The following is a 72089-nucleotide window of genomic DNA, read 5'->3' as shown; positions in this document are numbered from 1 at the left end:
CAAACAGCTGTAGTCACATCAGCGTTTAATAAATATTAAATATAAAGATATATTTGCACTTTTCACTATGCAATAAAATATATCTTGTTTACTACAAGAGGTTCTTCTGTCCACCAGAGGTGGGTATCCTCATCCAAACTAGACCACACAGACCATGAAGGAACATATGCCTTGAAGATTTTTGTGGAAGCATTTACAGTATGATGTTTAGCCTGTATCAATTATTGCAGCAATACACATTTCAATGAAATCAGGTGCAAATTTAATCAGTCTTCAAATAGAACAGTCAACATATTGTAGATGCCAAATTTAGTGAAAGGACATTTCAAAGAATCAAGACTGGAATTACGAGGAAACTATTTACATAAAGGCCATCAGACAGACAGACAGATATACACACAAACACACGTATATCATGTGTGCAGGCTATCCAAAAGGAATCTTTTGATATACATTACACATTTTCTATGTGGATCCTTCATTTAATGAACCTATTCATTACTCACAGCAGTAACATTCAATTTCTCACACCAACTTATTACAGTTATTACAGCATGCATACAAAACCTACTACATCATTGAATCATGGCATGCTATAACACAGAAGGCCACTTGGCTCATCTTACCTGTTCCTGATGCCATCTTTTTGGCACAGTTATCCAATTAATCTAATTCCTTTTCTATTCCTTGGCGGTAATTATTGTCCCCTTCAAAAATTTAGCTATTTTCCTTTTGAATGTACTATTGAACCTATTCTCCTCTACCTTTCCAGCACTGCATTCCAGAGGACAATAACTCATTGTCTTAAACAATATTTTCTCATGTTATCTCTGCTTCTTTTAGCACCTGCCTTACATCAGTGTTCACTAGCTCTACTACCTACCTCAGGACTCTACTACCACTGGAAACAGTTTTTCCTTACGTACATGATCAAAACCTTTCATCATGTAGAACTGGTTTTGGATGGAGATAAGAAATAGCAAAAGAAGGAAATTACAAGCGTAAACAATTTATAGAATATTAACATTAGCTACACTGTAGGGCAGAATATAAGTCAAGAAAGGACATTGAGACATTTAACTATGGAATATGGCAACAAGTGATGTAAAGAAGGAGTATGTCTTGGCCTGCAATGTTACTCCTGCACTGAGTGGATTTCTTTTTGATTTCCTTCAACAGAAACATTTAGGACAGTGCTAAGGTGGCCAGGAAAATTGCAGACAGATAAGTGTGTGATTTTAGAAAGGATTCCCGTTAGTGGAATTTACTTTAACAGTGATATGAATACCTGGATCATATGTGAGAAAATGTGACATTGTCCACTTAGGCAGGGAGGTTAGAAAATTAAAATATTACTTAAATAGAGAAAAATTGCAGAATGGTGCAGTACAGAGGGATCCAGATGAAATAACATCTTAATCACAAATAAGATTAGCATGCAGGTGGAATATTGGCCTTCCCTGCAAAGGGGTGGAGTATAAAAATAGAGAAGTCTGTTCTGTAAGAGTTAATGTTGGAAATTGCATTAAACTCTAACTAATCCAATGATGTGAGATCAGTTTCAGTGAGGATAAAGCATAATATCTTAAGATCTTGTGGAGTGCAGACCTTTATTCACAGATTTCCTCGCAGTCTTAGTAACAAACTAGATAATGAAACTTGAAATTTATTGCTAATCATAAAAGAAACAACATCGTTATAAGATGGGAGCTTCTTCTTGTTAAGTCTTACTAATGGTTGTTCCTCTATTACTGTAAATCAAATAGGTTCCTAGACCTGATCAAACAAAGAGAAATGGTGGCATTCATCTTCTTTGCTTAAAGACTAGTCATACCCGAGAATTACTGATTCCATCAGGACGTGAGGATCTGCAGGAACATTCACAGTTGACGTTTAGCTAGGAAGCAAACATACCCGAGCTTTGTTCAGAACAAGTGTCTCTACTACAGCAAGTGTATGTAATAAGGCACAGCTATAGTTGGGGAGTCAGGACATGTAGTAGGGGAATCAGAGGCTATATAAGTCCATAAGGCCATACTGAGCTGGTAGCACCAGAAACATGGCAAAGTAGAATCAAGGTAACAAATGGGACAATTTAAAAATCAAATCAGACAGAGTGAATCAGAAGGAGATAGTTACAAGGCCTTTGAGGCTGTGATAAAACCAGACAATCTACAATTTAAACCATGTTTCTGACAAATAATATATTAGAATCAAGATTTTATTGGGTAAGTCATAGAAAAAGATTGTGTATTAGGATGTGAAAGGCAGGAAATCAGTCATCTTGCCAAAGAGAGGAGTAGAGACTTCTATTTTGTCTGTATGCAGAAAACCTCCATGTTCACTACAAAAACAAGGGAAAACCCCGTAGTAAACAATTATTAAGATACAGAATTGTATCAAACTTAAATTATAAATGATAAGCTGATCAAGTAAATACATGTTGTATTCAGTCGAACCTAAACTGATGGTTAAATTGCCAAAGCATATAAGAAGTCAGAGATACTTTTCAATAAGTTGTACAAATTGTGGCTATTATTTTAATCTTAGAATAAATAAAATTCTTGAAACAGCAATATTTAACAGAAGAGCTCAGAATCTAGAGGGATCCATATATACATTTCCGTTAATAATCAGTAAATAAAAGTGTGACTATAAGGGCTGAAATCAGAAGTAAGAACAAGTACAAATTGCTAGAATCATTGATGAGTCTTTGACCCATTTATTACAAGTCAAAATAATTTGACTTTGGAGAAAACTATTTAAATTATGCTAGAAGCAGAAACCAGGGAGACACATAGAAAAACCCCTGCGAGGAGAGGCCGACCTTATCTCAGGAGAATAACAGAATCCGTTTGATTAATAAGATATAAACTGCCTAACGACTTACATGACAAGCCGACACCACAAGTGGGCCAGGCAGCAGAAACTAACACTCAGTATAAATGCTGTGAAACAAGGAATCTTCACAGGCACAAGCAAAGCCCAGATATAAAAAACTATAAGTCACTTCCATAAGATGTTTATTAGTCAAATGCAGTTTCACGCAGCAGAATGCTAAATGCCTATTTGTACAAGGATGTTAATTTGGTGGAATCACCAGCATTAGAAAAAATATTCGTTGCAGTTCCAGCAGAAATTTGTGATCGAAATCCAACTCTTGATAGGATGTGTTTATGACAATGGCTATATTGTTAGTTTTATGCTTGATACAGGAGTAAGTGTCACAGTTTTATCAAGTCAAATACCATGAATGAAGAAACAGAAGTTACAACCTACAGAGATGAAACTGCAAGATCCTAGTATCATAACCTTAAGATCAAGGATTTGCTACAAATAGCCTTGCAACATTAAGAATGTAGGGGGTTGAAAATGTATATATAATTTACATCAGCATTTCTTAATTTTGAGCCTGCACACGTTTCAATCTCAACATTCATGAAGTCACAGAAAGTGTTCCACTAATTCCTCGATAAAGTGAACAGGTCAAGAGAAACAAAGTTATGTCAAACCTATTCAGAGAGAAGCTGGTCAGAGAACAACTGGTCCCAGAACAAACTGTTGTCGAACTGGAAAAGGAGAAACTGATAGAAAATTTCATTGGGTTTTCTATAGTCATGGTGGAACACAAAAAGAAGGAACAATCTATTAAAATTAACTAGCTTGACAAACGAGAATTATTTCATACTGCCGACAAGAAGAAAATCTGCAACTATACAAGAGTGGTGGAAATATTTTCCAATCCTAGTCTCAAGTAAGAACTTGCAGATATGAGAAATCACTGACGTTTGTCAACAGAACCATCTCCTGACAACAAGAATGAGCTGTACAACCCGTTCAAGCTTATTGAGGAATCACTAACTGAAGTGGTTCAGTTGTTTTTACTTTGAGCACCGCCAACATTTTAAGTGCATTTTCTTTCTCTATTTTTATTGAAACCAATATGATACCAATATCACTACTACTTCCTCCTTTACTGTTGCATTGACAATATCTTCTTCTCCAGGGAGAAAGGTGCAAAGTATTCAATAATGCTGAAGCACTGTTCTTTGGTTCCATAAGAATACCTTGGAGGAAAAGTTGAATAAGGTATGAAATGAGATTCGAAACTTGAGATAGGTAATTAACCTGAGTCGAGTATGCAAAAAATTGTGTTGCCTTCCCCTTCACATGATTGCATCCAGTGCTAAGTGTATTCTTGATGGCTGCACATTGAAGTACAGGCACAAAATACGAAGGCACTGGCAAGCATTTACACTCAACTGTGTGCTTAAAGTAAAGCCTTCATCTCTTAAAGACGAAGCAGGCATTGTCTGGAGCAGATGCTAGACTTCATTCTGTAAGTAATAAAGACCTAGGAAAGAGCCAGGAATGGAATAACATGACAGAGAGACGCTCCAAAGTTCTCTGAAGATGCACCGGAGGTCCTGACACAGGAGGTGGAAATGAAGTGAAAGGTCCTTTGTCGACAGGCTTCCAGGAGACCCTCTAGTCAACTTCTGAGAAAGCAATGGTTGTGCAGAGCAAAGGATAGCCTTGAGGATCTGGATGCAATGTTAAAAGAAGTTTAGTTATATCAGATAATTAGTCAAGGTGTTACAATTTTGGTAAAATGGACAAACAATTTCAACTTCATTATTATATTTCAAATACCTGAGACTATTCATGGACAAAAAAGTTTTTAAAAATGGAAAATACTGACTTTAGATGGCTGCATGATCATCTGACCTAGTTGAGACATTAACCATCAATAAGCACGCAGTGATGCAACCTCCCACTCACATCTTACAGCTTGCACTACTGTGGCAATCACATCAGCAAAGTTCATTGCACCACCCTCAATGACACACTTCTTGCAGGGCAATGTGGTGCATAGGTAAAGACAACCACCTTCCAGTAGGATTGTGTTCACCCTCACCAGGAGATAATGCTCAGCTATCATTGAAGTCAACATGGCTAGCCAGTCCTGAAGTTGAATACAACAAGGAAAATTGTGTGCACATTCCTAAGCATCCTTCATGCATCCCACCCCCTCACAGCTCTACTTTGTGGTCTTTCTCCTTCCAGATCTCCTGTCCAATAATTGGTACCTGGCCAACTGGCAAGGAGAGAGCAACTGTGGAGGAAGAGGAAACTGATGATGATGAAATACTGTTGCTCAATCTTGCATTCACAACAACCAACTCAGAGAGGCTCTGCAAGTGCTTTAGAGGCAAGCACAGAGGCAGGTTCTGTGTATGTGGTAACTTTGCAGGCAAAAGCAGGCTGCAGCAGGGGAGAAGTGTTGCTCAGTATGTACAGAATAAGTCAGATGGAGAAGCACAACAAAATACTTAGTACACTTGCGAACCTAGCAGAATGCTACCTGTTGTTGCCAATGAGCATGGAGGAATTCAACAATATCCTTGCAATGGCTTTGCACAGGGATAGAAATTCACCCTTTCCAGGGTGGAAAAGGTGCCCAAATCTCAGAACATTCACAAACCCAATCACAGTGCGTATCTGATGGTTAATGTCTGAGCTTTGATTGCAGCACAATCAGATAAAGCCTACTATCCAAATGCTGTAGTGAAAGCCCAGTGAAAAATCATGTAATCTCAACTGTTTTTCATTTGAGTGCAACTTGGTGCCATGAAAACTGGAAGTACTGCTTTCATGGCTACAAAGTAATGTTCAAAGGGACTTGTAATTGTAAAGTTTCATAAAGACCGAAACCTCGCCATTGTTACAAAAATGGATCCAGAGTCTCAAATTTAACATCTAGCATGTTCACAGGTAGAAGTGGGGGCTTATGTTATATTAGCGACGCATTCCCATTTGCACATTTGTGGTTCACAGAGGCAGCTGGGCTGGTGGCAAAGACACAGTACAGCTGCCTCAGAAGAGGTAAGGAGCCCTTTGCAGGTTGTTAAAAGTATGAATGCGCATAAATAGTGCTCAAACTCTTTACAATTGTCAAACTCATTGGAAATGTTAAATGAAGCTGTCTGTAAATGTCATCAAAAGGAGGCCTCAAGTTTTCAAGGTATTGAATATTACTGCCTTTTAAATATTCGGGAAATAAAGCAGTTTGGAGAGTATTACAGAAAAAAATACTAGTATTTCTTTCAGTCTATTGACATATGTCTAAGGTTTGTCATTACTTGGTTAGAGCTGCATGGCTGCTTTCACAATCTTTCATTATCATTATAGCATACCTCTCAATTCACAGTTTCGTTAATAGCTTCAAGATTATAGATACTCTTATGCAAGAATATTAATTCCAATGCTTGTTTTTATAAAGGATTGAAGGAAGATAAATATAGTGAATGGTTTATTTTATCAATGAGAGTGTTATCTTTGAAATAGTATTTTCATCAATACATAATCTGAATTTTATTTAATCTCAACCTGGGAATTGCTATCTGCCAGAGTGGATGATGTGTGTATTGACATGGTATCGAACATCATTCAGCAACAGGTTGGCATGTATCAGGCCTGTAGAATTCAAGAAGGTTGATGGGGTGACTTGCAAGAGTGGAGACAGGTAATGGGTTGATCAGGTTCAGCTCATCACTATTTATAAGAAGAGCATTCTGATGATTTATTACCACTATGCTACTGTCCCCAATTTATTTATTCACAGCTTCCACAAGCCACATGTGCAGTCAATTGTGACCCAGCCCCCAGTGGATCATTGCATTGGCAGCAGAAACCCTGCCATATTTTCCATTCCCAGCTCAACAAACCCGAGGACAATTAAAATATACAATCCAAGATGATAGCAGAGTAGCAGCATTTGGGCTGCTGCTCGTCCACTGCTTTCTTCAATCAATTTCTTTCTCTTTCTTTTTTGTTTTCTTTTTCTCTACAGCTCTTTCTTACCTTTTGACCTTTGGAAGCTCGGCTGGTTGGAACCAGCGACATTGACAATGGCAGCAAGCGTGTGCCCATCCCTGCCGCAAGAGATGGCGGCAGAGTTGGGTGACTTCGATGTGGTGGGCCCAGTGCAGGACTTGAGGTGGTGGGAGTGGCATCAGCACTGATGGTGGCTCTGATGTCAGCGTTGGTTCAAAGGGTTGCACTCTTACATTTGTTCAGGAAGGTTGTGGACTCTGATACTTCAATTGATTCCAAGATGGTGGTGACATCGATGAGATGGGCCCAACGGCAAGTGATGGATGGCATGGTGGCTCACTGGTTAGTACCGCTGCCTCACAGTGCCAGGGACCTGGGTTTGATTCCACTCTTGGGCGACTGTCTGTGTGGAATTTTCACATTCTCCACGTATCTGCAAGGGTTTCTTCCGGGTACTCCGGTTTCCTCCCACAGTCTAAACATGTGCAGGTTAGGTGGATTGGCCATGGGGAATTGCCCATAGTGTCTAGGGATGTCCAGGCCTGGTGGATTAGCCATGGGAAATGCAGGGTTACAGGGATAGAGTGGGAGAGGGATTGGGTCTGGGTAGGATGCTCTTCAGAGGGTCGGTGTGAACTGAATGGGCTGAATGGGCCTGCTTCCACACTGTATGGTTTCTATGATGGCCCCAAAGCATGGCAACTTCAACGTTAGTGGATCTAGTGTATGCAGTGGCAAGGCACTGGCATCAGGGTGGCAAAGCCATTATTGCAGCGGTGGTGAAGCTGCAGCATTGGTGGGTCCAGTGATCCCAACTCAAGACCCATCCCAGCGGTAGTGACGAGGGTAATTTGGACATTTTCTTTTACGTTGTTTCTGTTTCTTTAATTTCGGCTCTTGTTTTTAATTCTAACTATTGTATCCTAAGGTGGTGCTGGAGAGTGGCAACATTGGACTCCTATAATTGGGTGTACGTGTTAATAAAATCAAATCTAATCTAATCCTCCACTGCTGTTCTGGCCTATCTCAGTTATTTCAGCACAAATCAAATATAATGTGGGATCTTATAAGGCTAACGTGACATGTGAAGGCAATAAAAAACGGAACATGTTAAACCATCCAACTCATTAAGCCTGCCACTCCCACTGGATGTACAGTTTGTCTTATCCCGGACTTTACCTATTTATCCAAGTTCTAGAAAATTTCTCCCTGATATCTAAAGTGAGTCAAACAAAATTCTACCAACTTCTTGTTAACACACCTGTCATGTAACAGCCTATCTATTTTCTGTTCATTAGCAGGTTTAATTGATTAATCATTTTCTATTGTCTCCAAGCAAGTTTTTCTGTTAACTTTATTCAACTATCTGCCATTTTCATCACCAAATTTCCCTGTTTGCTATTTTTGTAATGAGGTGTTCCCTGTACTATTTCGCTGTTTTCTTTTGTATTTTGATTCACATGATCCTTTGATTGTAAATACTTATGCGATGAAGGAAATTATTATTCTTTTTCACTATTTACTGCTAAGTTTTGCCTTAAAGTTCAGTTCCAAAGGCATGCAAGTAAAAAAGACAATGATCTCAGACTGCCACGTTAATGAGTAAGATGAATTTATTCACTGACCCTTTACACATTTATATTCAATTACAAAGATGAATACCCCAAAAATGTGATTGCAGCCTAATATACTATAACATCAAACCACATAAGGTGGCACAATATTTGAGAGCTATTGGCCATTATACAGCAAGTTATGTGGATGGGTCATTAAGTCTCATGCAATAGCCTACACATAATGATTATTGCTCACAGATATAGAACTAAGGAGAAAAAAACTTTGTATTTACTTAGTGCTGTGCACATGATCAGGCTATCAAAAGCTTTTCACAACATATTATTTACTTTTGTTGTTATTTTATAGGCAACTATGACAGATAATTTCTGCGGCAAGTGAGATAAATGACCAGTGAAGCCAGTTTTGGTAGAGTTGGTAGCAAGATAGTGTTGCTTGTTGACCTGAGTTGACCAATAGAAATATACCACCAAGCAACAAGGCAAAGGCTCTGTCAAAATAGGTGCTAAATGAGCTACTGTGTATTTCTAACATTGTTTTTATTTTATATGCAGCATTTGCAGTTTTTCTTCCAGTGTCCCCGATTCCTTGGTATGGTAGAACAGATAACAATTGGGTGTTCTAATAATTGTGATCTAATGTACATGTTGACTTCAATTACATGCATTTATTTGTGTTACACACAAATTTACAAACAGACACACTAATTAGAAGCAGGAACAGGTCACTTTGCCTCTTGAGCCTTCTCCATCATTCAGTAAGATCTTTGATACTCCCCATCCCCGTCTATCCCTTTTAACTTTTCACCCTCTTGCTTATCAAGAATCTATCAACATCTGCCTGAAAAATATTCAAAGACTATGTTTGCAACAGCTTTTGAGGAAGAGTGTTTGAAAAGCTCAAGACACTGTCTTAAATGGGTGACCCTTATTTTTAAACAGTCACCTCCAGTTCTAGATTTTCTGACAAGAAGAAATATCCTTTCTATATTTAACCTGGTAAGACCCATCAGGATCTTGTGTAATTCAATAAAGTCATCACTTACTGCTTTAAATATCAGCAGGTATGAGTCTAGCCTATTCAACCTCATGATACAATCTGCCCGTTCCAGGTGGTAGTCCAGTAAACCTCCTCTGAACTGCTTCCAATTCCTTTATATTCTTCTTTAAATAAAGTACCCATTACTGTACTCATTACTCCAGGTATTGTCTTACTAATATGCTATGTACAAAAGCATAAACACCTTATCTGAATATTCAGTTCCTCTCACAATAATATTCTATTAACTTGCCGTACTGACATATTAACATGTTGCATGAACACATGGAACCCTCTAGACCACAGAGATAGAATCATAGAATCCACAGAGTGTGGAAACAGGCCCTTCGGCCAAACAAGTCCAAACCAACTCTCAGAGCAACCATCCAAACCCATCCCTTGAAAACCTACCTAATCTACACATTCCTGAACACTATGGGCAATTTAGCATGGCCAATCTACCTAGCCTGCACATCTTTGGACTGTGGGAGGAAACTGGAGCACCCAGAGGAAACCTGCACAGACATGGGAAGAATGTACAAACTCCACACAGACAGATGCCCGAGGGTAGAAGTGAACCTGGGTCCCTGGTGCTGTGAGGCAGCAGTGCTAACCATCGTGCCATCGTGCCACCGTGCCACCCCTTAACAAGTCCACACTGATCCCCAGACCCATCCCCCTATAACCCACCTAATCTACACCACCCTGAACACCACGGGCAATTTAGCATGGCCAATCCACCTAGCCTACACATCTTTGGACTGTGGGAGGAAACCGGAGCACCTGGAGGAAACCCACGCAGACACGGGGAGGATGTGCAAACTCCACACAGACAGTTGCCCGAGGGTGGAATCAAACCCCTGGTCCCTGGTGAGTTAAATTCCACCCAGGGGTGATTGTCTGTGTGATCTTCAACTTCTCACCATTCAGGTAATACATTATTTTTATTCTTTCTGCCAAAATGGACATTTTCACATTTTCCCTCATTAAATTCTATTTTCCAGGTCCCTGCTCATGAATCCTATTGCTATTACTTTGTAGCATCCTCACATTCTCTTCACAATGTATTTTCCTACCTACCTTTGTGTCATCAACAAATTTAGTAGCTGTACTTTTGACCCCTTCATCCAAGTCATTCATATAAATTATGAACAGTTGAGGTTCCAAACACTGTGTCACTCAACTCATTATATGTTGTCAACCAGAAAATGACTCATTCATGCCTACTCTGTTTCCTATTAGTTAGCCAATTGACAGCACAGTGGCTCAGTGGTTAGTACTGCTGCCTCACAGCACCAGGGACCCAGGTTCAATTCCATCCTTGTGGCAACTGTCTGTGTGGAGTTTGCACATTCTCCCCATTGTCAGAGTGGGTTTCCTCCAGGTACTCTGGTCCAAAGATGTGCAGGTTAGGTGGATTGGCCATGCTAAATTGCCCGTAGTGTTCAGGGATGTGTGGTTTATAAGGGAATGGGTCTGGGTGGGATGCTCCAAGGGTTGGTGTGGACTTGTTGGGCTGAGGGGCCTGTTTCCACACTGTAGGGATTCTATTGATGCCAACATATTACCCTTTTCTCCATGAGATTTTATTTTCTTCAATGTTGTGGCACTTTTCATATGCATTATTAAAGATTAAGGACAGTACATCCACCAGTTCCCCTTTGTCCACAGCACATGTTACTTCCTCAAAGAGTACCAAAAAGATTGGTTAACTTTGATTTCCCTTTCACAAAACCATGTTTACGCTACCTGATCACCCTGAATTTGCCATGTGTCTTACCTTAATGTTTTTAATAAAGCCTTCTAAGATTTTCCTGTGACAGATGTTAAGCTAACTTGCTTGTAGCTTCCTTCATTTTTGAATAAAGGAGTTACATTCATTAGTCTCCGATGTAAATAAACCTTGACCAAATCATGGACTTTTCAAAAAGTAAAACAATCACATATCTATCTCACTAGTCACTTTTTTTAGGACTCTTGAATGAAGTTCATCAGGATGCAGTTCCAATGTTTTAATATCACTTCTTTGGTTATTGTAATTTTCTTGAGTTCCTGTCTCCTTTCCATTTTCTGATGTACAGCTATTTCTTGGATGTTTTATATTTTCGTTACAGCACCTAACCGGTGCAAAATACCTGTCCAATTCATCATTCATCCCCTTATTCTCCATTATTAATGCCCCAGAATTACTTTCTGTAGAGCCAATACTCACTCTTTTCTTTTTTATATCTTTCTAAAATCTGTTACTATCTGCTTTTTATATTTACGGCTAGCTTTATTTTACCACATTATTAATGTTTTAGTCATTGCTGTCTTAATCTTTGCTGTCTGTTATATTCTGTCCAGTCTTGTGACTTGCCACCCATCTTTGCAATCATATGCTTTGTCTTTAGGTTTTATACTATTGAGTCATAGAATCATACAGCACGAAAACAGTCCCTTCAGCCCAACCTGTCCATGCCGATCAGGATTCCCAAACTGAACTAGTCTCATTTGCCTGCATTTGGCCCATATCCCTCTAAACTTTTCCTATTCATGTACCTGTCCAAATGTCTTTTAAATGTTGTAATTCTACCAGTCTCTACCACTGCCTCAGGCAGCTCATCCCACATATGCACCACCTTCTGTGTGAAAACATTACCTCTCATGTCCCTTTTAAATATTTCCCTCTCACCTTAAACCTATGCCCTCTAGTTTTGAATTCCTCTGCCTTGTGGAAAAGACCTTGGCTATTCACCCTATCTATGCCCCTCATGATTTTATAAACCTCTACAAGGTCACCCCACCGCCTCCTACGCTCCAGGGAAAGACACCCCAGCCTCTCCTTATAACTTAAACCTTCCAGTCTTGGTAACATCCTTGTAAATCTTTTTTGCAACCTTTCAAGTTTAATAACATCTTTCTTATAGCAGGGTGACCAGAATTGTACACAATACTCCAAATGTGGCATTACCAATGTCCTGTACAGCTGTAACATGATATGTCTACTCCTGTACTCAATGCTCTGACTGATGAAGGCAAGCACTGTTTTTGTTAACTATGGACAGTGGGTGCTCCTCTTGGAATTGTTGTTTCATATTGGAATATAACTATTCTTTGTATTCTGAAATATCCCCTTAAAATAATTAATCCTATCTGATTGCACAATACCATGATGCAACATTGGTTGGCTCTAGAATGTGCTGTTCTAAGAAACTATTTGAAAACATTGCACAAGCTCTTCACATATACCACCTTTGCCTGTCTGACTTCTCAAGTCTATATATGGATTAAAAGCCCCCATGATTATTGCAATACATTTCACAGAACTGTTACAGTTCAAAATGAGGCTATTCAGCCAATTTTGTGTGTGCTGGCTATCTGAGCATTATAAGTTAGTACCATTCTCTTGCCTTTCTCCCTAAACTTGTTTCTATTTAAATAATCATCCAATGCCCTTGATTGAACCTGCCTCTACCACACCTCCAGGTAGTGCATTCCATACTCTATCTACATGCTGTGTGAAAAAAATAGTTTCTCACCACACATTAGTTTCTATTGTAATACACTTCAAAACTGTGCCTTCTCTTTCTTGATCCATTTTAGAGTAGGAACCATTTCTCCCTATTCACTCAGACCTCGTGATTTTTAAAATTTCTATCAAAACTCCTCTTAGCCTTCTTCTCTCCAAAGAAAACAGTACCAACTTCTCCAATCTTTCTTTACAGCTAAATCCTCGCATCCCTCAAACCATTCTTGTAAATCTCTTCCATACACTTTCCATGCATTCACATCCTTTCTGCAGCACAGCACCAGATCTGAACAATGCTCCAGCTAAGGTTAACCAGTGTCTTAGATAAGATCATCATAATTTCCCAGTTTTTTTACTTTCAGTCCCTTTTTATGAACCAAAGAACATTACATGTTTTATTAACAGCTCTTGCCACCTTTAAGGATTTATGTACCTATACACCCAGTTTCTCTGTTCCTGCACACCCTTTAGAACAGTACCCTTTATTTTACACTGTCTTTCCATGGTCATTGTATCAAAGTATATCACATCATCTTTCGCTGCATTGAAATGCATCTGCAACTTGTCCACCCACACTACCAACTCATCTACGTACTCCTCGCAGTTTCCAATTCTCCTAAGTTTCTGATATCTGCAAATTTAAAAATTGTCCCCTAGATTTAGTTCATCTGGCTATTTCATGAAAAGTAAGGGTCCTAATACCTACCCTTAGGGAACAGCACTACAACCTTCTTCCAGCCTGAAAAATACCTGTTGGCCATTAATCTCCTAACCCAAAGTCAATTTTGTATCCACGTTGCTACTGTTCCTTTTATTCTATGAACTATAACGTTCCTCAAGTCTGCTGTGTGGCACTGTACTTAAAAATTCATGTAAACCATAACAAAACAATCAAGCAAAACAGTTAGACAGGATTTTCCCTTAACAAATCCATTCTGACCTTCTGAATTAATCCACATCTTTCTGTAACTGTTAATTCTTTTCCAAATAATAGTTTCTAGAAGTTTCACCACACTAAAGTTAAACTGCCAGGTCTGTGATTGCTGAGCCAATTTTTACAAGCGTTTTTGAAAAAGGGCAGAATGTTTGCCATTTTTCAAACCTGTGGCACTACTCCAGTCCAGGGAAGAATAAAAGAATAATTTCCAGTCCCTCTGCAATTTCCATTCTCACTGCGTTCAATTTTCTTGTATATCCTTTCTAACAAGCTCTAATCATTTCTTCTTTTATATTACATCCTACCATTTGGTTATTGTTGGGGTTATTTGTGGGGTGGAGTAGTGGTGGTGACCCTGTCACTTCTTGCCTTTATCATTGCTCATCTCAATCCAAATCCTGATTTCCCGAACTTAAGTTATCCTATCCTGTAGTGGTAATAGAATGAATAGAGTCATGCTTCCACCTTTTCCCAGTTTCCTGTCCTTCCTAAATGTAATGTATCCTTTAATATTCAGGACCCAATCTGTACCAGTCTGCTGACACTTTCTTGCGAAAGTGATAACATACATATCTAGCTGTTTATGCGCAAAACATATAACAGAGAACAGCTATGTATGTCAGTAGATAAGCAAGTTTCCTGAATATTTGTTTTCAGAACTTTGTTTTATCAGGATCCTGACTCACCATGTAAAGAGCGACTGATGAGATACACAATCCTAGATCTTAGGATGGACACATCATTTAACAGTTAATTTCAACTAATGTTAACAGAAGCTACAGCAAAGTCACATCAGATGGCAAATCACAAGACAGTTATAGCAAAATAATGGTATTTCCTAGCCATCCTCAAATTCTTTAGTGGTTACAATCATTTCAGAGAGAGGTGAATACAGAGTCCCACAATGTTGAGCAGATTTGTGATGATAATAGGAAAGAGGAAGGCAGTTCTATTCATGACAACATTACACTGTGCAAAAGGTGATGTTTACGTTTAATCTTACAGTACTTATCAAATAAATAATATATCTTTCATAACTTGAAAAGAAGTTGGTTCAGACAGATAAGCTCTAATCTATTTTTCCATCTATTTACACTTCTGGATTGCTGTGCAAGATGCTAAAGGGGTTTACAAAAAGCCTTTGCCTTTATAAAGATAGAGAACTAAACGGTAGCATCAGCGTAGCCACTGTTTGGAGACGGGTTGGATTTTAGCCCATTATTGTGAATTATGATCCCTTGCCTGGGCTGTGTCATCATTTGCAAACGCTAGAGTAACAAAAGAAAGATAGGATGTTAAAAAATCAGTCAAAGATAAACATTTCAACCATTGTGTTTTGATAAATTAATAAACACATTAAACCAGAGGATCTCATAAGCACTGAAAATAAGTAAGCTTTCCAATAACTGTTGTAATGAAGCCATCTCTTAATCCTTCTTTGTTCATAAAAACAAAAATCATTAGGATATATTATTCTCCCACAAATTGATACAAAACTGATTAAATCTATTAAACAAGATTTGGCTTTAACATTTTCAGACTTTTTTTTGAGAATTTAATGGGAAGTGAAACTTCTTCAGGCCAGACAACTTCTCTCAATAAAGAGCCAGTCCACATCAAGTCCTGACATAACATGAAACTCTAACTATTGCTAATGCATAGCCTCATCCAATATGAAACAAAGCGAAGGGGCAGTGTACAATTGAAAATATTGCAATACCCATATTTCCTGATGACCCTGCTTGTTATACCACTTTAACACAAGGATAGGCTTGAGTTTGAGTGACATGACAGCATCATACTGACCAATACATCAATCGCCTGATTGTTACATGTTAGGGCAACTTATTAACAAATGTTTCAAACCAACGAGGTACAAGCTGTAAATATAACTATTAAGGGTAATGGTGACTTGGCTGAAAACTAGTACAGACTTCTTGCCTGCTGGTGTCCTAGTTGCAGAGGGATAAACTCTGATTTGATGTTCCAAGGTAATTGCCCACTGTCATTGGTGTATAAATGTGCTGGTATTGTTGCTTTCACCTTATTCCACCTTAATCGTTGAAATACTGTATTTGAAATGCTTTTGAAACAAATTTAACCTTAAGGCGTTCAAATAAGTCTCCTTTTTTTCCAGAAAATAAATATTAATAAAGTATCAGAATAAAACCACAACAGCAATGAACTGTAAACGTTACAAAAAAAGCCAGACAGAACTAAGAACTTCTTTGCTCACAGAACTTCAATTGATTCCATTCCAAATAAAGATACAAGGTAAAAGGGTGAGCCTAAATAAACATTTCTTAAGAATTCCTTAAAACTTTGCATAAAAACTGGCATTATACTGAGGCCAGCATGCAAAATAAATGCACGTATGTTTCAGCATTTTAACAAAATACTAAAATTGCCAAAACACTGACAAACGTCACTGAATATAACAGTGCAAATAGGTCCTTTTGTGTAGTGAATGTCTTTTGGAATGTGTTTTTTTTTACTGCTGGAAATGACTTACAATCGAGAAAGTTATTGGCCCATAGCTTCCAATCATTTCTCACTGGTCACGCATTGTTCTCATAAATCATATGGTCACAGTCAACCTTTAATTGCCAAACACTTCATTAGGCTTCAACTTATATTTGCTTAATGGTGAGAACTTCATAATTAGCTGGTAGGAATAATATAATTTCTGAGTTCTCCCTTCTTATCCCTCCAATAGCAATGAGTCATCACCACTTATCAGGATTTTTACACAGGTCTCAAGTTAATTGAATTAAGAAGCCACTGATTTGAGCTTACTCTAATAAAGAGATAACCAGGGCAAGATAGACAAAGTCCAACATTCAGAGTTTGAACTGCAGGTTTTTATTTCATACCTGTGTGAAGGTTCCTTTTGTGGTGAAAAACATGTAGGCAGTGTATCCTGGGATAAATACCATGGAGGACAGTGCCATGAACCAGCCAATCCCCTGGCCCCACTTGGGGTAGACATAATTCCCAAGTGTGAGTGGTGTCATTTCAACAGCACTGAAGAGAAATACTCCCTAAAACCAACACACAACAGCATTGGGAGTTAAGCATATCACATTGTATTCATCCCAAGATCCAAATATTACATTGGAAGGGCAATCAAACAAAATAGTGTATTCCTTGGTTGAGTGGCAGTCTTCTGATCTCTGTACCCACAGATCATAGGTTCAGCCTTCATTACATAAAACTGAGCACATAATTTTGACTGACAGTCAACATTTTCTCTATTTTTTTTTACTTCTACAAGGAACACACAGCTCAGGGGGAACATTGCTGACAGTCCAACACTGGACATGCCATCTTTCTGATAAGACTTCAAATCAAGGCTGGATTTGTTTGTAGCATGAAGGGCAAGATACCACAGAAATAATCAAAGAAGGACAGGGCCATTCTTCCAGTGGTCTTGTCAACATTTACCCCTATTCAAATGCAGTTAAGATGAAAATTATTTATTTCATTGTTGTTTCTGGGGCCATGCTCCATGCAATTTCCTGCATGACAATATATTGAAAAATACATCATTAACTGTAATATGAAAATTCTTTCTTTATCTTATCAAATGACTCTGAGGGGATAACATTAAGAGAAAAGTATGATATATAGGCTGTTATCGCATATATACATTAGCACTACAGAAGTGACTGCACTGTAGCCGTATTTGCTGATGATGTTAATGCGAACAGTTTGCAGAGAGATATTGATATGTTAAGTAAGTGAGCAAAAAGCTAGCAAATGGAGTATAATGTGAGAAAATGTGAAGTTGTTCATTTTGGAAGGGAGAACAAAAGAACAGTATTATTGAAATACAGAGAAACTGCACAAAGCTCCAACACAAAGGGAGGTGGGAGTATTTAACATGATTCATTCATGGGATGAGGGTGCCGCTGGCTAGGCCAGCATTTATTGCCCATCCCTAATTGCCCAGAGGACAGTTATGAGTCAACCACATTGCTGTGGGTCTGAGGTCACATGTAGGCCAGACCAGGTAAGGATGGCAGTTTCCTTCTGTACCCATTTGTACTTAAAATACAGAAAGCTAGCACAAAGAGCAGGTAATCAGGAAGGCTAATGTAATGTTGGCTCTCATTTCAAGGGGGTACTAGTATAAGAGTAGGGAAATCTTACGGCAACTGTTCAAGGTCCTGGTGAGACCACATTTTTGAGCAGTTTTAGTTCCCTTATTTAAGGAAACGTTTCATTTCATTGGAGGCAATTCAGAGAAGGTTCACTAGGATGATCTCTGGTATGGAGAAATTGGCTTACGAGCAAAGCTTAAACAGGTTGGAACTCTACTCACTGGAGTTTAGAAGAATGAAAGGTGATCTCATTGAAACATATAGGATTCTTATTGAGTTTGACAGGGTAAATGCTGAGATGATGTTTCCGCTCATGGCAGAGCCTAGGATCAGAGGGCATAACCACAGAACAAAGGGGTGCCAATTTGGGACTAAATTGAGGAGGAATTTCTTCTCTCAGAGGGCATGAGTCTTTTGAACTCCTTGCTATAAAGAGCTGTGGGGACAGAGACCTTGTATGTATTTAAGGCTGAGGTAAATAGATTCTTCATCAGTTGGGAAATCAAGGGTTAAGATGAAAAGGCAGGAAAGTGGATGTGAGGAATGTTGGATTAGCCATGATCCTATTAGTGGCAGAGTAGGCTCGAGGGGCTGAATAACCTACTCCTATTCCTATTTCTTATGGTTTGATGATCTTAATGTCAATTATAAGTACTCCACAATTCAAAGACATTTTAGGGTAAATAGCTTTTATGTTTTTAAATATTATTTTAAAGTGGGACCAGGAATTGATAGAGATAATAAGGTGTAGAGCTGGATGAACACAGCAGGCCAAGCAGCATCAGAGGAGCAGGAAGGCTGACGTTTCGGGCCTAGACCCTTCCTGTGTTATGAGAATAACATATATTTGGAGATCTTTAGAGATGTCTGAGCGATATTCCTTGTTTGATGTGTGCACAAGTACAGTGAAAGTAAGGCAACAATGGATTTTTGTATGAAGCACTGAGCATAGCTGACTTGAGGGCTGACCATTACGAATAATTGTCTAAGTGTCAATTTTTTGGAGTTTGATGGAGAGTTTCTGTCTGTGACCTCTGGGGAGGTATCTCACAAAACTCTCTGATAGTCACTTCGTTGTGTATGTACCAAGACTCTATGGCACCGCATCACACTATTGTGCACTCACCAGCAGTGGAAGTACTCACTGCTGCTGGCATCTCCTGCAATTTGTACCACTGGCACTATAGTTAAAGTCTGGCTGTGCATAAGGTTAGTAGTGGGAGGGAAATGAAAAAGAAAAGCATCAGTGCAAATGGAAGTTGTCTGACTGACCGTTATTGTATTGTACCTGCAGCTCCAAGAATGATGCTCCAAGTGTTACCCATCCTGAACACCATTCCATGTTAGAATTCTGTCTAAGGGTGTCCTATTCTTTCCTGAATGTCCAGTGTAGCAAAATATCATGTCACTGTGGGAGTATCATTGTTAGAAAGCCTTCAGACAGGTGAAAATATTAACTTTTATTGAACAACAACAAGAGTGAAGAATAAAAAGGTACATTTTCGTTTGGGAACAAAAAGGGGCTGCTTGCCTTTTGAGGAACAACAACTTTATAATTAAGGAGTGTTCACTGTACCCTGATCACAACTTTTGGGATTGGGAACCAATCCAGTCATGTCTGGTTTATTGAACATGATTGTGCACAGCTCAATCATGCTGAAGATTATGTTCCTCCAGCTCAACGTTCTTATGTTCCTCTTTGGAAGACTCTTCACTGTCCATCACACCCTCTCTTTACTCCAGCTGTGCAGACCATTGCACGCCAGGATTATGCAGCACACTATATCTTGAATACATTGCAAGGTCTCCCCTAGACTGATCCAGTATTAGAATCGTAGAATCCCTACAGTGTGGAAGCAGACCATTTACCCCATCAAATTCACATCAACCCTCCAAAGAACATCTGACCCAGACCCACCCTATCCCTGTAATGCTGCAATTCTCATGGCTAATCCATCTAACCTGAAAATCCCTGGACACTCTGGGCAATTTAGCATGGCCAATCCACCTAACCTGCACATCTTTGGACTGTGGGAGGAAACCAACGCACCAAGAGGAAACCCATGCAAACACGGGGAGAATGTGCAAACTCCACACAGACAGTCGCCCAGGCTGGAATTGAACCCAGTCCCTGACGCTATGAGGCAGCAGTGCTAACCACTATGCCACTGTGCCGCCTTTAGCAGGCTTATTGCCTGCTCCAGGTTGGCTCTGATGGAAGAATGAGCTGCATTTGTTCTATTCAAAACCTCATTAAAGGTCTTCTGTAACAGAGTTGTCAGTCATGGTTGCAGGGGGTAGACTAACCCCTGAGCAGCCACTCTTGTAAACATCCAGCTCTTGAAATGAAGTAGGAACCTGAGAACTATCAAGGATATTGGTATTAAGGCAGCTTCCAGGGTATTTGGCACAGGTTGCTCAGATGCGGTACCGATGATCACAGATGACCGCACTGCAACTGTTTTCAATACATATCAATGAATTGGACAAAGTAAGCTAATGCATTGTAACCAAATTTGCAGATGATACAAAAATAGGTGGAAAGGCAAGTTGCAAGAAGGATGCAAACAGTTTTTACAGAGAGATATTGATAGGTTAAGTAAGTGGGCAACAAGTTGGCAAATGGAGTATAATGTAGAAAAATGTGAAATTGTTCAGTTTGGAGGGTAGAACAAAAACTGTGGAGACAGTGTCCTTGTATTTATTTAAGGCTGAGATAAATAGATTCTTGATCAGTAGGAGAATCGATGGTTGAGGGGAAAATGCAGTAAAGAGGACATGAGGAATGTCGGTTCAGCCATAATTCCATTGAATGGTGGAGCAGGCTCGAGGGGCTAAATGATCTATTCCTGTTTCTATTTCTCATGGTCTTATGACTTGTGCATTTACTGAATACAAGTATTTTCTATTGATGAAGTCTATTATGATATGGCCCTCTCAATGTGACATGTACGCAATCTATAACATCCTACGCCTGATGGAAGTCAGCTAAATTGGCAAAGCCTATAGCTTGGGCTGCAGCTCTAACCTTGTTTGCGATGCACACAATGGAACAAGGTCCACAATATCAAGGATCCAAATACAGACATCCTTATACCCCGTATCGAGGACTATGCTGAACTGGCACAAATTGTATGAGTAACAGCCTTGATATGTTTGTGGGTTGACAATAAAGAGATCCCACACAGAGCCTCAATTGCATTAAAAAGTAACGCAGCTGTCACCTTGACAGCCACCCATTCAGTCCACAATTTCCAATTCAGTTCTGTAACAGTGTCCTGGGATATTCTCAGTCTGAATGACAGTGCGCCTCACTCAACTGGAGGAAACTGCATTAAGGATGATGGATTCTGGGCCTTTTGTAACTCCACATCCTGAGAGAGTATTCATCTGCAACTCCTTCGTATGGAAGCTGTTTGGCAGTAGCTGGAGGTCGCACCTGGTCCTGGGTTTAGTGGCATATTTGTTCCTCCTTGATTCTTCTGTACCTTGGTGGCATTGTGGCCACTATGATGACCAGCCCTGCTGTGGATTGATCCACTGGGGATGCTCTGAGTGACCTTTTGAATCTCAGAAACAAAACAGCTCCTTAATAATGTAGGCTGTCTTCATTTATGTCACATACAAATGACAGTTCAGCATAGTCCTCTATATGGGATATAGTGATGACTGTATTTAGATCCTTGATATCGTGGACCTTTTTCCATTGTGTGCATCACGAGCAAGGCTGCACAAATACAGTGGAAGGTTGTAAGTGCAGTAGCATTCCTAAAAATGTACCCTCCAACCCCATCCCACACATCACCCAAAAAGGTAGCATTGCACATAAGAGTCTGTTGTCAAATACTTGCAGGTCAAATGAGAGGAAACAGTCTGCCCTTATGCAGCCTTTGAGACCTTGGATCGTCTTTATGAATTGTGGTACACAGGTAATATTTTTAAAATTAACTGTGACCAATTCTGCTTTACAGAGATGAATATGATCAAGTTTTAATTACCAATGAAATTGTCAAGATTACTTGTGGCCAGAATTTGTACTCTGCATAGTTCATCATGCAGAACATGCACGTGTTTTGTATACAGAATTCAATGATTACAGAAGTCTTCAACCTGCACTGTAAAAGTGATTGATTAATGCAATTGCCCCTTGAAGGGCGTCATATCTGTCAAAAGAACCTACGTTCTCCGACAGAAGAAAACAATGAGTCTGCCCAATCCAGGTGTGGCGGCAGCCATTTTTCTATTCCACTGTGTATGTGCAATTGAGATGACAGTGGAAGGCAAACCAAATCATGCTTCACAAAGTAGTTGCAGGCTCAGCCTGGTAACGTTAGGGGCCCTCCATACCTTCACGTTTCTTTGGTTCTTGCTGTCCCTGTTAACACCAACAGTTCTGATATTCCACACACTCTCACCCAACACTTTCATTTAAGTCTTCACCTCCCAACCTTATCCCTGAGCTCCAGGCCTACGACTCAGCCATGCCAATCGTTATGATGCATTGTCTCCCTGTTAAAGAAAATGTAACGGTAACCATCAATGACCCCTCCTTTTGCTGTAACCCACATCCTCCAATGTACTATCATCTCCTGCCCTTATATTTTGGCTTCTTCTCCTTCAAAATTATTGGTCCTCTCTGCATCTCAGCATGCTGCCTCCAATCCCCACAACTAACTTCCCCGATTTGCCAACTAAAGCATAGACCTTTGATTAACAACTTAACTGTAGTGAAATGACTCCTATGATTGACCATAGTTCAACTCCTTTGACCTATTTGGAAGACCAGCCCAGACTAATGAGTGACTAAATCCCTGACTGATCTCATGTTGTTCCCTGACTGACCTACTGCTAAACCTCTGACTGGTGACACCGGACTAGCAGGACAGATTGTGACCCACTCCCCAGAGTCAGTGACATGGAACTCCTAACCCTGACTGCCCCAAGCTGCTGACTGACTGTGTCCAAGCTTGGACTGAGGTTGAAGACTGCCCCTGACTGACTGCGCCAAACAAACCCCTTGGCTTGGCTGAGGACTGCTCCCCTTAGATGTGGTTGAAGTACATGCTAGAGCATGCTGCTGACATGTCATTGATGTAGCACAGTGCCATACACCAACATGTCTGCCCCCTTGACTGATCACTGCTAACAACCATGGCAAGCTGCCTGACTTTGTGTCTGCACTAGAAGGCAAGACAAAGTACTGTAAAACTGTAAGTTCTGAATGAGGCAGCAATGCACCAAAAAGTCAAGATAAAGCAGAGATGCAGAGAGCATCCAAGTAAGTAAAAAATGAGTGAACATTAAGGAAGCAAGCAAACAGCCCTGAGATGTACCCTGTGCTAACGTATGAGATGGATGCTCATTCCTGCACACAAAGTGGTCTGGCAACAGCATTACATTGAAAGGGGTGTTGGTGTGCTCCAAAGTTAAGTGAACTGATGAACTGTAAGTGAGTCAGAAATGTGCCATGATAATGTGGTGAGGCTGATAGATTTCCAATGTCAATCACCATGGATTAAGGGTTCAGATTGTTACTGCTCATGGAGCATTCCCTAGGGCTGGCCATTGCCCACTTAGGGGCATGGATGTTTCTGCCCTTAGATGTTTTTAACAAGCCTGTCAGCCTAAATTAATTGCAGGTTTGCAGGTGCACTAATGTTGATTACGTTGCCAATGAACAGTCACAAGACCCTGTGACAATTTAATGAAACAAATGTGCTGCCATTTAATTTTACAAGAAATTTTGAAATATTTACTAAAAATGTTCAAGCCATCTGCAGGCAGACTATGGCTATTGCACAAATATTTTCTTCATTTTGAATCTCATAATGAAGTGCGAACAATTAGACGATTTGCTTGAATGTTCTAGCCTGAAGAAGACAAGGTTCTTCCAATAACAATTTTTTTTAATCAAGTGATTGTTAAGTACATCACATTCAGCAGCTTGTATTAAACTTGTTTCAGTAACAACATGGGGCACAATTCAATAAGAAAATTCCCCTGGAGCTCCTCAAAGGAACTATTGTTCATGCGTGAGGCTATGAAAGAAATTTTGAACCATCGGGAATATTACAGACAGATCTGGGTGTTTCTTCTCTGTATATTCACCACTAGAGGGCACTGAATAATTATTTGGGTGGCAACACACTTCCCCTCTCAAGCCTGGGGCCAATACACTAAAAGCATGTGAATAGATGTGCTGAGATCAGCTAAAACAAGACACACTATGGATTAGATGACAATCTTTCTGATGACGCAGGGAATGTATTTTGCATACAGACCTGGTTAGAGGTTATCTAAATCACTTCTATGCCTTATGATGAGGAATAATGTGTTCCACATGAGGGGAAAATTCAGGGTATGTGATATGGATGATATGATATCTGAGATAGAGGTATGTGCATTGTTTCTTTCATGAAAATTGAAATGAAATGATATCCAGAAAATTGCATTGATTCACGCAAAAGGAAGCAGGAACGTGAGAAATGCAAGTGTTAATTATCCAGGAGGAAATGCTGAAAATAAAACAAGCAACAAGAAAGAAATAATTCACAGAAAAGAGATTAGCAAACTTGAGAGAAAGGGGAAAGGACAGGTTCAGAGAGGGAGAAATGGAATTAGATTCAGAATTAATTTTTTTAAAAAGATAAAGCTACAGTTTAAAGAAATTTAAAAAAAGTCTTACCAGAACTACAATAGGGGTAAAATATACCCAACAAAGTTTCCACCATATGCATGGCCTGTATCCAATCATTTCTTCAATGTTTCTATAGAACTTATTAACTCCTGTGAAAAACAATATCAACAATTATAGCCTTTGGACATCAAGCTTTCCAGAAAATTTCAATACCATTTCAAAATTTTCATTTTCATTTTTAAGACGTTTCAAAACCTCACTCCATCCTATCTCAACAATCTTCTTCAGCCCTACAAGAAACCATCTCTGCATTCTGCAATGCTGACCAGTTAAACATTCTTGATTTTAATGGCTCCACCGCTAGTGATGATGCCCTCAACTTCCTACCTCCTAAGCTTTGGAATTCCTCCCTTAATACCTGTTGCCCTTTACCTTATTTTCTTCTACCCAAAACCTACCTCTTTGATCAAGCTTTTGTTCTGGTGTTTCTTTATATGATTTGGTATGCAATTTGGTCCCCTAATGCCTATGAAGTATGTTGGGAAGTCTTAGTACATTAAACGTCTCAAACAAAGCAAGTGGATTTTTGAAAACAAAAACCATCCAGGGGATGCAGGCATCATTGGCTAGACTAACATTTATTGTTTGAGGTGTCTTCTTGAACTGCTGCAGTACTTGGGTAAGGAAATCCAAGGTAGTGTTCAGAAGGCAATTCCAGAATTTTGAAGTTGTGACATTGAAGGAACAGCGATACATTTCAAAGTCCGGATGGCAAGTGGTTTGAAGGGGAACTTGCAAGTGTTTATAACCTGCATATTTGCTGCCCTTGTCATACAAGGTGATAGAGCTTCTGAAGAAGAGTCATACTGAACTCTAAATGTTAATTCTGTTTCTCTCCTCACAAATGCTGCCAGACTGTTGAGTTTCTCCAACACTTTTGGTTCTGATTTCAGAATTCCCAGAATTCCAATATCCATATAGTATTTTGTTTTTAATTGTATGATAGAGTTTGAGAATTTGGAAGGTATTGTCAAAGGAGCCTTTTGAGTTGCTGCAGTGTATCTTGTAGAGGTACTTACTATTGCAACCATGCACAAAAAGTGAAGAAAGTGAATCTTAAAAGTGATGATTGGGATACCAGTCAAGCAGGCTGCCTTGGCCTGGATGATGGCAAGCTTCTTGAATGTTGTTGAAGCTGCACTCATTCAAGCAAGTGGGATGATTTCCATCAATCTCATGACTTGCACCTTGTAGATGGTGGACATGCTTTAGGGAGATGGAAGGTGAGTTATTTATTCGTAGAATTCCTAGCCTCTGATCTGTTGTTGTGGTCAAAGTATTGATGTGGCTATTCCAATTCAGTTTCTGATCAATGGTAACCTCTGCAGTAGTTGGGGAATCAGTGATGGTGAGATTCACTCTTGTTGGAGACTGTCATTGCCTGGCTGCGAATGTTACTTGCCACCTATTAGCCCAAGCTGGGATGTTGGCTAAGTCTTGTAGCATATTGATGTGTGTCAGTATCTGAGGTGCTGAACACTGTGCAATCATCAGCGAACATCCCCACCTCTGACCTTTTGATGGAGAGAAGGTCATCGATAAAGCAGCTGAAGATGGTTGGGCCTGGGACGCTACCCCAGGGACCCATAAAATGATTTCCTGGAGCTGAGATGATTGGCTGTCAACAACCGTCTTCCTTTGTGCTCAGAATGATTCCATCCAGCCAAGCATTTTCCCTGATTACCATGGACTCCAGTTTTTCTAGGGCTGCTTCATATCGTACTCCATCAAATGCTATGTTGATGTAGAAGATAGTCAGACTTCAGCTCGCTTCTGAATTTCAGCATTTTATGTCTATGTTTGGACCAAGGCTAAAATGAGGTCATGAGTTGAGTGTCCCTGGCAGAACCAAAATTGAGCATCAGTGCACAGTTTATTCCTTTGCAAATGCCACCTTATAGCACTGTCAATTACATTTTCCATCACATCACTGAAGATTAAGAGTAAATTGAGAATTATATAGGTAATAGATTGGTAATTAGCAAGGTTGGACTAGTCCTGCTTTTGGTGTATAGGACATAGCTGGGCAATTTTCCACATTGCCGGATAGATGCCAATATTGTAGCTGTAGCTGGACCAGGTTGGCTTGAGGCTTATGTATTCAATGTTATCTTCAGAATGTTGTCAGCCCATAGACATAGTGGTATATAGTGTTTTCAGCCATTTCTTGATATCATGTGGAGTGAATCAAATTGGATAAAGACTAGTACAAAAACAAAGGAAGGGTCACCAGACCTGAAACGTTAACTCTGTTTTTGCCTTCACAGATGCTGCCAGACCTGCTGAGCTTCTCCGGCAACTTTGTTTTTGTTCCTGATTTACAGCAGCACAGTTCTGTCGGTTTTTATTTTGGATAAAGAATGGTATCTGACACAAGCCTTTGGAGGACGTCAAGATCGATCACCTACTCACCTTCTGGCTGTTGTTGTTTTACATATTTCTCTTTGATTTGAAATCTGATTTAGGCAAAGAAAAATGTTTCATATTGACTGGTAAAAGAATGTCGCCAGGGATCATTGCCAATTGAGCTCCCAAGAAATAATCTGATTGTATTATGCATAACTGTACTGCCTTCTGATCACAGAACCAAAGGTTGCAGTGTAAACTCTGAAGATTACAATTTACCTCTTCTTTGGATTATAGACTATATCTTGAAATATATATGTTTTCTGTAGGTATTGCGTGATGACTAAGAAATTTAATGCATACAGTGTATGCATAAAGACTCCTTCCTAACTAACAATATCTACAATCCTTTGTCTCTTGATAAAATGATATTGTGCATTGCTGCGGAAACATTATTAGCTTAGCTTAGCATGCTTTAGAATGTCTAGTTATTAAAACAGTACAGCACTTAATTGGGTGGGCAAATATTTGGAAAGTCATACAGAATTAGTGACATTACTACTGCAAAATCTAGAGATGAATGATTGAAAATAATTTTAGCTAGATGAATTAATGGATAATTATTAGTGGCAATCATCCAAGAGTACATTGCTTAGAGAATGATTGGGAATGTAAAGTTAGGTGTCTTTACCACTGCCCATCTAAAATGGAATACCTTATAATGTCACCTTTAATGGCCATGTTAAGTTCAGGACAATGCAGTAAGACACCAAATTAATATGCATTCTCATCAGGAATTAATAATGATTATACATACATTATAAAGAACCTCACTGTACAGAATGTATGAAACTTGCTTAGTAACAAAACAAAGCAACAATTTTACAACTGATGAGCAGAAAGTAATCTAAACAGAGAACTCCAGAAATCTTAGATCCTTGCTGCTCAGTTGTCACAACTGTAACTTATCACAAGGACAGTTAATTCCAGTGACAAGAAGCAGAAGAAATTTTGCTGAGTGTTATTTTTTTCTCACAATAGACCAATGCCTTCCTCTAAGTTTCTGCTGTCTGAACAAAAGGGTCTTCAATTCTAACCAAATGAAAACACTTAGCCAGCATCATTTTACCACTGCATTCATTGCTATAGGATTTAAGCAAGGATTATCATTGCAATGCAAATCTGATGTATTATTAACAAGAAAGCAAACATGAATTAGAGATTCAGAGGAAAAATGTGCTGAAAATTGATTTCCCCTCCTAAGCTTTTCTTGATATCCAGATTCCTCCTGGGCCAGCAAGCAAGATGCTTTCTCCCAAGTGTCAGGAAGTGTTAGGCTGTAAATGCCACTATGCGGCACACAACAGCACAGTAAAAATGACTGTGGGTTTTGGAGAAGATCCTTGTATTGAGCACTTGCCCTTCATTACACTGATGAGATCCTATGAGGAATTAAAAACCATGTCTTGTCATTCCATGATGCATTTGCCTTGAGATTAAAGGTTGAAATACTTCATGATTTCTATTTATATCTAGAGTTTTGATAATAATCATCATAGTTTGTTGCTCCATAGCAGAAGTGTCTGAAGAGAGCCATTTATACTGAAATCTATATCTAGGTTTATTTCTAAGTTGTTCTCTCCTCCCATATCTGACTGCAATTTTACATTAACAGGAGTCATAACATTTCCTAATATAATTAAAATAGGATTATATTTAGAACAGTCACTAACCATAAAACCACGATATTGAGATAGTCTCAAAGAATACCAGAAAGAGGAGAGTCATGCCACTGGCAGAATAATAGTCAAACAACTTGAACACGTAGAGGCCACCCTGTGTTCAGAAAGAAAGTTTAAAGATGAAAAGTTGAAATATAAATTACAAATGCAATTTAAAAATATCTTCTCAGAACATTATCTGTAAATCCAGTTCAGAAAATAGGTCAACTATAGCTATACCAGAATGCCAACACATGAACAGACATACAAATATATAAAGTCAGAACAGGAATAAGCCAGTTGGCCTCTTGAGCCTGCTCCACCATTCAATAAGATCAAGGCTTGATCGGATCACTGCACATTCCTGACAACGTTTTAGCACTTTGTTTATCAAGAATCTACCCGCTTTTGCCTCAAAAAGATTCAAAACCTCTATTTCTCCCACTTTTGAGGAGAGTTCCAAAGACTGTCAACCCACTTTGAGAAAATAAAGTTCTTATCTCTGTTTGAAATAGGTGAAACCTTATTTTTAAGCAGTGACCCCTAATTCTAGATTCTCCCACAACTGGAAACATGCTTTCCACATGCACCCTGTCAAAATCCCTCAGGACCTTATATGTTGCACTTAAGTTATCTCTTATTCTTCTAATCTCCAGGGGATACAAGCCTAGCATCTTCAACCCTTCTCATATGAAAACACACCTACTTTTTATTTAGTTACTGAATCTGGGCATTGCTAGCTAAACATCATTTATTAACCACCCTTGATTGCCCATGAGAAGGTGGTGAGCTGCCTTCTTTAACTGCTGTAGTCCATTTAGTGTAGGTACAGCTACGATGCTGTTGGGGAGGGATGGTGAAGTTCCAGGATTTTGACCCAGCAAATGGACAGCAATATATTTCCAAGTCAGGATAGTGAGTGGTCTGGAGGGGAAGTTGCAGGTGATAGTACTCCCATGTATCTGTTGATTTTATCATTCTAAATGGAAGTGGTCATGGGTTTGGAAGGTGCTGTCTGAGGATTCATGTGAATTTCTGCAGTGCGTCTTGTAGATAGTGCACACTTGCTGCTGTGCATCAGTGGTGGGGACAGTGAATGTTTGTGGATGTGCTGCCGATCAAATGGGCTGCTTTGTCATGGATAGTGTCAACCATCTTGAGTGTTACTGGAGCTGCATTCATCCAAATTACTGGGAAGTATTCCATCACACTCCTGACTTGTGCCTTTAGATGATGGACAGGCTTCTGGTGAGTTAGGAAATGCGTTATTCACTGTAACGTTCCTAGCCTCTGACTTGATCTTGTTGCCAAAGTATTTAAATGTCTGCTCCAGTTCAGTTTCTGGTTAATGGTAGCTCCCTCTCTAGAGACCCCTCCCTGATAGTGGGAGATTCAGCAAAGGTAATGCCATTGAATATCAAGCAGGGATAGTTAGTTTCTCTCTTGATGAATATTATCATTGCCTGACACTTTTGTGATGCAAATGTCACTTGCACTTCTCAGCCGAGCTGGTTTGCCGTCCCGGTCTTGCTGTATTTGTGCTTGGACTGCATCAGTATCTGAAGAATAGCAAATGGTGCTGAAAATTGTGCAATCATTAGCAAACATTTATACTTCTGACCTTCTTTTGGAGGGAAGGTCATTGATGTTGCAGCTAATGATGATTGGGCCTAGGACACTACCCTGAAGAACTTCTGCAGAGATGTCTTGGCCCTGAGATGACTGACCACAAATAGCTACCACCACCATCCACTGTGCTAGGTATGACTTCAACTAGTGGAGGAATTTCTCCTGAATCCCATTGACTCCAGTTTTGCTAGGGCTCCTTGATGCCACACTCAGGACAATCACTCTCAGCTCACCTCTGGAGTTTAGCTGTTTTGTCCCTTTTTGAACGAAACTTGTCATGGGGTCAAGAGCAAACTTGTCCTGACGGAACCCATATTGAACTTCAGTTGTCAAGATGCATGTGTCTTTAATGGACAAACAGATGAGCTCCAGAGTTGATTGAGAGCAGACGATGCTCATTTAACTTTGTATTCATGTCATAAACATGCCCCTTCCAACTCCATTTTGATTTAGCCCCATCCCCCTTTAGCTATTTCCACCTTCCCTAACTCCCCCTCACTTTTAATGGTCTGCATTGCCCTTAAAGGGCTTTGCATGTAAATTAATCAGTTGGAGAACACAGGCAATTTAGTTGTTATGGTTAGTAGATACAAAAAATACCATGGGTGATTTGGTGATTGGAAATAAAATGCAATTCAGTTGTGTCTAAGAACACTTCTGGATATAAGAAGAAGGGCAAAAAAAAATCATAAATACTCTGGGCTCTTGTAGTGCAGTGTTAGTGTCCCTACTTCTAAGCTAGGAGGCCTAGGTTCAAGTCCCATCTGTTCTATAGGTGGGTAATACAGGCTAAATAGGAAATATCGAAGTCATAAACAGGATTGGGATGCTGGGGACAGTAGCATATGATAAATATTTCTGGGCTAGTAATCCAGAGCATCGAGCTGCAGCTTCAGGAGTGTGGGTTCAATTCCAACCATTGCACTAGTAAAATTTGGATTAAAAAGAAAGTTCATAAATAAATGATTTGGTGATAGTTTATTTTTTAAAAATAGGAGTTCAGTCTTTCGAGAGAGATGGGCACCATGGCCTGCAAAGTATTATCTCATCCTCAACTCCATTTTTATTTAGCTCGTCCTTTGTTTGCCCCACCTTTTTCTTTTTGTCATTGTTGGTCTAGCCTAGTGAGCTCTGCAGTAGTTTTAATTCGGTGATTTGGTGATAGGTTCTTAAAGTAACAAAAAGAGTTTAGTTTATACCAGTGAAGCCTTTAGAGGGAGGTGGGCACTGCAGGGGCTAGAGGGTGTTATTTTCCCCATAATGTGTCATAGTGTGCCCAAACAGGTTGATTAAAATAACTGCAGAGTGATTTTGTAGACTGTCTAACATTTCCTCAATTTCAGTATCGCTTGTGTCTCTCTTACCATCCCTGGTGATTAAATAGTTATGATTTAATGGTTTCACTGCCCACGGCCCAAATTTGATTCCTGGTCAAACAATGAAAAGTCATAAGTTTGCCTCCGGAGGGCAGTCATGTGATTTGTTTATTGGGAGTTTAGTTAAATTGGCAATTGGTTTAACTTAAAACAAACAGAGATCAGTTCAAAGCTTTTGAGAAGATTTGTAGCTCGGGGTGTGGATGAGGTCGTAGACTTGCTCGCTGAGCTGATGTATTTGATTGCAGACATTTTGTCACCCTGCTAGGTAACACTGTCAGTGTGCCTCCGGTGAAGCGTTGGTGTTCTGTCCTGCTTGCTATTTCCATGCCTCGGTTTGCTGGGTGGTTGGCATCACTTCCGGTTCTGTTTCTCAGTGGTTTGTATATCAGGTCCAGTTCAATGTGTTTATTGATGGAGTTCCGGCTGGAATGCCAGGCCTCCAGGGTTTCCCTGGTGTATCTCTGTTTAGCTTGTGCTATTATGGATGTGTCATCCCAGTCAAATTCATGTCCTTCTTTGTCTGTGTGTATTGAGACCAGTGAGAATTGGTCTCTGAGGCATATAAATAACAAGCAGGACAGTACACCAAAGCTTCACCAGAGGTGCACTGACGATGTTACCTAGCAGGGTGACGAAACGTCTGCAATCAAACACACGAGCTCGACAAGCAAGTCTACAACCTCAAAGCTCAGTTCATCTCCTTGACTTTTCATTGTTGTTACACTACTCCTGGGGACAGCATTTGTATTTGATTAATTGGGTGATTAGATAGTTTATTTTTGAGCTTCTTAAAAACAGCTGAGTTTATACCCCTGGAGGCAATAAGGACTGCAGATGCTGGAAGCCAAAGTCTGTAGGTATGAAGCTGGAAAATCACAGGCAGTCCTGACGAAAGGTTTCAGCCTGAAATGTTGACTTACCTGCTCCTTGGATGCTGTCTGACCTGCTGTGCTTTTCCAACCTCACACTCGAGCTTATATCCCTGCTGGGCAGTGTCTGTAATTTGTTCACTGAGTAATTAGTTATGTTGTTGGATTTCTTTATTTTTAAAAAAGTCAGATCTCATACATCAAAGCTTTTAGAGACAGATCAGTGCCTCAGGTGATGGGAATGCATGACCTCTGCTTCCAGCAACACTTTGATTTAGTGCCCTCCTTTATTTCTTTTGAGGGGAGTTGTTCCTTGAATAGATTTCTGAATTAAGAGAAAGTGCAGGACCATAAATGATTCCAGAAGTCTACAGTGAATAGTTAGTACACATTTCCAGCATGACTCCAAATATCACAACGTCAGGAACTGTCCAAGTATTTGAAGCCAAGTATTTGAAGCAACACAGGAAACAGATGGTTCTGAGGATGAACATAATCAGGCTGAACAATGAGAAAAGATTGTGTTAGTGACTGAAGACTTAAGTCAGCCCATGAGTGTCTCAATTGCTGACTCATTCAATTGTGTTGCCGCAGGCAGTGGCTGTACCTCAATAGGGTGTGGTGTCAATTGGTTGAACTGTTATTTGGAAACCCTGGACAAAGCAAAAACAAAACAGAATCAAAGAATATGAAAGCACTACTTGCTTTCGATTTAGGGTTGATCATTAGTTGTCATCTTTAGTGAGTAATTGCACAGCTAGAACATTTTGTAAGCACTGTTGACTTCCAGAGCAACATATGATTATTGCTGAGTAAGTCTTCAATGAAATAAAGTGAAAATACATTTGGCCATGGAGAACAATAAAGCATTTGTATTTGGTAAAATAGTAAACTTGCAATTCACAAAATCTGGACTTTATTGTATTCCATTGATGAAACTGGAGTTTCTCAAGAGGTTCAAGAAATGTTATTGACCTATGCAGATAGGAATCTCTCTGATAAGAAGATGATTATGTGGAAATTGCACAAACAATTTGCTCACCCATCCTCACAAACATCAAAGCTAATGTTAAAGGCTGCCAGAGTTATGGATAAAGAGAATGCATCTTTGTAGATCAGATCACATTGCAATGTATTAACTTTTATAAGCATTACCACATCCAATTCTAAGTTTTCCTTAACCGAGGAATTTAATGAAATAGTAGTCCTGGATCAGAAGATATGGAGCAAAGAGTGGGATGTCTAACTATTACTTTTTGTAGATATGACAACTGGGATTGGCATTTCCACAGTGATAAATGATAAAGATAAATGGACTGTAGTGGATTAGAACATAGAACATAGAACAGTATAGCACAGTACAAGCCCTTTGGCCCACGATGTTGTGCCGAACCTTTAGCCTAATCCTAAGGTCTATCTAAACTCCACCCCTACCTTATACTATCATCCATTCGCCTATCTAATAGCAGCTTAAATGCCCCTAATGAGGCCGACTCCACTACCCTCTCCAGCAATGCATTCCATGCCCCTACCACTCTCTGAGTAAAGAACCTACCTCTGACGTCTCCCCTATATCTACCTCCACTCACTTTAAAACTATGTCCCCTCGTAATAGCTACCTCCACCCTAGGAAAAAGTCTCTGGCTGTCTACTCTATCTATATCTCTGATCATTTTGTACACCTCTATCAAGTCACGTCTCATCCTTCGTCGTTCTAAAAAGAAAAGCCCTAGCTCTCTCAACCTTTCCTCGTAAGACCTTCCTTCCATTCCAGGTGACATCCTGGTAAATCTCCTCTGCACCTTTTCCAATGCTTCCACATCTTTCCTGTAATGAGGCAACCAGAACTGGACACAATACTCCAGATGTGGCTGAACCAGGGTTTTGTATAGCTGGAGCATAACTTCATGGCTCTTGAACTCAATCCCTCTATTAATGAAAGCTAACACACCATACGCCTTCTTAACAACTCTATCCACCTGGGTGGCAGCTTTCAGGGAACTGTGGACATGAACCCCAAGATCCCTCTGCTCCTCCACACTGCCAAGGATCTTTCCATTAACCCTGTATTCTGCTTTCAAATTTGTCCTTCCAAAATGAATCACCCCACACTTTTCAGGGTTAAACTCCATCTGCCACTTCTCAGCCCAGCTCTGCATCCTATCAATGTCTCTTTGTAACCTAGAACAGCCCTCCGCACTATCCACAACTCAACCCACCTTCGTATCATCCGCGAACTTACTAATCCACCCTTCCACTCCTTCATCCAAATCATTTACAAAAATCACAAATAGAAGAGGACCCAGAACAGATCCTTGTGGTACACCACTCGTAACTGAGCACCATGTTGAATATTTTCCATCCACTACCACCCTTTGTCTTCTAAGGGTCAGCCAATTCTGAATCCAATCTGCCACATTGCCCCCTATCCCATGCCTCCTTACTTTCTGCATGAGCCTACCATGGGGAACCTTACCAAATGCCTTACTTAAATCCATGTATACCACATCCACTGCTCTACCTTCATCCATGTGTTTGGTCACCTCTTCAAAGAATTCAATAAGGTTTGTGAGGCATGATTACGTCATGGAAAAGCAGATCAGCACAGGCCTTCGGTCACCATCAAGATTCATTACGCATAATTTTGTAAATGACAAACTTCGGGTCATGTTTTAGAACTTAAATATCACAGTAATGCATACTGCTATACAATGTCCATTCAGCACTGACTTGTGCAAAAGAAAGGATGCAATAATTGATATGATGGTGAACAAAATACTGCCAGATCATCCAACTGTAAGTTACAAACTGTACTTGCACATGCAGTACATGCAAAAAATATCCTTACAGACATCTTAAGGGGTATAGCCTATATCAATCAGGAAATGGTCAGATGCCTGCATGACAATCCTTCAGCACTAGAAGGAACAATGATCAACTCACTTTTTTATGCATCCATCTAAACGGATCACACACTATTAGAAAAGTATTTATTAAAGTTGAAACAGTTAGAGGGAGATTTCACATCAGGTAACATGGCTAACTGTATGAGAGAAGAACACAGGGAGAGGAAAGGGGCAGGAAAAATTAGTGAACGTGATGGGTAAACTTCCACACTGTAACCGCAATCAGACTATAAAGGTACATTGCTCACGACTAGCGGGGACAATTAAACTCTGAGAACACAGGAGAAGGTGTTGATGAAGAAGCACATATCCTTTAGACACCCATGAGTTCTAAAGTTTGAACCAGAGTGAAAGGACTTAAGAGCTTAGGAAATACATATCAATGCATGTACTGATTGTGAAGAATCTGAATAAGTAACCTTATGGAGATCATTTGCCCAAAATAGAGTCACAAGTATTTTACTTACCAGCAGTCAGATGTCTAGAGAGTCACAGTGACAATGGGAAATGCAGGCACGACAATGAGAAAATATAAAAACAAGCTAAATGTCCAAGATAGAGGTCAAGAAGTGAAGGCCATGGACTATCAGTAGGGAATACAAGAGTAGAGAACCAGAAAGCCCAGTTCCATACTAATTCAAGAGATAAATTTAGGAAGATCATGTCATGTACAGTCGAGAGGATTTCATTCTGATTTCCTGATAGGACTAGTCCAGAGAGATCTCGATGTGAAGAAAGAGTTTGGAGTTTAGATATCATTGTAGTAAACCTAGGCTGCATTCCCTTCAAGATCAATATATTCTTCTTAAGGTGTGATGCCCACAACTGCTCACAGTACTCTAGGCGTGGTCTATGTTTGCTTGCATAGTTTGAGTGTGGGTTTTGTTTTGTCTCCCAGAAATAGGTTGCTTGAGTCAATGGTCTTCTTCTTTGCAATAATTCATTATTTACAGTTAGATCTTTAGAAGCACTCTCTTCTTGTGAGGTTAGAGAATCTGTACTATTCCATGTCTCTCTATCTATTCATTTGACTCTAACATTATCATTACTTCATCATCTTTTGTGATTCTGATGTTAATTCCACTTCACAATCTCTCCCCAAATCTTTGTTTCTATTATATTTACATTTGATACATCTCTCTCCAAAGTCTCAGACTTCACAGATTTAGTCTCTATGATCTCCCTGATCTGGTCCTGATTTATTTTTGAGGTAAAGAATCTTTTACACTCTTTCTTCTGATAGTATTACTATTCTCTTCCTGTGTGGTTGTAATGATGTTTTCTTTGTAGCAGCAAATCTAAGTTTCTATTGGTTTCTTATTTAATAATATTAATGCATCACAATATATTCTTATGCTTCCATGGCTCTCAACCCAGTCTCAGCCCAATCTCTAGGCTGAACACCCATTGGCTCAGTGAATGCCTATGGGCCAGTGAACACCCACAGGCCTCCTTATCTGTCAGGCTTAGTAAGGCATCAATCTATCTCATACACCAGCTGCAAGAAAAGCCATATTTCCCAAACCAGCCAAGAGAAACAGCAACTTAGGTATATAGATTGCCAAGAACAAACATCAAGAGCCACTGATCCTATCTTCCCTAGAACAACTGTGTAATCCACTGATGTGTTTTACACTGTAGTAACTTCTGCAATCTGTCTTTTGCTTTCCCAGTGCTGAAATGTAGAAGTTTTAACAGAACAATACATTAATGGATTGTGAAATATTTGTGCTCATCCTCTGCTTAGAAAGATGACTTCAACCATTCCACTGTAGGTAAACCCAAAGCATCTTTTAATCACTTTCCTAAATCCAAATATCTGTTAATCACTCTCTTACAGGTCAGGAGTGAAAATCAATCTGAAAGTTTTTGTCAGGCTACAATTTTATAATTTCTAAACAAACTTTTCAGAGTGGAGTTGTATAAATATGGGAGCTATCTGTCCAGTGCATGGTGTGTGACACTGAGACCAACCGGAAGGGGAACGAGCTCACTCTTTGTCTTTTGTATATTTTCCCTCAGTGGTCTGTCTTTGGTATTGAAAGTGACCTGCTCTCAAGAATGCCCTATCAAATATCTTGCCAGAATGTATCATTATAAGAAATATTTCAAGTACTAAACTGAAAAAAAAAATAAACTGTGCTAAATGGGAACTTGTGGATGTATTAGTTACATCATTAAAAAATCAGAATTCTTAGAGGATTGAGAAGACTTGGTTGTGTTGCAGATTATAGTTCTGAAACTACCCCAAATCTTTGTAAATAAATTACTTTATCTCTGCTGGTTGTTGGATTACTGGTGAAATGAATTGAACACACTTAAACATCCTTTTCTACAGCTCAAAACTATTAAAACTCAACATTTACAGGGACAAAATTGGCAATGAGCACAGAGAAGATGATATAGTCAAATAAGAATATTAAGTTACAGCAAGCTCAATTAGTGCATGTGAGGTTACTTATTTTACTTTGCATTTGACCCATGGTACAATTAACTATGCTGACATGCAGCTCAAAACATGTAAACAGCATATTACATTATCCATCATTCAGATGCTTCACCTTGATAAGCCTAAAATGAACCTCTGAAAAGAAAACTGAACTATGTACTCACTTTGATCAAAGCAATCATGAAATAAAGAACAATCCTGATAAGTATCTTATGTGTTAACATATAACTTGTCTACAATACAAATAAGAAATGCCTAAGGATTTTATTCCTAATATACCTGAGTAATGTTACATAATCCAATGAGGTATGAAATGATGCACATCACTGCAATGAACAGCTTTTTGTGGGTTCTCAGTCTATGAGGGTATTCGTCCATCAGTGCAGTGATGAAGCCTTCCACTGTGCAGAACTGAAAGGAAGTAATTAGATTTAGAATAGAAACAGAGTGAGAAATAAAGACAGCATGAACACAAAGTAGTTAAATCAATGTCATGACTGCAATCCAAGATTAGCAGTTGGTTCTTTTGAGAGTGCTATATTTAATTATCATAAGTACATATTGGATCCAACCAATGTAGGGCCAATGCATTGGTTTTATTTGAACAACTAAGTGTGTGAATAGCTGTTTGTGTTAGTTAAAGCTGCATGGTTCAGTCGAGCTTTCTGTTTGAAGGGTGTTACATTCTAAAACTGCAACTGACAGAGGAGAAACAATAAGTGCAGGAATTTGCTGCTGTGAAGTTAAGTGACAACAAGTGGTAGAATTGCTTAGGTTCACCTGTACATGTTATAGGAGGCCAACCATACTAGTACAGATATGTGAAAATAAGGGATGGGACATACTCAATGTGCACCTGACAGTTGTAAACGTGTTTTGACAGAGTTGGATCACCACCTTTAGGAAGACCTGCAGGTCTAAAAGCCACCAAAGTACTGCCAGCAGCTATCTACAAAACAATATAGTTCAAAGTCAGAATGCTGAGTGCTTTGGAGAGGAATTTGCAGGTGCTGATATTCCCATATAGTAACTGCCTTCAGCCTTCCAGATGGTAGTGGTCTTGGGTGCTGGATCTGATGAAATTTTATTTTGGTGATATATTTCCAAATCATGCAGCATCCTGACTTGGAAATATGTCATTGTTCCTTCACTGTTGCGGGGGCAAAACCCCTAATTTCCTATCCAACAAGGCTGTGTAAAAATAGAACATGTACTGAAGCAGCTCAAGAAGCCAGTTCACCACACATTCTCAAAGATAAAGAGAAATTGGCAGTAAATCAGAGTACCTTGTGAGTACTACTATTCTTCTAGAAGCAAGACTGTTTTGGCCCACCTTTTCTGATGAGGCAACACACTCATTCCTATCCAGTAAACTTCCTGTATATTACATCATCTATACTTTGAGGAAGGGTCACTTGACCCAAAATGTTAACTCTGCTTTCTCTCCACAGATGCTACCAGACCGACTGAACTTTCCCAGCAATTTCTGCTTTTCTTTCTGATTTACAGCATCCATAGTATCTTTTCAGTTTTTACTCTACATAACCTCCAAATTTGGAATACTCTGCCTCACAGGGTGCCTTCTTTGAGGGTATGTTTCCTTTCTGTCCATCAGAAGCAACACCCAATCTCAAGATCATTCACCCTGTTGACCCTTCGCCTTGGCCTCAAATCCATCCACCCCATCCCCTTTCCCCACCTCTCTCACTGGGGTCTACCAGCCATGTTCATCCAAAATCCTGGACTTACCATTAAGTCCCACCTCAATCACCACTTCTTCTTAAAAATGGCCTGTAGTTCCAGCAGTGGCCACTCCTCCAGCCTGGGGCTGCTGAGACTAGGGTTGCAGCCAATCAGATTGACCAGCAGTTCACTAGAGCAAGACGTCTTCCTGGATACGGAAACATCAAAGTCCCACTGAGACAATTTAAGCTGTTCTAAGCATAATATTGCTGCAGAGCAGTTGGGTTGCGGGTGGGTGAGCTGATGACTGACCTTTGGGTCAGGAAAGTGAGGAATACAGTATTCTCTAAAATCCATTCTCTGAGGCTTGAAGTGCTGCTCAGAGGCAACTGGTAACATAAGTACAATGCTGCTGCATCCAACTGCTGTGGACCACAGGGAATTGCTGCCCAAGATTCCGTGCTCCCAAAGACTCTATTTTTGGTCATAAAATACAAATGTGCTATTCACCATAGACATCTTGGCCCATGTAATACCTATGTACATCCTTGAGTTCTTGTCACTGTTTAAATTATAAAAATGTTCTCGATCAAAATGGAACAAAAATGGCTGATGTTTGAACTCTTGATCATTATCTAGTGATTCACTGGAAAATGGCTTTGTGTGGATGTTAGATAAGGACCTCGTTCAACTGTCGTGCACCCCAGAATTAAATGCTTACTGTCTAAACTTACACACATCAATGAGTTCAATTCACCAACCAACTAGATCAGGAAGAACTGGCAAATTCAGGAAAGGAAGGGAGGAATTGTTTTATTTATTAATTAATTTAATACAACTTTTTAAGGTTTACTCCTCTGATGTTTGAGGCATTATTACAGGTATAACATCGTGAATCATCATTTTAATTGCCTCATGTTTCGATACTAACCTGTGAATCAAGGCCAAGCATCAGTAACATGGAGAAAAAGAGAATGGACCACAGTGCTGGTGGACGTAGTTGTGTCACAGCCTGTGGGTAGGCAAGAAATGCCAGCCCAGGACCTATACAATAAATGGAGTGGAATCACAAAGTCATATCAACTGATTTTCTTAAGTATCAATACATGAAGAATGATTATTAAATTTAATATATTCCATGAAAACATATGATAAAGGTTCAAAATTCCAGGAACGTTGTTCATTGACACAAGTTAGAGCAGAAACCATGAATGCCTGAGTCCCAGATCAGAGACTGCTTGTCTGGATCAGGTTACCTAGACCTGTAAAGTGCTTAAGTGGCCCTTGTCCTGAATTTAGATTTTTGAAGCAGTGTCATTCAGGTCTAATGACAGAAAAGTGACTTGATGAGTCTCTGAGGCAATCAAGGAGTGAGGGATGAGTCAGGCTATACATTGTGGTGGTTTTGGAATAATTGTTAGATGCCCATTCTTTGATATTAATTTCTGGGATATCAATTTCTGGACACAATGTCCGAGTTTAGTCTGTCCCACTTAGGCCAGTGGTAGTATCACACAGTGGAGGATGCCTAATGGTGATGATAAAATATTATCTTAAGAAGAACGTAGTGACAATTGTTAGCAACCAAACGTCTCACTCCACTTTCTGCCATTCTCTGATAGGACATGCCGGTACTGTAATGTTGAGTGATACCAGGTTGCTTATATGTTTCTATCTCAATTAAAAACAGAATGAGCTTTAGAAACTCAGCAGGTCTGGCAGCATCAAATGCTTCAAGTTCGGCATGTCTCTTCTTCTGAAGAAGCCAATACATTAGCTTCGTTGAAATATTAGCTTCATTTCTCTGTCCGCAGATGATGCCAGATCTGTTGAGTTTCACCTGCACTTTCTGTTTGTATTTCGGATTTCCAGCATCTGCAGCATTTTGTTTTGATATGATCATGTCTGTTCATTTAACATATATCATGGTACCAACAATCATGATTGAAAATTAAATACATTTTGAACAAAAGCATGAGCAGCAATGGTAGCTTGAAATTCTTCATAATCTATTAAATGCTTTTTTTTCACCTATTGGATAGTTGGAGGATAGAGCATTCCAGTTGCACACCCAATATCAAAAGATGCTGTTTATAAAATGTCTAAAAATCTACTTGCTTTAAACATAAAAAGGAGACATAACATAGCATCAGGTATCATAGATTAAAAGACTTATCTTACCTGATGAAGCCAGCTCATTTATTGGTTTCTTTGTGATGTGAGACATGAATCCTATAACTGAGAAAATCACTAATCCAGCAAATATACTCGTGCAGGAGTTTATACTGCACACGATGAGGCAATCCCTAGAAGTTAAAGCAGACACGTAAAATGAATCTTATCTCTTGATTAAGTACTATTCATCTTGCTTAAGATGTGGCTTCTAGGAAACTAAGCGTCAAATATTTGTAGATTTGGAAAATGACCACGGCATATCTTCATCTTAATAACTTGCTGTTATCTTTCATTGCTTTCCCCTAATTTGCTTTTGAACTCTCTGGTTCACATACTGTTCTGCGCTCCAATAAACAAGCAGTAAATCTGTTCCAAGTTCCAATAAAGTCACATCCATCTGGAAATGTTACTGTGTTCTCTTTGTATAGATGCTGCCAGACCTGCTGAGTTTCTCCAGCATTTCCTGTTCTGTTTTAGGTCTCCAGCATCCGCAACACTTTGCATTTATATGTCTTCTCCCTGATAGTGAACTCATTTGTTCTTGAGCCAAGCTTTTGAAAGGTACATTAAATTATTTGGAAGATGACTTTTGAAAGGGTGAAGTAACTGTATAATATGTTATTAGTAGAGCTTTACAAAAATTGTGATAAGGAAAATAAACATTTTTGCCTCTGATATTTTTATGCACGAACACAGTCTGAGTTTTACGCTGAACTAGATATATGCCAGTCTTGCGATAGCACTGGAGAAGGCTGATTAAAAAAATTGTTTTAGTTATATGTCACACATACAAATCCTGGTATTTACATTTGTACGTTAACTGACAGTGAGAACTGTACTTTAATGTACACATCGTTCCTTGAACATAACCATAAACTGGAGAAAATTCCAAGGTGAGTATATAGAATTTTTTCTTTGCATTCATTCTACCGTTAAGTTCTGCTTTAAGAAACAAACCAGATTCCATCAACTTTCTCTCTAATATAGGGAAGGGAAATTTATTTTACAAAATGATAGGGTATTTTAAAAGAAGAAATTTGAGGAGAGATATATCAAATTTAAATTTATAATACAATTATGTAAAAGTAATTTCACAATCATACTCCTAGTCACAGGGAGTACTTGTCAGAAAATTGGAATGACAATGCTGTAGCCTTGCCTCTGGCATATATTATGTATGTATTCGTAGCTCTGCATTGGGATCTCCGAGTCATTATTTCTACCATGATGGTCGTCAGTCTCTAATCAGCAGGGAAAGCATTACTTGTCTCCTCAAGCTCAGGATAAATATTGCACTGTAAAGTTTGTAACAGTAGCAAATGGAAGATTTGATTGTTTTCAGTGCAATCCAAAAACAGTTTGGAATAAACTGCAACAAATATCACGACAATTGATTAATCAGTCTTTTACTTTGTCCCAGCAGAAATTGAAAGCCTTATTTCTGTCAGCCTTGCCTTTTTGCTGTCTTTAGACTCCATAACAATGTAGCAGGATATTCCAACCCCATCAGATTATAATGTCATGAGGCACAGTCACACCAAAGATTGTGAATTGGAAAGTATTCCTACTGGAAAGGTCGCTGTTCTTTACTTCACCACATAATCAAAATAATGTATATATTTTACCTGTAAACATTGTTGTGAAACATATTGTAACTGCCCAAAGCAATAAGTGATCCCAGACCCAGTCCATAAGAGAAAAAGATCTGTGTAGCTGCATCAAGCCAAACCTGCCCAAAAGGAGCAGACACCCATTAAAGTTAACCATTAAACGTATAGACGAGATTAAATTCAAACAACTCCATAAAGCAAAATAGATTCATAACCAGGTCTACAAAGAAGATAATTTAAGGTAATGTTTTAACATGGCTAAAATGATGATTGACATCAGAGCTACGTCTTTATGAATCTGGCTGGCAGAGCCATTGGATTACAAAGCACTAAATGCAACTCAGACCTACTATTATTGAAGTCTTCCAACCACCAGTAAGGCAAGTTAGGGAGTGTGCAGTCGGAGTTGCAATCAGAATGGGTGCTGAGGGGAATGGGGAGGGGAGGGACCTGGGTTACAGTAAGGAGTACCTAAGGGAGCACTTCTGTTCGTTCAAGATTCACAAAATTTATTCCATACTTGGCTTTCCTGAACCACTTCAGCTCTGCACAATGCACATTCCAATCAGTTCAAAACAAAAGCAGCCTATTTTGAAGATACAATCTCAACATTTCAAGAAAATATTTACTTTCTTTGTCAGATGTAGCAAAATAATTGCGAGCACATTTATCAAGAAAACATTTATACAGTTTCACTACATTAGGTATACAGGGAAAATTTTAATCCATCATCACAGCAAAGTAGAGGTAGCTTTACTTTCCACCTAAACTGTTCATGAAACTCTTAATGGGTAATAGACAGGGAGGTAGTTCACCTCAAAACTAGCCCATAACATACTTGAAAGTATTTGATGCTGGTAGTGAGTGCCAAAAGTCATCAGACATCATCAGTAAGAACTCAATAGGGGCAGTTGGGGCAAAGGAAAGCCTGTGGGCAGTGGTTCCGCTCAAAGCAGTAAGAAAGACGGAGCTCTGCCAGTGATTGGATGCTGAAAAACAGCCTAGTGAACCCAGTGGGACATAGTCTCAGGAGAAAAGATTGGGCCACTTGGAGGTGAGCCATCTGTCTGGCCAGTCTGGGCTGGAATGTCTTTTGAGGAAATCAAAGGCTTGAATGTTGCAAGAGAATGGCTGAAATTCTTTGTGAGGGAGATAGTATTTGAAATAATGCTGTAGCCCACAGTGTTCACTAGATAGGGTTTCTAAAAAATTCATAGGATCTGTCTTGGTTGTGACTGTTTTTTGAAGTGTAGTCTGTGGTTTGTCCGAGCACAGTTTGCCTGTTAATTCATATTTATCTCATCTTCAATTCTGAATTGTAGTATATAAGAATTTGTTGATTGTTTGCTTTACTGACTTTTATATTGTAAAAGTTTATTCTGTGTGTTTAAAAATCATGGAATCCAATGGCTCTACTTGCTTAGAAAGAAACGTGAATTTCAAATTTAGTCTACTTTTAAAAAGAGAGATTTTCATTCATGGCTGGACTTTTACAGAATTTGAGGGTCTTATCTGGGCTAGTAAGCAAGTTTAGTTTCTGAGGAAGGGTCACTCAATCCAAAATGTTAACTCTGATTTCTCTCTACAGATGCTGCCAGGTCTGCTGAGCTTTTCCAGCAATTTCTGTTCTTCAAGCAAATTTAGAGGTCTGGTCTGGGACTGAAAAAAGGTGTCGGAAGGATAAAGAATCTAAACATTCTTATTTGAACCCAATGGCAATTGAGCAGAAAATCCAACATATGTTTACTCTACTATTAAATTTTGCTATCTATCATATTAAAGATATCTATAGTTACATGGAAAGTCCACATTGTACATACTTGAGAGTTTGAAAGCTTGTTGAAATTGGGTGTAATGTAAAACAAAATTCCTTCTTTTGCTCCTGGGAGTGTCACTCCACGGAAGAATAAAATGATCAACATGAAATAGGGATAAGTAGCAGAAAAATAGACGACCTGAATCGGAAGAAAGCAGGAGAAAGAACATAATAGGACTCATGAATGTTACATATGGCAGAATATATGTTGCAACAGAAGCTATAGACCAGTGTTTTTTTCTATCTTCAATTTGGAAACTGTTAATTGAGCCATTTCCTGACATCACGGTCCTGACTTCTAAAGGTCAGACCTCAATCCAGTGGGAAATGGTCTCAGGAGAAAAGACTGGGCAACTTGGAGGTGAGCCATCTGTCTGGGCAGTTTGGGCTGGCATGTCTTTTGAGGAAATGCAAAAAAGGTCTCTTGGAATTTTCGTCCCTAAGTGTTGGGTGGAGGCTACACTCAGCACTGCCAAGTTCAAGACGCCCCTCAGGAGGCCACCACAGTATGAAAATGATGAGGTCGGTAGGTTAGAAGGCCTGCCTCAGTTTATGGGATATCTGTTCAGTTCAATGCATGGCTGTTGTGTCCTCTATCCCTCATATCTCACCCCTTCAACAACAAGGGCCTCTGTCATGCTCTTCCAGATCTCTCATGCTCGCCCTGAACCCTTAACTCTCATGCCTCTTCCTTCATATTTCCCATGACACCTCCACCATCCATACCCACTTTGCATCCAATATATCCACTCACCCAGTATCCACTCGGTACAGAACTGACGAGCAATCTAATATTTTGCAAGTGTTTGAAATTCTCATTAAAATATCAGGCATTCAAAATGCCTCTTGAATAATGCTTCTTTACATTCTCCTAAAAGTGTTAAAAATGTAACCGACATTTCCTTTGAAGGAACTATCAATCTTGTCCAAATAAACTTAGAAAAATCATTAATAATAAAAATCACTGCATCAATAGAACTCAGCTAAACAGATGACCAGGTAGTTGTTTTGCCAGATGGTCTTATTATGAATGTGCAGTTTGTGCCCCAATGCTGACTAACAAACTGAGTCTAGCAAATATCCGTTTCCCTAGTTGCGAAGCAGACTACTTGCTTTCTTTGATTGACTGACTTTTTATGTTGTAATAACTTGATCTTGCTTGAAGTGATTTTTCAACACTGATATGTGTATTTGGGCAATATTAAATATTTCTTCATTGGTTATGTTATGAATAATGGTGCAATGGTAAAAGAAGCAAATTTCAAGACTTTCAAGTATGATTTCATGGCTCAATTGTTCTGCACTTAATGAATATTAGAAGAGTGTTTCAAAGGCTCAGTAAATATCAGGATATTAAATCAAAGTGTTAATCAAACCACTATATTGAAACATTCTTAAATTATACACAAACCTATTATCTGTAAATAGTACAGTAAGGAAAATTAATAACTGATTTAAAATGTTTTTGGTATCTGTTATTTGTTTTAATAATATTCAGAAATGACTTTTAAACGTTGCATGGAAATCAGTTATAATTTCCTTAAGTAAGAAAAAACACTGGTCTGTGTCACCTGGTGATCCTTGACCTAGAAGTAGTACCAACAGGAAAGAAGTTAACATACAAAAGCAATGGTGCTGGTGGGCAAAAGAGCTCTCACTATAAATAATAGAAGCTGTAGCAAAGGGGGAGAACAAGACATCTAGAAGGAGCTACGTATGTAACACAGCTAAAAAGGACAAAAAGCTGAAAACAGGGTTAGAGTAGAAGGTGTGAATTAACTGATTTTATAGCTATGCCACAGTTTTGCAGTAACTGAGAAGCCCAATAAAAAGTTCTCTTAATGGAGTCAGACAAATTGAATCTGGGGAATCTATATCATCAACAACTTCATAAACCTAGCTAAGGAGTTTCTCCACAATTGTGCTATTAAAGCGGCAACTCTCTCCAGGGAACTCAGATGGAATGGAGCTATCATTTTTGGTGACTCTAGGAACAAATTTCATTAAGTGAGACAATCCTGTGTTTCAGAGACAGAATTAGAAAGGCTGGGATTACACATGCTGCCACATGTGTACAAGAGTGACAAGAATGCTTATGCCTCAAGAGATAGTCTTTATGGTATCAACTATTCCATGGCTAATTTATAATTTCTACCGATCTTAATCTGTTAATTCATGTTTAATTTATGTACATTTGCATTTATATCACAATTAAAGTTACAGAAAATGGAATTCTGTTAATAAAGTTATCATTGGATGACATTTAATAAATTTGGTCATTTTGGTTCATAGTTCCACTGTTGGATCATAACGTAGGTGAAATAACTCCACAGAGGCCAGTGTCCCATCACCAAGTCACCCTTTATTTACACATGCATAGTACTTGACACTTGTCTGGCTTCCTCAGAGCCAGCTCTCAGAATGAACAGGTTGTCTGACACTCCTGTTTATAGCCCTGTCAGCCAGGGCTCCCTGTTTGGACCAGATTAACAGCCCCAGTCAGGGAACTCATTCTATGAGGTCCACCTAGCTGACCTTGTTATGATCACTATAGTAGGAACAAGAATGGAGCATTCAGCCTATTGAGCCTGCTCTGCTATTTAAATAGATAATGGGAATTGGTGAGCTGAGTTAGCTGGATGGCTGGTTTGTGATGCTGAGTGATATCAACAGTGTAGGTTCAATGCCTGCATTGGTAGAGGTAACCACAAAGGCCCTCTCTTCTCAGACTTGCCCCTTATTTGAGGTTTGGTGACCCTCAGGTTAAACTCACCTCTAGTTATGTCTTTCCATGCGAGCACCCTGTTTGAAATGGAAGTGGTCTTTACCTTTTCGTCCTCCCTTCCTAGACAGATTACCCCCAGCCCCATGGTTCCAGGAACTTTGCTATGACTGTACACATTGAGGAACCAATGCCTTCACTAGTCTACAAAACAGAAAACCAATTAGCAAATGGGGTCTCAAGGAATTCCTGAAATATCTGCCTGCTTCTCAATGATTCTCTGGCAGTTAGCCATGGGAAATGTAGGGCTAGAGGGATGAATCTGGGTGGGATGCTCTTCGGAGGGACGGTGTGTACTCAATGGGCCAAATGGCCTGCTTCCAAATTGTAGGAATTCTATGATTCTATTTTATTCATTGAATTAAAATTCCACCAGCTGCCATGATGGGATTTTGAACGCATTTTCCCAGCGTTCTAGCCTGTATCCTTGAGTGATCAGTCCAGGGATATTAGCATTATGCCACCATCTCCCCCATAAGAGTTTTTGTTTACTGTAAAGCTTCTGCACAAACCAGTTGCTGCCAAAACATGAATGATTCTGTCGGATTCTTCTTATCATTAAGTGTGACTGCAAGAATCAGCAGAAGTCCGACAGAGCAAGACAAGTTAACAGAAAGTGAGGGGAAAGGTAAGGTGAATAGCAAAGATCTTTCCCCAGGGTGGGGGAGTTCTAAACTAGAGGCCATAGTTTTAAGGTAAGACGGGAAAGATTTAAAAGGGACCCGAGGGACAACTTTTTCACACAGAAGGTGGTTCATATGTGGAATGAATTGCCACAGAAAGTGGTAGATGCAAGTACAGGTGCAACACTTAAAAGACATTTGGGCAAATACATGAATAGGGAAGGGTTAGAGAGATGAAGGATTAAAGGTTTAGGGGCTTGCCAACTGCAGGCAAATGGGACTAGTTTAGTTTGGGAAAAGTGATCAGCATGAACAAGTTGGGCTGAAGGATCTGTTTTCATGCTGTATGACTCTGTGACTGTAACTGATAAGCAGGTCTCAACTCTTTGCTGTCATCAAACCTCTAGTATCATAGAATCCCTAAAGTATAGAAGCTGGCCATTTGGCCCAGCAAGACCACATTGACCCCCTGAAGAGCATCCCACCCAGACTCACCAGCCCTACCCTATAAATCTACATTTCCCTGGATATTATGGGCAATTTAGCACGGCCAATCCATCAAACCTGCGCATCTTCCTTGGACTATGGAAAGAAACCAGAGCACCAAAAGGAAATTCACACAGACATGAGGACAATGTGCAAACTCTACACAGACAGGTGCCTGAAGCTGGAATTGAACCTTGGTCCCTGGCACTGTGAGGCACCGTGCTTACAGAGTTAGAATCTGAACTGTCGGCGTAGAGTGTGAAATCAATTTAGAGTGTCTTCAATCTTCACTGTCTTCTTGGTGGAACCTCTACAGCCAGACCAGCTTCTAATTCTTGGGTATCAAAAGGTAATGCTGCAAGGGTAAAGTTGGGATGAGCTGGCGCAAATGAGCAGACAATGTGAACAGACAAAATGCCTGCATTTCAAATAATAGACATGCGTTAATCACATATTGTGATCCCTGCACCTTTCTTTGGAGGAACTACTACCCAATTTAATCCCCTGTATTTTGATCAACAGTTACAAACTTTCCAGGATCGGTAATGGCACACATCGACTCCAGCCTCCCAAACTGCCTTGATCCACTTCAGTTTGCCTACTGTCACAATAGGTCCACGACAGACGCTATCTCCTTGGTCCCACACTTATCCCTGGAATACCTGGATGAAAAAGACACCTACTTCAGACTCCTATTTATTGATTTTATCTTTGCCTTCAACATGATCATTCTAAGAAAACCATCTCCAAACTCTGAGATCTAGGAACCTGCTCCCCACTCGGCAACTGCATCCTTGAGTTCCTGACCTGCAGGCTCAATCAATAAGGACAGGCAACACCACCTCCTCCACAATAATCCTCAACAGTGGTGCCCCACAAGGCTGCATACTCAGCCCCTTACTATACTCCTTATATACTCGCAACTGTGTATGGCCGAATTCTGCTCTAATTCCATTTAAAAATTTGCTGATACACTACCATAGTGGGTCGGATCTCAAACAATGATGAGACAGAGTGCAGGAAGGAGGTAGACAGCTTAGTGGCATGGTATAAAGACAACAAACACTCCACCAATGTCAGCAAAATGAAGAAGCTGGTCATTGAGATAGGAACCAGAGTAGAGGACACACCCCTGTCTGTATCAATGGTGCTGAGGTGGAGAAGGTCGAGAGCTTCAAGTTCCTGGAAGTAAATATCACCAACGATCTATCCTGGTCCTTCCATGTCGATACTACAGTCAAGAAAACACACCAACACCTCTACTTCCTCAGAAGACTAAGAAAATTCAGCATGTCCACAATGACTCTCAACAATTTTTATAGATGCACTATGGAAAGTACCCTATCCAGATGCATCACAGCTTGGTATGGCAACTGTTCTACCCAAACTGCAAGAAATTACATAGAGTTGTGAACGCAGCCCTGTCCATCATGAAAATCAGCCTTCTATCTATTGACTCCGTCTACACTTCCCGCTGCCTCAGGAAAGCAGCCAACATAATTAAAGACTGCTCCCGCCCCAGTTATACTCTCTTTTCACCCTTTTCCATTGGGCAGAAGATACAAAAGTTTGAAAACATATTCCAACAGATTTAAGAACAGCTTCTTCTCCACAGTTGTCAGACTTATGAAAAGACCTCTCACATATTAGAGTTGATCTTTCTCTGCACATTCTCTTTAGCTGTAACACTATATTCTGCATTCTGCTTTATTACATTGATGTATTTACATAAGGTATGATTTGACTGTTTAGCACGCAATACATTATTTTCACTGTTTCTTGGTACAAGTAACAATAATAAACCAAATCAAATCAAAGCCATTACTAAGGGAGACCTGAGTGGAATCTCCTCTTAGAAATGTGAAGTTCCTTTATTTCATAATAAAGAAGGGCTAGAATGGCAATCTACATGAGATTGCCAAAACCTGAAAAATCCACCCTGATGTTGTTTTCTTCAAAAGGACAACAAACCATCCACTGAACTTAGCTTCATTCATTGACAACATCTAATTCATTTTCTCTGAAGGGAAAATAAGGCATGAATTCTTTTTGGTCATACCTTTCCTGTCCATTCCACTCCTTTCCAGATTGAGAAATAGACCAACAACCAAGAGAGCGCTAGTGTTCCAGCCAGAGGCCACCGTATGCTCCCTGGCTCATCCAAACCACTGGTAATTTGGTGCACGTTCCGTCTGAAAGTATATTAAAATATTTAATACGATTCACTACATCATAGCAGCGCATAACCTTTTTCTCCATCTATTCTCAAGTTTCCATCTATAAATGGCTCATTACAATTTTCAATCCAACTACATTAAATTATTCGTGATTGTTTAAGACCTTTCAATTGTCACGTTTCTAGCTGGATGGACAATGAAGGTGATATATTTCTGAAACAATTACCAGTTGGGTGGGATTCTATGGAGCCCTCTAGAGTGCGAAATACAGCGGGCAGGGTGAATTAATTACAGACGATACAAAATTTTGATTTCGTGATGACTGTTAGAGATGCAGAGATAAAATCAGAGAAAGGGTCTGAGGAAGGGTCACTTGACCTGGAACGTTAACTCTGATTTCCCTCCACAGAAGCTGCCAGACTTGCTGAGCTTTTCCAGCAATTTCTGTTTTTTTTTCTCATTTACAGCATCCGCAGTTCTTTTCATTTTTAAAATCAGAGGCATGTTTGCAACAATTCAAACCTCACAAGGATTTTGGCGGGTTTGTATTTGTAATAGTTTAGCACTTAGAATGTGACTTATAGTTGGGTGGCAATGAGGAAGAAGAGAGAGAACTTAAATGGGGCACATTTCTGGTTATGGTACGGAATGGCAAACTATTGCAGCCAACATGTTGCATTAAAATAGGCCATTTGCACCAGGTTCTTTTCCTCACAGAAAATGTTTATATCTATTCATATTTTCCCATTCTGTGTGAGCATCTGTGATCCACAACTGTGTGTATAAAGTCAGCATTAACGTACCCCAGCTATTCCATTTCAATCAAGAGGATTATCCAACAATTTTAGAATAATTGTTATGGGATTCAAGGAGAGGAGTACTCCATCAGGCAATGCCTACTGCAGCCTATGGATTACTTGGTAGGTTTCTATCAAATTCTTCCTACTCTTTGTGACTGCTTTGTGCAATTATGGATAATCTTATGTGAAGAGTAACTGATACCTCAGGATGAGGTCCTTAAGCAGCTATTTGAGGGTCTCAACAGGCCTAAAAATGGGCAGACTGCCCACTGCACCCCCACTCTTCATGAAATTTCAGACAAGTTGGGCCAGACAATAGGAAAGACACCTTGTGGATTCTTTCTGCCTCCTCCTCCTTCAAACTCACCAGAGGGGGAACACAACATTCAATTGTATGTGTCTGACAAGTCATACATTTCACATTTTTACTATTGATCAACAACTATTATGAATAGATAAAATCGGTTATTATTAATCAATAACAATTACTGGAAGATAAAATTATCTCTACTTCAACAAACAGAATGAGCATCTCTTACTCCCAGAATTCTGTCACTGCACTGGTCATGTTACTGGTATCAAGCATAGAGTAGTTAGAAAAACACATTTTTGTGTTCCATTCATTGTCACAGCTTTGCCAAGGAAGCTCCTACAGAAAAAAAAGACATATCCATCAATCAATGTATATTAAAGAAGCAAAACAAAACATTTGACTTGTCTTTTGGTTGTTTTCGGAGTAACTTTGGAGCTCCATCCTCGGTAGCATCATCAATTACGACAACCTCATAAATATTTAGATGCAACAAATCAACTTCCTCATGTAAACTGAAAATACCATTTATCACTCCATCTTATCTGTCAACCAGGCAGCTGTAGCACCATCCTCTCACTCTGTAGTGGACATTAGATGCCGTGAGACAAAATTTCCTCCAAATTACCTTTGGTAAAACCAAACTGCCTCTTTGAATGGGACAAGAGTTAATGCCTGCAGCAGCCTTTGTCTATCAACCTCTTTGACTACACCTTAGGCTAACATCTTAGGCTATGTCTGGAGATGGACAAAAGTTGCCATACTGACAGATGTCACTTTGGACTTTCTCTCCAACATTTATTCTTTTTACCCAGACCACCTTTGTCCATTTCCACACAAGTGCCCATTACCTACACTGTTAACTGAACTTAGTATTTTGAAATTCAGCTTTTCTAAAAGCTTTTTAGTCAATCATTCTGCTACCACTCGTAACAAATTAAATTTTATCGATAAGATTGCATCCTGGATTCTCAACTGTAGTCTGTAGTTCCATCACTTCTATCTCCCCTGACAACTCAGGAAGGATTTCTCCCCTCTAGACTATACAAACATCCCAATGAAACTCCAGGCATAGGTATTCCCTTGGCTTGAGCCTTGCTGAATAGTTATAGTGTACAAATAAATGGGGTGAAATTCCGGCGCAGCTCTCTCCTGCCTCATTATTACTGCAGGAATAGGACAAGCCAGATTCAAAAATAAGCTTCCTCCACATATTCCATCAAATATTTTCAAATCAAATAAATTCTAGTTATTTTCCAAAAAATTAAAGAGCATGCCTCGGAAACACAGTAAAGTTCTAAAAAAAATGCACTCTTAACAATGCTCCAGCTCGATACAATAAACAGCCATCTACAACAGACTTTCCAACAGGATGCCATACCAAGACTTGAAATGTTTTGCTCTATGGCTCTATGCCTAAGCGGGAAAGTATATTGTAAGTATCAAGATTATTCCAACTGTTTTGAAACTGCTAAGTGTGGGGCATGCCATATGGAGACAAGTTGAATTTTATTACAAATTTTCACAGATCACAGAATACCTACAGTGTGGAAACAGGCACTTCGGCCCAACAAGTCCACACTGACCCTCTGAGCATCCCACCCAGACCCATCCCCTATAACCCACTTATTCTACACATCCCTGAACACTGTGGGGCAATTTAGCATGGCCAATCCACCTAGCCTGCACATCTTTGAACTGTGGGAGGAAACCAGAGCACCCGGAGGAAACCCACACAGACATGGGGAGAATGTGCAAACTCCACACAGGCAGTCAACCGAGGGTGGAATCAGACTGGGTCCCAGGTGCTGTGAGGAAGCAGTGCTAACCACTGAGCCAATTTTACGAATCAAATATATGTTTAGGAAACGTAAGTCATGACATTGCCTGGAAAGGGAGGGGAAACAAGAATCAGGACACCGTCTAGGAGGCGGGGGTAGGAATTAGAGTCTGGACACCAAAAAGCTTGAGGGGGCAATGAGAATGGGCTTCCGCTGCTAGGGTTAAAAGACAAACCAGGAGATCACAATGAGCAGTGGTTACAGCTACAGAACAGTTTGAGAGAGCTGGTGTGTTAGACCAGACAGGAGTATAGTGCATGTTGCTACTTCACAGCAATCCTGTGCAGCTTCTCAGTATTATCAATCACCTAAACTGCCAGGCTTGAGTGTAAATGAGTGAATGGTGTGGATATGTGGGTGTCAGTTAATCGCTACGTGTATGGCTGGCCATAAGTGAATGGATGGCTGTGAATGTCTGGGTGTGAGTGAATGCATGCTTGTTTGAGTGGGTGTGAACGAATGGGTAAATGTTTGGCGGAATGTGGGTGAATGGGACAGTGGATGGGGGTGAATGGGTGAGTGTATAAATGGCTGAGTATATCAGGGGATGGATATATGCCTGAATAGCTGTCTGGGTGGCTGTGGATGAATAGGAAGGAGTGCAAATGGTTAAGAGTGAATGGGTGCATGGGTGGGTGTACATATGTAGTTGGGCATGGGTCAATGGATCCGTCTGTGTGGATGTGTAAGTGGGTGTCGTGAATAGGCAGGTGTAAGGAAATGGGTGGCAGAAGGGTGTGTGGTGAGGGTGGGTGTGGATAGATGGACGTATAGATGAGCGTAGATGAATGGGTGAGTGGGTGGATGTGTGGACAAACTGAATAATTGTGTATGAGCGTCTGGCTGTGCTTGGTTGGGTTTGTTGGTGGGTGTGAGGGTGTTTGAATGGGTATGTGCATGAGGGAATGTGTGGTGAAATGGACACATAGGCAAACATGTGTGTGGAGATGCATATGTGAGTGAGATTCACTCACTCACAAACATACATTCTTTCCTTCCCCTGCATTCTTAAAACCAGAAAAATCCAGGCTGAGAGGCAATCCACTTTCGTGTGAGTTCTTGTGGCCAGACTGAGGGAAAAATTGAAATGTGCCTATCCATGCAACAAGGTGGACAGCCTCAAACTAAAGGTACAGTCAGCAATTCTACCGTTGATATTTCTCCAAGATTTCCAAAGATCTTCCGTCACGTGGAAGTTACAGAGGAGATCAGGACAGCCCTGGCAGAACCTAGCAATGATGCTTATCTACTGACACTCACCGACTTGAAAGAGCTGAAGAGATAATAGATAGCCCAAGCTATGATCACGATGTAGTAAGTGTTGAGCCAAAACGACAAGATGACAGCAGCCAGTCCAACTCCTGTTAAGAAACAGAATGCAGCTTATCATAGAAAATATATTCATAATCCAAAGATGTACCTCTTCACTGCCTTGTTAAACATGCCAGAATCACATACTCTGATTTCATTGTTGCTAGCAAAGAATATTCAAAGAAGTAGACCTAAAGCAAATCATTGATCTGGGCCTTGCAATTTACAAGGATTTTCCATTTCACTTTTGTCTCCTCCAAACAACACTGAATGCTGATGGACCTTTTAGAAACTAATGAGGTGAATGTACACAGTCCCATTTTACAGTTCAGTAGCACAGAACTTGAACATTACTGAGAAAAGAGACATGTTGCCAATGTTTTACATCTTGAACTCATCAGAACGATCACAAGAATGCTAAGTTTCAAAGTGAACAACAGTTTATAATGAATGATAGAGGGTACTGATTGGTTGGCAGCAATATATTCTGCATGAAAGGCATTCCATTGCAATCTTTATAAACTCAGTATGAGCAATGCCTCTTCAAGATTCATAAAATGAATATCAACATTAAATTCAGATGTTGAACCAAGTGCTGGAAACGTGATAGTTAAAATCAGAAAATGCTGGAAATACTCAGCAGGTCTGGTAGAACAGTGGAGAGAGGAACAGAATTAATATTTTAGATTAAGGATTTTTCATCAAACTGGGAAGAAGATCAAAGTGGGAACACATAGAAATGTAATAGATTTTAAACAATTCAAAGGGGGAGGGTGATAAAAAGAAGTCAGATGGTGGTCTGTGATAAAATGAACAGCAGAATAAATAAAGGCAATTACATGAGTATAAAAACAGAGTACGCTAAAGTGGACTGGGAAAATAAAATAAAAGGTAATAAGGTGATGATGTAGTGGCGGAAATTTAAGGAGATACTGCGTAATCCTGCTAAATGGTGGAGAAGGTTGGAAAGACTGAATGGCCCACCCCGTTCCTATTTCTTATGGTCTTATACAATCACTAGAGAAAATGTACTGAAAAAACTAATGGGATTTAAGGCTGGCAAGTCCCCTGAATATAATGGCCTGCATCGTAGGGTCTCGCTGAAGTGGCTGCAGAGTTAGTGGATGCATGGGAAAGGTCCCAGCTAATTGGAAAATAGCAAATGTAACAACATCATTCAAGAAAGAAGTGAGACAAAAAAACAGGAAACTGAAGTCCTAGCCCTAGGCTGACAGCCTAACACCTGAAATTTGAAAATGCGGCAAACATTATCAAAGGTCGCAGTAGCTGGACATTTAAAAAGTCATAATGCTATCAGACAAAGTCAAGTAAACAACCCTGAACTGTTAAGACAGTTGCGTGATAAGGGACTGCTTTGTCTTCAAAGACAGTTTGTCTGTGTAATGGAATCTTCAGATGTCATGATCATGCATGTAATGCATAAAAGTATGCACAGAATGCAGACTATGTACACAAGTCAGTGATATTGTACCTATGTGAACAGTTAGTCTTAAATGGTTAGTCAAGAGATCTATCGCAATAAGAACCTGACACTCTGTGGTTTATCTTATTCTGACTAGTACATAGAAAACCTCAAAATGCATGAACAAACAATCAATAGATGTTGTGTATTTAGATTTTCAAAAGACATTTGTTAAGATGCCATATTCTGCACAGGTTAGATGCATAGTAAATATCCCTTGCAATGATCCATCCAGGTACAGCAACATTAATCTCAGAAGATTTTCTCTACTGCATCATTGATACAATTCCATTTTCCATCATCAGTTGTCTATGCTATTGGTTGATATCTAATGTTGACTCAGATTCACTACATTCTTGGCTGGACCTGTCCCAAAGTCATTTTACACAATAAGATAAACTTTGTAAATCCTTTCTTGTGGCATATTGAAAATATAATTGACCTGCAGTTCTTTGAAATACATTTGTGTGGTAAGGTACTTTGCCATATTTGAGGGCTTAGGCAACATTCTATAATATATTTGTAGCTGGCAGAGAGAAATTTTCTCACATCCATTCAAAATAAATCAGATTGTAGATCATGAAGTGAAGAGGAAATATTTCACTCAGCCCACAGCCTAACTTTGTAAACACAGCTTTAATGTTATTTCTAGCCCTATTACACTATATTGCTTCCATTACAAATTCTGTACCAGAACATCAAAAACAAAACTAACTATTCAAAACATTTTGGAAAAGAAAATAATCCATGGCAAAACTTTAATTTTTTTTTCCATGCAAGTTCAAAGTATACAAACCTTTAAACATAGGAGCTAGTTTCCACACACCAAGGCCTCCAATGGATGTGTACTGACCGAGAGCTGTTTCCAAGAGGAACAAAGGGATGCCAGCAAATATCAATGTCAGAAAGTATGGGATCAGAAATGCACCTGAAATATAATAAGCAGGACACTATTCCAATAAGATGGACACCAAATTTCAGAAACAATCTCTAACAGTATGTTGGAAGTGTGTATTTAAATGAACATTTGACTTAAGATAACAAGGTGCAGAGCTGGATGAACACAGCAGGCCAAGCAGCATCAGAGGAGCAGGAAAGCTGACATTTCGGGTCTAGACCCTTCTTGAAGGGTCTTCAAGGCCCGAAATGTCAGCTTTCCTGCTCCTCTGATGCTACTTGGCCTGCTGCGTTCATTCAGCTCTGCATCTTGTTATCTCAGATTCTCCAGCATCTGCAGTTCCTATCTCTGAAACATTTGACTTAAGATTGTTGGATTACATTTTTATCCAATCAGGTCTCCAGCAGTAACGTAGGTCACATTTCACGGGCAAAGATCACATACAACAAATACAGATGGCATCTACTACACTTCCATATCAAAGGAAGTTTATTACATACAGTATATTGAAGTCATTGCAACATTGAAAATATGTTTCAACCAGAACTCTAACTATCTTAACAGGTGGGCGCCTATCTAGTCAGAGGCAATAAGTGCTGACGGGTATGTGATTTGAACGTTTCAAGAAACTTTTTATCTTTGTGTTACTCTATCTGCAATGTTACAACTGGAGTTGGAGAGTGCACTGTCAAAGTCTAGTTCCACCACTCCGTTATTTACAAGATAAATTTATCTGCCTTACCCAATTACTGAATAGGCCAATTAAAAATATTATCAATATAATGTTTAGAATAAAACAATCCATCAACTAGATTTCTTTAATAAACAACCAAGTTATTGATTTACTATAAAACAAAACTTACTCAGCAAAGATATAAAGCTGCTTAACACACTTTGAAATGTGGAAGATAAAATCTTTACCTTTCTAAATAACAACAGCACCCAGACTAATTAAAAGAGAAAAAAAAAACTTTCTATGTAGAGATTAATTCTGAAGGGAGAAAGAAATAATTATTAGTACTTAATGTTTAAAGGATAAGGTATGGAATGTTCAAGTTGGCTTTCGGTTGATATCCTGATACATGACACTTACTGTGTCCTTGGCAGATGCAGTTAAATCAGGAAACTTTGGGATTAATTCTTTCAGAAGAACAGCTGCATTAGTTTTCAAGTCTGACACTGGACTGTCCAAATGGAATTTTGCAGAAAGGCAGAGGAAGAGCTGAATAACTTCTCTCTCTCAGCAGGCTCTACTCAAAGTCAACTTCAAAAAGCATAAAAACAAAGCCATGGGCATGTGATTTCTGGTAAACAAGTCCAAGCAATTAGCTTTATTCGTGTGGCTTTCAAGAAGGGCTTGTTAAAAAAAAATGTCCTTTTAATGACCACCTTTAAAAAGAACAGTGCAGATGTCTCTTCAGCACTTCAAATAAACCACTACCCCAATTCTTCAAACGCAAGTCCTTAAAAAATATAATAATGAAGCACGTTCATAATACTTACAACACTATTGCAGAAATGAAGCATTCTTTTTAAATGTGCTTCATTACAAAACGTGAACAAAACAAAATATCAAAAAGTAAGACATTGTCACCCTCATTCACTCTTTATTTGTAACCATGCAGTTATACCCAGTACCATCTCTGTCTTCAGATAATTCAAAACAGAATTCTGGATTCGAGACAAAGCATCAACAATTAAATTATTTTTCTCATAATGTGAACTATTTTAATAGTAAACTCCCTCCAAATAGTCTGGCATTCTTGTTTTTGAACTTTTCTCAAAGGCAAAAGGATTATGATCAATATATACAAGTGTTTCCCTATCACTGTGATAGATGTATACTTCAAAATGTTTAAGAAACAATAGCAATCCCAAGGTTTTTTTTCCTATGGTAAAGTCTCTCTTTTCGTATCGAATTAACGTTTTAGAAGAGTATTCCATTGACTTCTGTATGGACCATCCATTTTTGGATAACAGGACTGCACCCACCTCATTAGCATTAATTGTTACCTTGAAGCATCTAGTGAAATTTAGGGTGGCTAACATTAGTTTATTGACCAAAATTGCTTTTAGCCTCTCAAAGGATGGTTAGAGCTCTCCTCACTACATTTTTACCTTTCTTTCTCAGCAAATCTATCAGTGAAACAACTGCATTTCTGAAATGAAAACAGAAAGTGCTATAGAAACTCAGCAGGTGTAGCAACATCTCAAAACGTTAACTCTGCTTCTTTCTCCACAGGGACCCACTGAGATCCTCCAGCATGTTCTGTTTTTTTTCATATCTCCAGCTTCAACAGTACTTTGCTTTTATTAATGATAGTTTGGTCCAAACTTACTTAAAAACAACATATCTCCAAAAACTTCATAACTTCTCATTTCATTTTGGAGGCAGGAAACTCCACTAATGCTTGTACTTCTGCTGTTCTTGGCAACACTTGTTCATGTCTATTAAATACCCACACTTTTGCAAATTCATTTTTGGCAGGTTTATCACCAAATCAGCTGACAATTATTTTCTAAACAAAGCTTGTAGTTGATCCAAGTGCCACTGATTATCAGTGCATGAAGTTAAACCTCACAATTAGAAGCATTGGCTATGATTTAGTTTGTCAGTTGCTGGAAAGTTGATAGAGGATTTCTTTAGCTCAAATTGCATCGGTTTGTATTGGAAAAAGCCCACAGAAGCTGGTATCCCATCACCAAGTCACCCTTTCTTTACACATGGAGAGTCCTTGACGCTGATCCAGCTCCCTCAGAGCCAGCTCTCAGAGTGAACAGGATATCTGACACTCCTGTGCTTATCTGTCAGCCAGGACTCCCTGATTGGTCCAGATTAAACAGCTCCAATCGGGGAATTCCTATGAGGTTCACTGGGCTGACCTTGTTACACTCACTACTAAAGGAACTTGCCTGTATTCCTGTAATAAACCTATGCATTGTCAACCCTATCAATAGTCCTCCAGAAAGGGGATTGGATAGTTGCCCGTTTTTATTCACCTGCCGAAGGGGCTACACTTCAAAAGCTTGTGTTTTCAAAAAATATGTGTTGAACTATAACCTGGTGTCATGTGATTTCTGACCTTATCCACCCCAGTCCAACACCGGAACCTTTACCTCATGCTTTTATTACTGCATTGACCTGTTGTCTATGCAGAATCTGGTTGAACTATCAGACTTAGACACTAACATGATTTGGAAAATCAAGCAGTTTTCCCTGGGTTCAATTAGGAAGTTTTCCAACATGTATTGGTTTTATTTCATCTGAGACTGTTTCTATGGACTTAAGTAATAAGGATGCTGTTCTATAGGAAAGATTGTCCCACATTCTCAGTCCATAAACTAATTCAAAAACTAATCCAAATCCAAAACTCATTAGACTCATCAGGTGCATTCCATGTGGCAAACAAAAGAAATTCTTGTTATTTATCACAATCATGGGGATGTTCATGACAGTATTATTGCAAAGTTGAATAGAGTACTTGTGGATTAGGAGGCAGGAAGTTAGAATTTGGTGTTTGTAAAATGCTAGGGGTAAGCAGTGCATGGTCCCTTTAAAAGATGACGTGCTTTTCCTATGCATAGAGATTTTAAAAGGATCTGTAGGCTGCAGCTTGTGGGTTTGCAGGTGCAGAGAGCACCTGAATTGAAACATTTGTACCAAAAGGCTGGCCAATCAGCATTTTTGTTTTATAATCAAGACAAGTTTTGAATTTAGCCAATGAATTTGAACCAGGTACCTAAATACCAAAAAACAATTAAATTTAAATCTGATGGTTTTGACAACATAGGACTAATCCTATTGTAAGAAATATTGATATGTCATCAAGAGTACAAAAGAAGGGGCAGTTGGCCAAAGACAGAGGAGTGAACTGCAATCTGCAAGTTTTAACATCTCTCTGTTCTCTAGAGAGAATAGCTAGCTCTCACAGTCTTCTCTAGGTTTTAGAGAAAGTACCATCTAAATCAAAGGTAACTTTGGTTAATATTCCTGACAGAACATTTGATGGAAAAGGCATTCCTGACAGAGCATTCAACAGAGAAGGCGTTCCTGACAGAAGCTTCAACGGAGAAGACACAGAACATTCTGGAAGGCACATAACCTGGCTGTAATTTCGAGAGGCTAAATTCTATTTTTTAATTCTATTTTATATAAGTGGGACTTGTATTTATTGGATCAGCATACCATTAGAATCTTGTTTTATTCAGGAACAGTTAGTAGTCAAAAGGAATTTATTCAGTTTATTAATAGTTTAGTTAATTTTTTCACTGTTAAGAGTTAGATAAATAAATTGACTTGTTAATTGTAGAGTGACAGGGGTTTATTTTGTTTAACCACTAGAAGTCGCTGAGAGGCAGGCTACACCACTTTTCACACTCTTTATTACAGATTATAGCATGGGGTGCTCTGCTTCAAGTGTTTCAGTTTTAGTTTTCAGAGGGGGGTCAACCTCTGCTTTATTACAGTATGTCCTTATTGTTGTTTTGAGGGTTTGACAGTACCATTCTAAAATCCGTTGTTTCTGTGAGTGCTATGTTAAGGAAAATGGCTGTATTATGCCCAAACTGCTCATAACATATTGAAAAACTTTAGACATAATATTGGAACTCTAATCTGATTGGATCACAAACGGTACTTCATATTGAGTAAAAACAAGTGACATAAATACTCAACCACTACCTTGGCAGAAACTGTTCTCATGGGAATGGCCTTTGGGAATGAGTAGCAATATCCATAATAATAAGAATGTACTGGTGTCCCATTCTAAGTTTTGGTAAAGGTCCTATACAGTCTACTAAATAGTTCACCAAAAGGGGTATGGGAATTACAGGTGCTATGTTGATTGCAGATTGCTGTATTTCCACAATCTGGTGTGTATGGCATGTCTGACAAAACTACACTATATCCTTTTGAAATTCTGGCCAGTCAAAACATCAATCAATATGTACAGTGATTTAACAGATTCCTGCAAGTCCCACCAGAGGAATTTCATGGGCTATCCTTAACATTGCTTAACAATATACGGGCAGCATCAATTTCTGGTGAATGACTACCAAATCTTCATGTGCAGGTCTGCAAGAAAGTCTACACTTTCTCATCAGAATTTGATTTTTAATATAGTGACATTTCTGAACTCCCTCTGCTTCAATTTCAGTTTGAGGCAACTATGCTATTTTACTTAACTCTGGATCAGCTTGCTGAATCCAAATTCCTCAAAAAAGTATCTGTCTGTGTTGCCAATTTGACCTTTGACAATGGAACTTATTTAGCCATTGCTCAGATTACTACACATGAAGTAAAAATTCGAAGAACCTTTTCTTGAAATTGCTTGGTCTCCTTGACCTCACTAGAAGGAGGCAAACTCTCTTGCAGATCAACTATGGCTAAATCTGACTGTTACCTTTTCAAACATTAGATTGCATTCCAGTGCCACCCAATAGAAAGACATGGAATATACTCCCCACCATTAGCATTCACTAAAATCTTTGCATTCAATGCGCTCTCTGTTGGCAAAGGTATGTCTTTCCCAGCAAAAAAATTTGGGTAGCTCCTGTTTCCATGAGTGTAATAACATGTTCACCTGTTTCATTGAGAGGGAATTAATTGTTTTCCTTTAGATTAGAATTCCCTATAGTTCCCAGGTATGTTATTCATCTACCCCATAATCAAAGCGCTGTTTGTACTTGGCCTCACAACTGCAATCAGCGGTAGAACTTGATTTGTCATACTCTTGTCAGAGCTCTTTTCTCTACATTGACACGGTGTGTCCCCAGGAAGCCCCATGTTTGCCCTGCAATTTTCAGTGATTGCATGTATGTATCCCATGTTTAAACAGTGGAAACACTTTGGCTTTTGGATAACACTTGCACCCAGAATGTCATCTTTTCTGGCATGAGAAGTTAATTGTGGGTATTCCCAGCTGTCCCTTCACTTCCCTGGCTAGGGGCTTTCCTTTTACCCTGTCACCTTCTATTGTTCTTGGGTTCGTGGCAATGGAAAACTGAACATCCGAACTAACTCATAATCAACAAACATCTGAGCTTCCTGTCTGGCTGTTGTAACCTTTTGATTTTCCGTGTGGGTTCTTACTCATGGAGGGCGGGAATTTTTAAATTCCGGAGAACTATTTTTCTGAAGGTCTCATATGTGGCTTCTACCTTCATAGTCGATTCCAGTGATTCACAGTAATTTGCTTTACCCTCTCAAATTCTAAATAAGTCTGCACAGGCTACACTTGATTGTTCCAAAATTTCTGCCTGTAAGCCTCTGAGACCAACTCATATACACAGAGAATAGATTTTCTTTTGCCGCCTCACAATTCACTGAAGCCTCCTCGGAAAGCATATATTTAGTAGTTTGACCTACCTCCGCCATTTTTGCCACAGAGGTAAGGGAAACGCCAGACATTCCCAAGTCCAATGGCATATCCAACACAGGAAAGTAAGAAGTCAAATCTTCCCTTCCAGTTCCCTCTGTTTGGTAGAGTTTCACTTTTAGCAGCCTGGCTGCCTGTTGCTTCGGCCATTTCCTCCAGCTGTGTCTGCCTCAGACTTGGGGGTAAAATAATCTCCAATGAAGCTTGTTCTGTCTCCCCCATCATTGGACATTTACATCCACTTCATATGGAACGGTTTATGAGTTATGAAATCACAGCACAATGAATTACAGCGCTTTGTTAAAAGCAAATATTTCGCCCTTGATGTTTCACTTCACACTGCAAGTGAGAAAAAGAGGAAACAATTCATGAGTACAAATGTAATTTCAGTTTTCTTTATACTTCATTGGAGTGGCAGGGGTTGGGGGAGGGGTGCGAGAAAGAATATTTTCTGAAATACACTCTGATATATTGTTAACACCTCAGCCCCACAGGAGATGAGTGAAACCCAATCCTGCCAGGTTCCATCAAATGCCCTCCTTCAAATAAAATGTCAAAAGATAACAATCTGGATGAAAACTGACATGAAGAGATTTCAAACTTGGTGCAAACTTCAAACAATTCAACAGCAAAGGGATTTCTGTACTGCCACAATATGGCAGGCTTTAGGTTAAATTGACAACCTGAACAGTAACAGAGACAGACCTGATATTGTAAGGGAACCAGAGCATTATCTGTAACATATACAGTTATTGACCCGTAGAGTTGTTCAGGAAGCTGAATCTACAGTTTGGGTCCAATGTTAACTTTGTGGGTTTTGAGTTAAAATCTCATCCCTGTGTCTCCAGTTATATAGTCATACAGCACAGAAACAGATCTTTCAGCCCAACTCTTCCGTGCTAACCAGGTTTCCTAAACTGAACTAGTCCCACTTGCCTGCATTTCGCCCATATCCCTCAAAACATTTCCTATCCATGTACCGTTCCATAATGTCTTTTAAATGTTGTAAATGTACTCGCCTCTACTACTTCCTCTGGCAACTCATTCTATGTATGCATCACCCTCCATATTGGTCCTCAGGTACCTTTTTAATCTTTCCCCTCTTACCTTAAACCTATGCCCTCTAGTTTTGGACTCCGCTACCCTGGAGAAAAGACCTTGGTTGTTCGGCTCACCCATGCCTTTCATGATTTTACAAACCTCTAAAAAGTCATCTCTCAGCCTCCGATGTTCCAGGCAGAAAAGTCCCAGCTTATCCAGCTTCTCCCTACATCCCAAGCACTCCAATCTCAGTAACATCCTTATAAATCTTTTTTGCATCCTTTCCAGTTTAGTAACATCCTTCCTGTAGCAGGATGATCAGAACTGCACGCACTACTCCAAGTATGGCCTTACCAATGTCTTGTACGGCTGTAACATGCATGCCCTCATTCATTCAACATAAAAAAATTCTGTTCAATCAATTTAGAAAATAAAGCAGTGGCCTAATATTAATAGCCTTACAACCTATCAGGTTCAATCTTTCAACCAAGTTCTCTTTTACATTATTAATTTCCTCCCTATCCCAATGTGTTTTGCTCTCCTTCTTATTATTATCTCCCAATATCATCAATAATCAAAATAACAAAAGTCAGAAAGAAATTAAAAACATAGGAACTAGACACTGACTGGAATTTCTTATTTTAAAATACATTATTATGGCAAAGTTCCTTGACTTATTGTGGAATTCTTACGAGGAGTTGAGAATTTCTTTCATTTAATTCCTATATTGCCAGTTCATACCATCCAACCAGTTAACAACAGTGGGCCTGTCGAACAGGCTGCTGGTTTCTTCAAGTGAGGACTGAACTTACTTCTGCTGGCCAAGATTACCTTGCTTTACGGGTAGCTACTGCATAGAATTATCAGGACCAGACTAGTTTTGATTCAGGGTCTCATCTCACTTTTAACAACTGACAGGACCAGTAGGAGCTCCATGAGAAACTTTTGCCATACACGTCATCAGAAGATTATTTTTGTAAGTTTTCTGAGAAGTAAAAAGAGTCAGAACTTGTAAATTAATGTCTTTTAATTATTGTGCGAAATTAGTAATTGTTGTGTTTTTAGGTTTCTATACATTATTCAACTTTTAAATACATTTCAGTAAGTAGTTTTACCGGATAGTCATGTCTTGACAACATGTTATTTTTCATCTTCAGAAGAAATGCCAGAATTTTGTAGGTACCTTACATTGCCCATCAAATACAGTGATTAACGATTAATTGTTAGCCTGGAAAAGGCAACCCATACATACCATGAATAAAGATATAATCTCATTCATATGGAACGCAGATTGCCAAAGAAAACTGTCATCTATTTCCCAGCTTAGGATTGAATATTTGAGAAAATTCAAGATTACAGAGGTGACACATCAAGAACAGTAACTGGTAAGTTACTGATATTTCAAAATAACAGTTTACAATTAAATCCAAACATAACAACATAAGTTCATCAATGATGTTCAAAGCTAAGGGGAGATGGTAAAGGAAAGGTGCTGGGTAAATTCCTCTTTTGGAAAGCTGGTGCAGATACAGGAGGGTGAGGGGTCTCCTTCCTTGCTACAGAAACTTCATGAATCAGAGATAAAAAGCCTACAGATAGGTCATCTTTAATACATTACTTGGGAAGGATACAAGGATGGCTGTGATGGATTATTTTCAGTGGCTGGAATTTAAACCATATTACGATGATTTTCCAGAGATCTAATCTATGCTATGCCTGATTTGGAAGTGTATGTTGTGATGGGATGGAAACAGCCTTTTTGTACATCTTGCTGTCCCTATACCTGAACTGAAAATGCTCAATATTCAGGGGGATCCAGTAGAAAATCTTCCGTTTATCAATGTGATACTAGTTTTAAGCACAGAAATTTTCAGAACAAAGCTAAGCATATGGCTTATATGCACATGGTAGAAAAACTATATTTTCCACACTCCACATAGATATTCCAGTGTCTTCTATTTCCTAAAACTATTACTGTAGATTGGAAATAATAAAATCTTACCTTTTATAATTAATAATACCTTTTGCAAGCAAGATGCTGTAGTAATCTTGTAATAGACAGGCATATAGGAAGTTGATCACTGAGTGAATGAATGAAAAATAGAAATTTCATCCTTTAATTGGATAGTTTGTACTCTTCTCTCCCTAATTTACTCCTTCCTCTTGACCCAGATCATTCTATTTTGAGCCACATTTAATCAGTATTGATTTGTTTGTCTGATCAGATTAGTGATTAATCCATCTTGGGATTCTGCATCATTAAAGAATCAATAGTTTTTTTGTTCATGACGTTGTGATAATGGTGTCTCAACTGCAATCAGCATTATTTTCGTTCTGAGGTTGGTGAGCATTTGACCCAAGTGGAAGCAGGGATATATGTTGACATAGTGACTGAAGACGTGATGAAAATACACAAGCAATTCCACAGTTTAGGAAGGTCATGGTTTAGGTCTCAATCGAGGACTTGAGCTCACAATCTAGGTTCATACTTTATCTCAGTACTCTGGCAGTACAATATCTTTAAAAGCACAAATTTTCATATTAAAGTTCTGGCCTGAGCTGGAGATTAAAGATCGAACGGAACTATTTCAAATGAGAACTTAATATATTTTTCTTAGGAAATAATATTAATAATGATACAACCAAGGCAGATAGATGGAGTTAAGAGTCTAATCACCAATGATCTAATAGCGAAACAAATTCAATGGACCTATTAGACTACTCCCATCAATCAAAGCCCACCAGAGTAATTATAATAGGAGAAAGAACCGAGGATGCTAGAGATCTGAAACAAACAAGTGATTAACTAGTCATTTTTCACGTTCAAGGGACCTTATTGTGCACCATTTGCCTTCATAATAATGGTGACTTCACGTCCAAAGTAATTCATTGGCTGTAAATTATTTTGAGATGTTCTCAGGACACGAACGGTGCAAATAAATGTAAGTTCTGAGTTTTTTACCCTAACATAAATAAATCCTCATACATAACTCAAAGAATGTCTATCTTTTTAGAATTGCTTGTAACTTAATCTCGTGCTGCTGACGTATTTTTCCATTTATGTTATTCTTCAGCTACACGTTATTGAAATTGTATAATTCAATGTCACTTCTACTTACATGTCTAACTGAATGGGTCAAACATTGCCTTGGGGTACGGGGAAAAAAATCAAGTAAAGTGCTCGATGAAATGGGCTGAATGTTCTCAGAACATACAATTGAGAGAATAAAGCACAACAAATAATACAAAGCAAATAACAAAATGAAAAGAGTGAAAAACACAAAGCACACACCACAGAGGACAATATAGACAGCAAAAACATAGGGAAAACACACAGCACCTAGAAAACAATGTAATATCCACTATGTAACTCAAAGAATACAAAGTTCACCCTCATCCCAAAAATAAAGAAAACAAAGAACTTGAATGGCCCAATTTCCATTAAAAATCACTGGAGCTTTAGCCGGATACACTACTACTATGCCCAATGCAAATATTATGGAAGAAAATAAACTTAAAATAATATTAAAATAATGGCTTTATTTACAGTACAATATACATAATATATAAAATGTATAATATTATATATAATCTATTATTATACAATCGGTAATACATTAAAATATCTGTACACACAATCAAACTTTTTAGCATCTAAATTCCAAAACCACATTTATTAAAAGTAAAGTGATCACACTGCAATTACAGTGGGGGGCTGCTTAGTTAAGTGCTTTGCAATTCCTTCAGTTAGTACTACAGAAAAGTTCCTATGACCAAATATCTCTGCTCAACTTACCATTAAACATCATAAGTTTTGCTATTTCATTTTGGCATACTGAATCAAGGTATGATATAAATATAACAACAGAATGTATGACCTCAAAAATGGGGATTGAAATCTATATGCAAGCCCTGATTTTATTAGCAATAACCCAACCCCATTCCAGGCTGACACCCCAATCCGAATACCCTTTTTAAAAAAAAATTTAACCTATTTTGTAATCAACCTATTCAGAGATGTTATTACACTCCTCTGGAGCAAGTAGGACTTGAACCTGGGCCTCTCAGACCAGGAGAAGGGACACTACCACTGTGCTACCTTTAACCAGAAGATCCTTCTCCCTCTGAACATATGAGGTGCAACTGGAGCTAAAACTGTCTGCAGCTCAACATAAGAAAGAAGGAATACATTAGGAAAAATTCCAAAAAAGTGGCTTCATCAAAATTCATAGACCAGTTCTGCATAACAATACTGCGGGGATTTTTAAAAACTGGAAATCAGAGTCTCCTCCAACATTTTCGATACTGTCAAGGCAGTTCAAATAGTTTGAAGTTGGCATAAGACTCCCAGGATATACAGAGTGAAGGCTTGATGTTAAATAAGGCTCCCCATATATCAGTTATGTCCAAGCTGTTTAGGCTGAGTGCCACTAAGTTACAAAGCGTAACCTTGCCAGTTTGTCTTTGCATGCCACTGTCTATACACCCAGGATTCAGTTCAAGTTTGAGGTTTTTTTCACTCTATCAATCTTCCCATTCCCATTGCTGGCTGCTCCTCATCCCAGACACTGACAATTACATTTGCTAAGCCCCTTGCAGTTACTAAAACAGTAACTCTTTGAGACCAGTTTTTAGTGATATCAGTTTTAGCACTTACTACTCAAAAGTTTTTGAAAACCAGTGACAGAGACGAAAATGTGGCTTATATTAATGTCAATTAATTATATTCAAGCATTAAATCTGTAGAGTAAAGAAACCCAGAGGTTATTGTCTTGGCTTACATACAAGAGGTTCAAACCCCGCCATATTAAGTTGTGAAATTGAACAAATGGTCTGGAAATTCATTTACATACCATCTATACCATGTACAGACTCACCTTGCTTCCTTGGCTTGACATATATATTTTCAACCTCAGCATGCTTCTGAATACGTGGACATGGCACTAACCAACCATCTGATACAGCACCAGGGGTGTAAAATAATAGGGGTCTGAGTGACATGGCTATAGCGAGATGAGTGGCAGCATTGGGCGATAAGTGTGGCAAGGCCCATCTTGACATTGGGAGTGACTCACTCCATCTTCAATAGTTTTCACCAGTGGAATGGTGAGATTATCACTAGGCAGCAGTGGGTAGCCAATTGACAAAGCTTGTTAAATACCTTGTTAATAGCCCAACTCGCCACATTAATATCCAGCCTTCCATCTTACCAAACTTGCCATGCAAGTTTTACATTGAGAAAACTTGACAACAAAACCAAACTGAACACCTGGCCAATTCAGTTTGCCGCTTGGTCCAAACTATCTCTATGTTGAAAACTGGGCACCAAATTTCACAGCACGCATCATGAGCACCAGTCAGTCACACTCTGCATCCACAAATATTGGCATCCATTATGTACCAGCCTCTAAGAATCCTCATAGCACATCACTGATTCACATATGTGACACTTCTATACTTCAATGCTGCATCCTAGGATGCAGCAAGGATACTGTGGGCTCAAGGGCACAGAAGTGAGGATCTTGGCTTGCTGTCAAAGCACACTTTCACTCTGAGTCTACAAAGCATCCCTGCCTTGCATTGCCTTGTCTTGTCTATTTTCACCTTGTCTGATCAGCCATACCATTACTATTGTCTTGCCATGCAAATTAACACAGGTACAAAGACAGGAAGCTTGTCATGGTCATTAGCAGGTCTCAGTCAAGTCAAGAAAACAGCCTTCGCTCAGGGAATCCTGGCACTGTAAGACTAGGGCAGCCTCCGATACAAGTCCAGAACTTGCTCGGGGCAATCATAGTCAGGATCCTCTCCACCAAAAATTCACACCCCTCCATGTTGACTCTTTCTGATCTTTTGTGGCATGTTCTCCTCTCTTGTTATGACATTGGTTACTTTTAGCACAGCTAACCCATAGTCACCCACTTTCAGGCCTATTATCACATTATATGGTTTATCTCCATCACAGCCTACCCAACATCTGATACCCTCAGCTCTCATTATGATTTGGTCAGCTTCTCTTCTATCCTGGCCTGCCACCCCTAATCCCCTCATTTACCTAACGCTTTCATATCTGTCTCTCTCTCTCTTTGGGCTCCACCTCCACCTATCCACTGACCTCCTTATCCCACCATCCTTCCCAACCTCATTTTCAGCATAAATACCAGTTTGTCCTAGCTGCTATCAGTTCTGATGAACAGTCACTGGACTGGAAACATTAACTCTGCTTTCTCGCCACAGATGCTGCCAGACCTGCTGAGTTTTGCTAGCAATTTCTCTTTTTGTTTCGGATTTATGGAGCTTCTTTTGTCTAATGGAAAATGTCAAAAAATGTCTCAATGGTTCTGGAGATTTTTTTGGTGCATACGTCAGATGGGTGGCAGAGGACTATGCGGCCTGTCTACACAAAGACTACAATAAATATGGAGCCAATGGTGACAATGGCTCTGCAGTTCAGCAGGGAAATACAGCAGAGGTTCCTCAGATGCTAAGCTCTCCACCATGCCCTCTGCTCAGTTGCAGGTGGACTCTATCATGCTCCTTGACAAGAAAGTATTTAGTAAATCAGTTAATGTGCATTTGGGTGTGCATGTTCATTCAGCAATCTCCAGTATACTGCCGCACCAAACCCCACAGAGTTCCTCGGAATGGTACAGCATAGTAGAGTGTTCTGAGATTTACT

The 72089-nt window shown here is 39.3% G+C and overlaps 1 protein-coding gene across 1 annotated transcript; it reads right to left on the bottom strand.

Moving 5' to 3' along the window:
• Positions 1-15029: 15029 nt before the first annotated feature.
• On the bottom strand, positions 15030-64591 carry LOC109935450 (sodium- and chloride-dependent GABA transporter 1-like). The gene is made up of 14 exons (XM_020534083.2): positions 64360-64591; positions 57891-58022; positions 55561-55661; positions 52689-52798; positions 51232-51364; positions 45286-45420; positions 43481-43584; positions 41862-41986; positions 40612-40724; positions 38277-38408; positions 28778-28880; positions 24687-24787; positions 16772-16939; positions 15030-15166 (listed from the first exon to the last, which is right to left on the bottom strand). The coding sequence occupies exons 1-14, from the start codon at positions 64589-64591 to the stop codon at positions 15062-15064; spliced, it is 1794 nt and encodes a 597-aa protein (XP_020389672.2). The 3' UTR covers positions 15030-15061.
• Between the last annotated feature and the right edge of the window lie 7498 nt (positions 64592-72089).

Source organism: Rhincodon typus, chromosome 18 (assembly GCF_021869965.1).
Source record: "Rhincodon typus isolate 14 chromosome 18, sRhiTyp1.1, whole genome shotgun sequence".
Taxonomy (NCBI): Eukaryota; Metazoa; Chordata; class Chondrichthyes; order Orectolobiformes; family Rhincodontidae; genus Rhincodon; species Rhincodon typus.
This window is presented reverse-complemented; position numbering and strand designations above follow the sequence as displayed.

Coding starts and splice junctions, on each gene's coding strand:
- LOC109935450 (XM_020534083.2), bottom strand. CDS start 64,591: ATGGGGGAGACAGAACAAGCTTCATTGGAGATTATTTTACCCCCAAGT. Junction 52,799..55,560: donor TCTTCAGCTCTTTCAAGTCG/GTGAGTGTCAGT, acceptor TTTTTTCTGTAG/GAGCTTCCTTGGCAAAGCTG. Junction 16,940..24,686: donor TTACCCCTATTGTAGTTCTG/GTAAGACTTTTT, acceptor TGTTGGTTTTAG/GGAGTATTTCTCTTCAGTGC.